The sequence below is a fragment of the Lycium barbarum genome, chromosome 4 (assembly GCF_019175385.1).
Source record: "Lycium barbarum isolate Lr01 chromosome 4, ASM1917538v2, whole genome shotgun sequence".
Lineage (NCBI taxonomy): Eukaryota > Viridiplantae > Streptophyta > Magnoliopsida > Solanales > Solanaceae > Lycium > Lycium barbarum.
Window position 1 is genome coordinate 137326488 of NC_083340.1, and position 72089 is coordinate 137398576.

The following is a 72089-nucleotide window of genomic DNA, read 5'->3' on the forward strand; positions in this document are numbered from 1 at the left end:
AATATCTAAATCTGCTCCGATTAACAACTTTTGTTCCATAGGGATGCTCACAATAGTAGTAGGTCTAGTTATCCCTACCACCCATATAATGTCACTTGCCCTTCTCTTCGGGGGTCGAAGTTTACTTGTAACGTCACATTTGTTGTTCCGGACCCAAGCCTCACGCGCAACTAATATTCCTTATGCCTCATACTCTTTACTCTAGTTTTGCACTCGACGTTGGTTTCAAAACCAATCATAATCATATCGCGTTTGTCATTGGCGATAGCTTTATTCTATCATTTTACTGTCGTACGGTAAACTCCATAACTCATGATCATCTTTTCCTTTCAACTGATTACTTCATATACTCTGCTCGTTCTAACTTGGTATAAGATATTCGGAGGAGATGCATTTTCCTTTAACCATAACACAACTACTTCTTAAGCATGCGTATTTCGTATATTTCCTTTCCTCTCTATTCTCATTCTTATTCCTCTACATACCTTCCTCCTCAATTTATCTTGTTTTCTCCCGTTTTATAATCAATCCTTGATTCTTCGCACGAGGAACCTTATTCTCAACTTAGCACCGCTTTGTCCTTTAGAATATACTGCCTTTGTACAATGCATTCTTCATTTCCAAAACTTATTCTATTCATTTTGTTCATCCCCTCTCATCCTTATTGTGTTGATCCTTCTTATAACACTCGTCTTATTTCGTTATTCATCCTTCGACAGTCTTAGTCCTTTACATCCAGCCAAAGATACCACTTGTACTCTTGATTATACCTGTCACCAACTACTACGACTTTTCCATATCACTTTTCTCTAATTTCTTTTTCGAGTTAACTCCCCCCCCCCCCCCCCCCCCCTTTTTTTTTTCATTGCTTACTATCATTTCTTGTCATTGAAGAACCTCTATGCTGGGCTTTCCTTTAACAAGGTCTTATAAGATTTCTCATCTACTGCTCTAGGGCTCACTTGTTGGTTTCATATTTGCATTCACTGTTTATTCATATAGGACACGTCACATCTTTACTCATTTCCTCCTTATACTTTACTTACCACATAAGTTATCTCACCAATGTATTCACATTCATCATAGCCTGTCATATTCGTATCTCTGTCTCCGGGTGCTGTTACTTTATTTTGCTAATAAACTTATCGTAATTTACTCGTGCTTATACATCCAATCGCTACTCCAGTATCGCACTTTATTAGAGTTACACTTTCTCCTCCATGTCATGTTTTAGTGCTACCAACCCCCTTTGTTTACTCTAGCATTTCTCTTTACCGCATCAATGTCGCTCTTATAACTGCCATTACTATCAACTCAATAGCATCTAACTCAGCTCTTGTAGCCATTAACGATACTCCTAACTTAGTCGCATTCTGCCGTTACTCTTTTGCACATCATATTTTCCCGTTAGGACATATTGCAAGCTTATATCTTATCTCCTTTAGATTCTAGGAAAAATTCGGCAGAGTTTCCTCTGTATTTCTTACTACCTCAAAACCTGCACGCAGCAAATACCAAAAATGCCTCACAGGGCCAATATATATATATATATATATATATATATATATATATATATATATATAAATATGCGACATATCTCAGCCACACAGGGCTCCCACTTTCAAGTAAAAGCACAAGGACGTCAAAACTTACCTCATATATTGCACTTCGAGGTGTACCTGATCCTGTAGCGATCTGCCCTGTTAACTCTTCCTATTTACCTTCTCTTTCATTCTTCGGCTTTGCATTTCGATCATATCTCAATATTCTTACTCTATTTGACACACATCTTTCGCACCATTGCTTACCTTTGTTCGGTTTTATTCGATTTGCTGAGTTCTCAACTTATAGCTGGACTTATCATCAAAAGGCACATTTAATAAATTCCTCTATCATATAAACACTGACTTACTTTCACAACAATCAATTCATCATCATAGTATTACATATTTCGATAATGTAGCCTCAACGAAGGGGCTTACCTCCATAGCTTTCAACATCATCAATCACTTTCTTCTATCATTACCACTCTTCTGCTGCAATCAGGGGTTAGTATAAGGATTCTCATTTCCTATGGCTTAGCTCTATCGCACGATATTAGAGATGAAAGAAGGTCATTCATTCCTAAAATGTCCGCAGCTTCCTATTTATAAGTGTGGCGCGCAACACACCCATAACCAAGACTCTACTAGACACGGCAAGTAGACACACCCTAGGACTGAACTGCTCTGATACCACTTTTGTCACGACTCGACTAGGGGGCCGTGACGAGCACCCGGTGCTAGTCCACCCGGGCACCCCTTTAGGTTACACTTATGCTTACAACTAGGTGAGCAACATAATTAGACATGCAATTCCATTCATTCGTCATACTAGTCCATTTCGGATAATAACATCTTTCATATCACCAAGGCACTTATGCCATATCAATGTACATGGGCCCACATGGCCGACAAAATGATATACAAAAACATAGGCCGACAAGGCCAGACATCTAATCATACACACATGTACACGTGACTACGAGCCTCTAAGAGAGTATGACATATCACATGAGTGGGACAGGACCCCGCTATGCCCATAACTATATACACAAAAGAATAGGTACCCAAAAGTTATGGCTCCGGAAGGAATGAAGCTCTGCTATGTAACCTCTGAATAAGCAGTTATGGATCAAGTCTGTCTGCCTGTACACTTGCGGGCATGACGCAGCGTCCACAAACAAAAGGACGTCAGTACGAAGAATGTACTGAGTATGTAAAGCATGATCAACATCAATATGAAAGCATAATAGACAACATATGAAGTAGCATAGGGGGAGGAGACAATTGTATCATCGTCATAGCACTTACCTACCTTTCACAGGAACTTTCCACTTCTCACACGTATTCGTGTACATACACCACCATCCGTATTCCATAATAGTACTCGTACCCTATGTGTGCTCGTATTCATGTACATAGTCTTATCACATTCATATTCATATTATATACTTAGTCATTTCATATACATAGTGTTTACATAGCGTACCCGACCACATAGGATCGGTGTTTCATACATATCCTTACATAACATACTCGACAATGTAGGTTCGGTGTTTGATACATACCTGGCCAACCAAGGCTCAGTGTTACACGTACCTGGCCCTACCAAGGCTTCAGGGTTATCCGTACCATCTGCAGATGTGTGCGCGCGTTTCGTAATCATGTACATACTCTATACATATTCATATACATATATTCTACCCGGCATTATAAGCTCGGGGTTTTCATTATAGCCCTTCATAGGCACATATAAGCATACTAGCCCGTAGGCACCTTTAACATCATTATTATTAGTATCATCGTTACTATCATCATCATTACTATCATCATCGATACTATCATCATCATTACTATCATCATCATTACTATCATCATCGTTACTATCATCATCATTACTATCATCATCATTATCACTACGTCTATATCATAGGCTTACTCATCGCATGAGGTGCGTAGTGCATTCGTAGCACATATCAAGGATAGTGAGCTTATGAGCTCGGAATATCAATCATTTGAAGTCAACATACTCATATAGAGGAATTAGGAGTTTGGCAAAAGAACCATGCCTTTTGAAAGAAGGGTTAGCCTTACATACCTTTTTGTCGAATTATTCTACACTTGCACGTACTCCTTCGATGCTCACGTTTCTACCTTCATTAAGGCCATACTATCATTAGTATCGATATCTAGTGCACATGGCTAAAGCTAGAGAAAATCGGACAGCATCTCCTTTATCTATTCAACATTTGTCCATATCTTAATTCAACTCCCAAACGTCAACAATACATTCATAATATCATGACAATTTGCATTAATCATTCACATTATCCACATTCTTAAATTACTTCCATTTATCCACATTCATGGTCACAATATCCAACTTTGTCCATTCACATACAATGTCCATTTCATGGTCTTAACGTCATTCATAACACATTCATATCACAATACAACAATAATCACGATCCAATTCGAGCTACTTCTCAAAAACGCCACTATTCATCATTCATAACCCATTTTGCTATTCTTTTCTAATGACCAAGCATTTCAACTATCAAATACCTTCAACAACATACAAATATCATGAATCTTACCTTAGAAGTCATATGAATGAGCTTTAGTTGATGATATTCCACTTTGATCAAAACCCTAGTTTTCCTCCATTTGGATTTCTTGACTTTGGAAGATCTTTAATGGGTTCTTACCCTTGATTCACTTGTTTAATGATGTTAATCACTACAAACCCTTGAAAACATGTATCATAAATGTGGAGAGATGTTTTTTAGAAAGAGAGAGGTGAAAGGGAAATGAAATGAAATTAACTTGGTCCCTTACATTTATTGAGCAAAATCAGTCCCGACCAAATATACGGACCAACATACGGTCCGTATAAATTGTACGGGCCGTATGTCTGGCCGTACATTTGGTCCAGAAACTTTTGGCCAAACTGGGATGATTATACGGTCCAAACATACGGACCATATAAATTGTACGGGCCGTATGTCTGGCCGTACTTTCAGTCCAAAGACTTGTCCATTCTGGGTTGATTATACGGTCCAGACATACGGACCGTGTAAATTATACGGCCAGTATGTTTGGCCGTATAATCCCCAGTGCTTCCGAACTTCGATTCATCGATCCGTTTGGTCTCCAATCCTTATGGAACCTTCTTAATACTTGTTCAACACTTCAATGCCAATCTAAGGGACGTTATACCACTTCTCCAAAACATCATTAAGTGCTCATTAAGTCGTTACTCGTCTTTCCCTTCCGACACTTATCAATTACCTTGCCCTCTCCTGGCAATCTTCTCCCCCCCCCCCCCCCCCCCCCATCTCTAACATCTTTAAAACCTTATCTAGAATCGTCACATACCATTGTTTACCCATGAACATATTGCTTACTCGTACTCCTTACTAGTTCATTCACTTGCATACTAACGGAGGATTTTCCGAGGTGTAACAAATATACATTAACTAATAGTCTTTCTATGAAACCTTTAAAATTTATTTAATATTAATCTTACAATAACTCTTTTTAATTTGTGAGTCGGCATAACTCACTTTTCTCCAAATACATATAAACATTACATGTCCCGCTTGTTTTAGTTTATTTTTAACTAAACTCTTTTATGCAACTATTATTTTCTACAAGTTTTACTTTAAATAACTTTAGCAATACTTACAAGATATTTTCCTAAATATTTAAATATTACATCTACATTTTAGCCTTAATTAATTAACATAAGTCCGGTCGGTTAACCATTGTTAATGGGTCTTAAAGGATGCCTAATACCTTCCCTTTAGACTAATTGAACCCTTACCTAGAATCATTTGGTTTTGCATACTTTTAAAACGGAGTTAACTTTAAAATAACTTTAATAACTTTAGGTGTCCTAATTCACCATAAATAATTAGGTGGCGATTACTCAACTTTAATTGACTCCTTAAAAACAAACATAAATGGGAATCACCAATATGTTGTACTCCTACCTTTAACCCGGTTAAAATGGGGTATGACATATCTTATATGTTCAGACATATTTATCGATTACGTACTAATCCTTTTCTTTTGTTTTTTTTGCATGACCATCGTGCACGAGTCCAAAGGACTCATTTTCCTCCGTATTCGGTGTTGGGCTAAAAGCCCAACGTGATCTCCTCCTCTCGTGTCCAGCCTACCCGCGGCAGAGAAATAAAAAAAAAAAGACTTTCCGGGCCAAAGCCCAGTAGCAAAACAGACTGCCGCAGTGGTCCTACGAATTGACTGATCCATTTACTTCCCTTCCTCTCTATCTTATTTTCGTTGTGTGTTTTTGATTTACTTTGTATGATTAATACTTTATTTTGCCTCTTAGCTTATACGAATTATAGGGAATTAGTACGGGTAGTTGTAAAAACAATAGGTAGTCATCTTAAGGGACAACTATTAATTAACTCCACCGGTTTTGTTCTTTTTTTTTTGTCTGTTTCTAAAATTGCTTATAGTATTCACTTATATTACACAATTGATCTTCAAGGACGTGAAGCTGTGAACATCTATTTTGAATTAAGAGTACGTTTTATTCCTATTATTTTAGAAAATTTTGAAATATCACTAAGATGTAAGTACGAACTCAAGTATACTTTATCAACAACTCTTCAAGTTTGAATCAATCACGTGCAATTTTGGCTAGGCGTAGTTAATAAACATAATAAAAAGGAGAAGGAAAATCCCATCTTATCTATACTCTTAAAGCAAAATCGGTTGATGTCTCCCCTTTTGAGTTATTTGCAAATATGTTTAAAACATTACACCATCCCGCGTTTCCTTCAATTTATTTATAACTAAACTCTTTTATGCAAATTATTATATTTTTACAAGTCCTATTTTAAATTAGCATATTTATATCTCTATTTATAACTTTAGCAACATTTACAAATTATTTTCCCAAACATGTAAAATATTTGTATTCTTAGCCTAATTAAATTTTAGTCCGGTCGGTTAACCATTATTAATGGAATTTAGAGGATGCCTAATACCTTCCCTCTAAGTTAGTTGAACCCTTACCTAGAATCTTTCAGTTTCGTGGACTTTAAAATAAAATCAACTTTAGATAATTACTTTAATAAACTTAGGTGCCCTAATTCACCATAAATAAATAGATTGCGACTCTTAACTTTAATTAACCCCGGAATTACTGGAATGTTATAAACTATTTTGAACTCGGTTAAAATAGGGTATAACACCCCAAAAAAACCCAATTGTAATAAGCTCTTTTTTGCTTTTGTATCCCTAATTTTCCATTTCAGTTGAGAAAATTAAATATCCTTAACAAAGAAAGGTGACTAGAATGTGTCTTTAGGATTAATGTATGTCCTTTATGTGTTTTCTTAATTATTCTTATATGTTTTCTTAATGATTCTTACTGTATGTATATAACACCTAGTAATCCTATATTATGGTTATGATTTTCTGTTCTTGTGAATCCTGTTTGTTTGATTTGATTTTAATTTGTTAGTTTTATATTTTGTTGCTTTTGAGAATATGAATTAGTGTAAATGGAATCGCTTCTAATATCATATAAAAAAAACCGAATTGAAAAAATCGAAACCGAAACAAACCAAACTTCAAAAAACCGAAACCGAAAGAACCGAACCGAACTAGTTTGGTTCGGTGTTCGGTGTCCACCTTCAAAAAACCGAAACCGAAATAGTCAAACCGAACCGAAGAACCGAACGCCCACCCTTACTTGCATGCATTAAGTTAATGTCATACCCAAATTTGTGGTCTGTAATAGACCCCAAAGAGCGACTACTAGATAGGTGAACCCCAAACATTTGACAACCAGAGGCGGACCCACGTAGGCCCGTGTGAATGCTCGAGCACCCATTACTTCCGACGCGGAATCCATGAATATATACTGAAAATTGATAAAAAAAAATCGTTTAAATAAAGAGTCAAGCACACATAGACACAAAGAGGCGCTAGGTGCTTTGGTTGAAAGGATAGTTGATAAAGGTGTTCAGCCCTAGTGATGCAAGATTGAATCTCAAATGTAGCATTTCCGTACCTTTTTCACGTTTCCCCTTCCCTTTCCTTCTTTTTTCCCCTCTTTATATTTGATTTCTTTTTTAACTTTCTTTTTATTCTTTTATTTTCATGCCTAACACTGGAATCTACTGTGTTAGGATCTTATGACTATTGGTGTTCCCTTTCCTTTTTGTTTCTCTTATGAATTACTACAATTTAACACTTTTTCTGTAAAAAAAATTGGCAATTACTTTTGTGGATAAATCAATTTATACAAGTTATGCTCAATATAGTACCAATTTTGTATTGAATGATATTTTTGCAAATGAAATTGGTATAAGCAATGATACGATTAATTATTTTTTCTCAAAATAGGAAAAATAATTGTGTATTGAATGATGACTTCTGAACAAAATGATAATAATGTTATTATAGTTTATATAAAAATAGATTTAACGTCATTTTGAAATTTATATTTTTTTGAAATTTTAGTGAGTTTTTGAAATTGATACTTGGTAAGTTGTAGAGTCGGATATAAGCTTTGAATTTGATGGTTCAAAATATAGATATCTTTCGAAATTTTAGTGATTTTTTACTTCTATACTTTGTGACAAAAATGTTGGATTCAGTTAAACCCATTGATTATATGCTATAATACGCCATCTGCTCTAAATACATCGAGCACCCATTACTTTGTAATCCTGGATCCGCCATTGTTGACAACAATAAACATGTATTCCAACAATGTCATAAGATAGTGTCCAAATATGCATGAAATATCATAGAAAACACCAGAAGTAAAACATAAATAATAACGTCAAGGGGCCATATCCCACCACAACACTAAGTAGGCGTTTGGCCATGAAAACCAAACATTTTTCACTTTATTTGGTATTTTGGAGTTGGAGTTGAAGATAAAGTTGTGTCTGGTTATAGTTTTTGCAAAGAATATTTGGTTGTTTGAATGTATTGAAAGTGTAAAAAGTGAAAATAATTTTTTTGGTGTTTTTTAAAATTCAAATAAATTTTCATGGCCAAACGTTGATTTTCAAATAAAGTGAAAATGTTTTCCGGGAAAAAGTGAAAAGTTTGCATGGCTAAACGGGCCCTAAGTTAAGGAAAACTACGTTGGACTCTGAAATATACAGCCTGGAATGTTAGCCCATGATCGTCACTTTTGACTTTTGAGCTTCAAACAACACTAACTCATAACTTTTTGTATAAAATTCTGATTGATGAACGGGTTGATGAATGAAAATTAGAATTCAACTGCCACCTTTTTCATAAATTAAACATAGCCAAATTGATTATACACTGGGAATTGTATTCTTTGAATCTAGAACTAGTATTCAGAGCTTGTTTAATTTGAATTTTTAGTGTCTTGCATAATTTTCACTTTCCTTGGTCCTAAGCCTCCTATTAGGCTCCAAATTTAATAACCTTCATTTCAGGCCAATAACTTACCAATCATACTTCCATAACTTCAATATTTTGAACCATTTGTTTAGCACGAAATTTAAACATATCTTAAGCTCAAAAGAGACTTGAAATTTTATGGGTGCTACAGTTTTTTGTTTGATTTGTTGAACAAATGAGAGTAAGATAATTGACTTCCTCTCCTCAAAACTTGAAGAAACAAAATTAAAACGAATTCGAGTAAATTAAAGTTGTATATTTGGCTCCGTTAGGGACATTAACACTTACATTGATTTTATCAATTAACTTTATCATTGATATACGTAGAGCATTACTAGCACTAAATTCAGTATAAATATCATTCTTATGCAAATAATGAGGGACAAACATCACTACCCTGGAAATTGATTAAAACAACGTTGGATGCCAGTACGATGTCGGAGTACTTAACTTCCAATCCAAGTAATTTTTAATAGCATATTAAATTGCACTTACATATTTGAAAAGATTTAAACTTTTACGCTAAAGGTGTAAATAATTGTTGCACTACCAAAGTAGCTTTTAATCCGTTATATAGTATATTATTATTCCAAGAAAAAATTTATTACGAAAATTATGTGTAAATTATCTTTTAAATAACTTGATATTATCTATAAATATTTTTCACATGGTTATGAGATAGAACTTAAGTTCTGTTTAAAAGCAGAAGTCTTGGTGATTAACGTAGCTATAACTCATTACGTGTTAATGAAAAGAGTTAAGGAATTATAACAAATTAGATAGTAGGGAGCATGTGTTTATGTTTAAAAGCAGAAGTTACGCTACTTAATGAAGGTTGGATCTCATTAATAAAGCTGACTAACTTTAGATCTTGCTTTCAATATTCTAATTAAAATTACTTATATGTGTCTAATCTCAAACAAGTACATCCAACTGATCTTATATTTGCAATTTTCAATTAGTTTCTATATCACTCGAATCTAATCAATTACTTATATAAGTAGCTTTTATGTTCAGAAATACTCATCTCAGTAAGAGTTTATCTTTTCTTAAATTTTTTTTCTTATAGCTCAAGTAATGCTAATTTGATTCTTAATTGTTAAATTTTGAGTGACTTCAAATTTATTCATCTCACTAGCAAATGTATCACTAGTTTATAACCTGATTCAACGAATCTGCTAAAGTAATTAGCAAGCGCAAACAACAGTATACAAGTGGTTCCATTCATGATCCGTTTACCAATAAGAATTCCGGTGAAATGAATATGATCCCTCCACCTTAACCAGCATTTTCAGATTCGAATTTCTTAAATAAACTTTACACGGAACAAGTTCGAATTAATAGAGGCCTCAATACAAATATTGGACATGGAGTGAAAAACAAATAAAATCAATCAGCTTTGTCGAAACTCTTTCACCTACTTGAGTGATTGGGTCCTCACAGACCTCCCTATGGGCCTCCACCTTATTGGGAAAATAATTCTATGTGGGTCGACCTCATGGGTCTCCACCTTATTAGGAAAGTATTTGGGTAAGCTACACATTAATTATCGCAATTAGGGGTGTACAAAGAACAAATCACACCAAATTGAGGGAAAAAAAAAAAAAAACTCGACTAGTCATTTGGTTTGGTATTGAAAAAAAAATTCGATCGTAATTGATTTAGTTTGATTTTAACTAAAAAAAGTCAAACCTAACCAAACCAACTCTACATTACATGTATATAATTTAAAAAATATATTATGCATAAAAAGTTATTTGAAATGCAATTTATAAATATTTTTTGAACTCTTTTATAGTTTGATCTTTTAACTTATTATTTCAAACTTGAACTTAGAATCTTGAATGACCAAATAAGTTTTATAGCATATAAATGTTAATAATTCAAATAAAACTCAAATCAAAATCAAAATGCTAATACAAGATCCACTTCTTGTCGTTTGAATAACCATTCATAATCACACGAAAATTCATCATTCACTCTTTCAATCTGTTTTGGTCTTTCTTTATAAAAATAGTTTTCTACTGTCATGTCAAGAAAGATACAGGCTAAACCACATTGGCCATATGGGCTACATCAGGCCTTAGCCTTTCAAAATGTAAAATTTACCGAGAGTAAATTGGAACAAATTACATTAATTACTACAGAATTGACTTGAACCTGTCAAAAGTATTGAACTCATGCAGCACAACATGACATGCATTTCATTATCTTTTTTGTTGAATATTCTAGTATAATATCATCATTCATCTCACATTTTTTGTTATTTTCTTGGAACACACTTTATTAGATAGTTGTACTTTACTAACTAAATAAATATTTGAAACACAAATTATATGTTTTGTATGAAGAATTTACTGAAAAAATCCGAGAAAACCCGAGGTTGAAAAACCCTACTATTGTTGGTTTGGTTTCACTTAATTTTTTTTTAAAAACTAACACAATTGATTTGGTTTGGTATTTGAAAAATCCGAACCAACCCAGTCCATGTACACCCCAATCGTGACTTATATTACTTTTTCATAATTTTCAAATATGTAAAATTTATTTCAAAAGCTTAAAGATTTCATGCTCGAATTCATGATCAAAATTAAATTATTTTGCTCTCGGATTCGAACCGTCCCACATAAATTGAAACAGAGGGAGTAATTTATACAAGTCCCTCAATATTTATAACAAGAAAGTTCCCTCTCTAGAATTATCAACATGCCTAGAATCTTCCAAGGCATTCCAAGAGATTCTTCCTACCAAATCAATGAATATCTAGAGCTTTCTCAACGAAACTCTGCATAACTCTAGAATATTTCACCAAGAGTTAGTCTATTTACTATGTAAGCCTTAGTCTATTTACAATGTAAGCCTTCACTATAAAAATTTGGGTAATTTGCGAAGGTTGAAAGTTGCAATTCGCGGAGGTTTTAGCCTCCGCTAGTTGCTAAAAGAGGCTAAAATCTCTGCGAATTGTAACTTTCAACCTTCACAAATTATTCCTTTTTTGTAGTGCTTCTACATGGACATATATGTGCCAAATGGTGCATAGGTGGCATGTCGATGTGGCGGTCATCACAATGGCCTTGAAAGTGAGTGTCGTCTTGGACTTAATCACTTGTCCCATGGTTAAAACTTCAAGTTTAATACTGTTTGCCCGGCAACAACAACAACACCAACAACAACAACAACCAACAACATACCCGGTGTAATTTCATTAAGTGGAGTCTAGGGAGGATAGAGTGTATGCAGACCTTAATTTCTTGATCGGTAATGACCAACTTATAAAACTTGGTTTGATGCTCTCTTGCCGCAAACCATCCTCTCTGTGCTTCTATTGCTGGCCACATTATACACTCTTCTGAAGTAAATACTACAATTTCCACATACCTCACAAATGCTAACTGGGATTTTAGCCAACTCTCCTTCATTCTACTAAACACACTCCAAAGGCAAATCATGAAAATTCATAGACCAATCTTTATGGGCTTGAGTCCCTACTCTGGGGCCTCGCCAGCACCAAATTCACAGTTAATTAACGAAAAAGGGTAAAAAAATGACACGACCCATTTGGTTTTTACAGTCCTTATTCGAATTAATCGAACTGGAATCTTAAACAAATTTTATATGTTGGAACAACAAAAGATTATGCTTCACACTTTAAACCAATCGGGATATCCTGTAACATTTATCAAACTACTTTAATTTAATAAAATATAAACAATCAAGAAAGAAGAAAATTAACAAAAATTTATGTGATGGAAGTGAGGATGTATATTTTCGAAACAAACTATTGTGCTACAGATATGATTAAAAGCGGTCACATGTTTAATTAAAATTTAATTAAATGTCCTATAATTGTGTCGTTAATAAAAGGGACAATTTTAAGCATAAAAATAGTACTATTAATGATAAATTTGATCCAATAAGTGAAAAAGGGCATTTTTAGTCATTTCTAATACATTAAGAATATTTTTTATCCAAATAGGTTGAAGAAAGGGCAAATTTGACCCAATAAGTAGAAAAATGATATTTTTCAACAATTTCTAATAAGTTAAAGGCATTTTGACCCCTTTCTGATTAATTAATCTAGCTATACTACTTCTTAGCTTTGCCCACCAATACTCCTCATTCCGCAAATGATCAAAAATTTCTTATGGCTCTATTGCCATAATTGTCTTTCCACGACACATGGTACGATGAGAATGCAAAAGCTCAATGCTTCAGAGATATGCAAGTCGTCTATGAACATTTCTATTCTTCTCCTCCTCCTTCTTTTTCCTCTTTGAATATTATTGTGGCACATTAAGTAGGTGTTTGGCCATGAAAATCAAATATTTTTCACTTTATTTGGAACTTTGAAGTTGGAGTTGTGTTTGACTATAGTTTTTGCAAAGAATATTTGGTTGTTTCAATGTATTGAAAGTAAAAAAAGTGAAAACAGGTTTTTAGGTATTTTTCAAATTCCAAATAGAACTTGAAGTTGTATTTGGAATTTTCATGGCCAAATGCCGATTCCGGAAAAAATGAAGAAAAAAATTTCGGAAAAAAGTGAAAAATTCTCATGGCAAAAAGGGTCCTAAACAAGAAATATATGCTTAAAATTAATGTCGCAAGAAATATGGGGAAAAAAAATGCTTTTATTGACAAGGGGAAGCAAAATTTGCTTATTTTAAAGACAACAAAATTTTGAAGCCTATGTGCACCTTTGATAACTGAAATATCATTTACAAGAAAACCTACGATTGATAATAATGATACAACATAATAAACACTCAACTTCACAGATTAAAAAAAATAGTCACATTAATTTCAACTTATAATTGGATTCTATTTATGATATAAAAGAATTTTGTTGAACTATTTCCTCAAGGATGTGTCAGGCAAATGAATTCATTTGGGCATCAAAACTTTGTACGTAGCTTTCCTCATGTTATCGACCTTGTTCAATTGTAATAGTTAGCCCGTTGTTGGTAGAGGACGAAGATGTAGATTTACTAGAAATAGTACTTCTTGTCACAAAAGCTGGTTGATTTGGTCTTGGTAAAATCATGCTTTCACCCCCAAGCATTACTATGACGTTTGACATACTTGGACGTTGACAAGGGTTTTCTTGTACACACAAGAGGCCAATATTAATGCACCTTATTGCTTCATCCAACTTACATGTTTCACGTAGCGATTCATCAACCAAATTGATTTCTTTTTCTTCTTCCCACAATTTCCAAACCTATACGATCACATCATATATACAAAAAATAATGTCAGTATAGAAAAAATTGCCTTTTTATTGATTAAAATCAAACACCAAAACTTAAAATTATATTTTTCACTCACATGTTCTATAAGATTTATTGCCTCTTCGTATTGATGAAATCCAGTGCTTCTTCTACCACTGACAATCTCGAGTAAAATTACCCCGAAGCTAAATACATCTGATTTGGTTGAGAATGATCCATTCAACGCATATTCCGGAGACATATAGCCACTACATGAGAAAATATAATCACACAAAATAAGTATATATATTTGTATCATATTGTAAATTTTTAAAACAAGATTTTCAATCAAATCGGTTTGTTTAACTAGCTAGCCACATTTTGCAACTCAACATCTTTAAACATTAATATAGAACTAATGTTTTCAACTTACCAGGTTCCAGTGATTTTTGTCGTATTTGCTCGTGTATAGTCTCCTTGGACAATTCTTGCTAAGCCGAAGTCTGAAATCTTGGGGTTCATTCCTTCGTCTAGTAAAATATTGCTAGTTTTCAGATCTCTATGGATGATTGTCAATCTTGAATCATGGTGTAGATAAGACATTCCACGGGCAATTCCAAGTATAATATCGAATCGTTTTTTCCAATCCAGACGTGTGCAATTTTGTTGATCTAGTTGAGTTGTGTGAAATCAATTGTATCATTTAACTATGATTAGTTAATATGAAGAAATAAGTAATAGCAAGAGACTAATTACTAACCAAATATGAAGGTGTCCAAGCTTTTATTTAACATGTACTCGTAGAGTAGAATCTTTTCATCACCCTTTACACAATAGCCCAAAAGTTTAACCAAATTCCTATGTTGAACTCTTGCAATCAATAACACTTCATTTGTGAATTCTTCTATGCCTTGTCGAGATTGAGTTGATAATCTTTTAACTGCAATTTCTCGTCCTCCTGGAAATTTACCCTGATAAAACATTCCAGCAATATATATCAGAATGTAGTAACTTGCTTATTAAATATGGCTCGAAAAATGTACTCCTCAGTTCCTATTTATTTGTCATGTTTGCAGAAAATAGTTGTTCCAAAATACTTGTCAATTTTTTTCAAAAGAAAAACAAGAGAGAACCAATTATATTTTTTCAATTTTAACCGTAGCATTAATAGGTGAAAGAACAAATAATAAATAAGGTTGAATTAGTCAAACTCTTATTATTAGTAATATTTTTAAGGGAAAATGACATTTTTGGTCTCAGTTATTGGTAAATTATAATCTTTGTCCTTGTGGTATATGATTCATCCAATTTGACCTTCAATTAATATGTGATTTTGGTCTGTTTGTGTAAAAATCAAGTTATACTTGGACTATTTTTAGAAGAATATTACCCTTAAATATGAAATAGCAATACAATTTTACTATAACACATTGGTAAAAACGTTGGAACGGTTAGTAAATCTGAAAATTTATAAATATTCATAAGCAAAGGGATCAAAAGTGTGTTATTTCAAGTAATTGAATGTTAAATGTGCTTAATAAGTGTTATTTCCTTTGTTCCTAAAAGACTATAGGACAAATAAATAGGAATAAAGGAGTAATACACAATCATACACATATATAGGCCAGAGGATACATTATATATGGAAAAAAAAGAAAGATTCAATTACCTTATAAACCGGACCAAATCCCCCTCGGCCAAGCATGTTTGCCTCTGAGAATTGATTTGTGGCAGCTAATATGCTTTCAAAACTAAAAAATGGAGCATCGATGCTATTCTCATCATCTTCATTTGTCAAAGCAATAAGATTATCTCTGCTCTGCAAATGAGCCAAGAAATTCCTCTGGCCTAAAGAAAAAAGTGAAAGAATTCAATGAGTTAGAAAACATTATTGAGATAAAGTTGTGAAAGAAAGTGTTTGGTAAGAAAAATTCCTTTACCTTTTCCTTTTGCAATCCTTCTTCTACAGTAAATGTAGATAAAGCAGTTTACTACTAGGATTGTCACACATACTGTTGCAAGAACAATGACTTTGAGCCTTGTTGACCATGATTGTTTCGCTTTAATTGCTGCTCAATCCAAAACAAAGTAGATATCTACTTAGAAAAAATTATTGACATAGCTAAGACAAACTGCCTAAAGAATGCCAACTACATAAAGTAGATATGTATAACTTTTTGATTACCACTTGGAAAATCAGAAGCAGCTAGTTTGATAAACAAGTTTCTTCCTCTTTGATCATCTTGAGACAGTTGCAGATTTAGTAATTCTTCACTCCAAGTTAAACAGTCAGTGCCATCATAAGCATAAGCAGTACAAGAACAATTATTTAAACAAGCAGATTCACATTTTGTCGCGCTTGTAACTCTGGCAGTTTCATAGTATTTGGGTAATGTCACATTAGACATCAACCAAAACTTGTCCTTAAAGGGAGCACTTGGATTACTACCGCAGCTCAAATTTGTTTTCCTAACACAACCTTGAGAAAAAATATCTAAATCCCAGTCGGTGTCTAATTTGGGAACAAAACCAGGCAAACACCTGCATAATAGCAGACCTATGTTATGGTTCATACATATATATTAACTGAGCACCTATGATACAAATTCCCGTACTTATTATTTATAGTGTAGTATATTTACAAGACATGAAGTCATTAAGTTTACAATAAAAAATCCTTAATTCGCCACCATACCTGCATACTGAAGTTGAGTCTGGATTGCAAGTTCCAAATGCCCCGCAATAAGCATAGACATCACAAGAGCGTGTTGGTTGAAGGTAAACCACATTCCACTGCTTGGAGCTATCCAACCATGTGAACTGCTTCATTTCCCCCGTGACATCAATCACAAATCTTGATTTGACTAAAGGACTAAAGAAGGTGTAGATGTAGTAAACCTCGTTGTCATCGTTGACATACGTATAGTTGACTGTTGTGTTGGGAGTGTTATATGGCACATTTCTAAAACTATCTCCATCCCAAGCGCCACTGTTCCAGTATTCCTCGGTCCTTTTCCACATTGCCCTAAATTGGCCATTTGTTGGATTAAATTCGACAGTATAAGGCCCCGGACTAGGATCATCTGAACTCCTCCAGGACGTGACATATTGCATTGCTTCGGTGTTCTTGTTGTAACTAAATCTCGCACCAGGCATAAAGGTATGACTAGGATGATCGAAACTTTTCCAGAGTACATGAGACGTTGAATTTGAATTACCATCTCTTAAAGCAAAATTTCCATCATCACCAAGAACTGCAACCATAGAATCGTCAGACTTTCTGGAGTTGACTTTCGTTGACCAAACTAGCTGTCGAGTCCCATTTAGGAGGACCAAATTTCCATTCTTGATCGCGAATTCTGCATTGGGCATTTCGGAGAAAGAAAGTGGCGAGTCGCGATTCGCGACCCAAATGACTGTTTGCGGGGTTATAATTTTGTACCACGTGCCAATGTAGTAACTGATACCATTGTTTGGTGTAAAGAAGCCCATCTCAAAATTTCCGCCTGAAGAAATAATAGTAACACCAATTGTAATAGTTTTGTTTGTGTCAATTCTGTCTCCAATGGATAATTCCTCTGTTTGTCCAAAAGAAACAAAGGAATTGAGGAACAAGAAAGTCAAAAGGAAAGTAAACATCACAAAAGAATTCATAGCTATCTGCTGTGCACAAAACAATATGATTATCAAAAGAGAAGGAGATTTAGATACTATGAGATGATCATTTTTGACTATTCTTCGTTCTTTATTTAAAAAAATTCAAGAGACCCGCGGAATCAGAGAAATATCATTTTGTGATGCCTTCTAGATAGAAAATTAGATATTGTTTATAGTCAAACCCCTTAAGTTAGAACTAATTAATCTGATTCAAGCAAAATTAATATCTACAACTTATTGTGTCCATAAATTAAGAATTTAGATCTGCTTGACTTATATTTTTCCATTTCCCTCATCTACTTGTACATTGTCGCAAATTCTTAAAACTGAAAAACAAAAGTTAGAGCTCACTGTGTTTCATGTTACCAGACCATTGGAAATCTACAAAAAGATATTTTATCCTCATTGTAGTATCATTTGAAGATATACATCTGTAAGTCATATCTTCAAGATTTTTATTCGGATTCAGCTGAGCCTATTGACATTTTGCAAAGTCAAAGTCAAATTCAAAATACTTGGGAACATGCTAGAATAAATTTGGATTAACCTTAGTTTGATTGAGGTGGCTTAAAAAACGGGCTAAACAAATATAGTTGGTGGACTTGACTTGGATCATTCATTTGTTGGGTTCAAGAAATTACCACCCAATGACCTTGAAAATGTGTGCTTAAATTTTTTACCTCGCTTACCCCATGGGCAAACCTCCAAGTTTAAAAGTCAAAACCTGTTAAGCTTGAAGTCTTGCTCGTGGGGCAAGCGAGGTTAAGAGTTCAAGATCACATACTTACAATATCATTCTTGTAAATCCCCTTGTGAGATCTCTTATAAGGTCTGAATCACTTCATTTATTGGTAGGCACTGACAGTTGTATAATTTTAAAATACTTGGGAACATATTAGAATAAATGTGGACTAAAGTTAGTTTGATTTATAAGGCTTATAAATCGGGCTAAACAAATATAGTTGGTGGACCTGACATGGATCATTCATTTGTTGGGTTCAGGAAATTACCACCCGATGACCTTAAAAATGTGTGGTATTGAATTTTTGACCTTGCTTATCACATGGGCAAACTTCAACTTCAAAAGTCAAAACTTATTAAACTTGAAGTCTTGCTCATGGGGCAAGCTAAGTCAAAAGTTCAAGACCACATACCTCCAATATCATTCTTGTAAATCCCCATGTTGGATCTCTTATTAGGTCTGAATCACTTCATTTATTGGTGTGTGCTGACAGTAGTGTAAGCCTTGTTGATGATCAAATTAATGAAGTCTGTTATGACTAGGCTTATTAGAAGATGCCTATAAATATGTGACTAGATTTTTTTTTCTTACCTTTCCTCAACCCTAGACAAGTGTCTCATTCGACTGTCAAGTAGCTGTTGGAGGAGTACAAAGATGAAGACTTAGCCTATCCTACTTTGGTTGGAGCGCTTTTGCATTGATGAACAAGATGGTTTAACAACGATGCGTCTTAGAGCCTGTTTGGATGGGCTTAAAAAAAGCAGCTGATAAGCTGCTTTAGATAAGTTAACCAAACGGGTCTAATTAATTTTTTGGGCTTATTTTAAGCACAAAATGACTTTAAGTTGGCCAGCCAAACACTCAAAAAAGCTGAAAACAGCTTATTGGCAACTTATAAGCTAATCCAAACGGGCTCTTATTTTTCTTTATTATATTCTTAATCTACAAAATGTTCTAATTAGTTCATGAAATTAACTTACGGAAAAATTATAGTGTGTTGGGCTATGAATCCTTTTAGTAAACCATGGGAATGTACCATAAAGGCTTTATTTTTATTTTTATCTTTGGTCAAGGGAGTGGGTTTTATTGTGCAGATACATATTACACGAAAACAATTCGTTTTTTTCCTTTCTTTTTTGAGGTGGTGATCAAATAGTTCAATTATGTATTTAAGATCGGATTATAACCATGTATTTGGCCCTTTCTTGACCTAAGTGTGAAGTTAGCCAATAATTAGAGCATTGTAAATTAACAAAAACATACTAATCTCATGTGTTGTCAAGATTTCCTGTCGGACTCAGTCTGTTGACAGTTTGCAAGTGCAAATTTTAAAAAACTTATGACCCCTTAATCTCTTATGATAATCGGGGGCGGCGTAGACTTTTTTCTTTTTTGTTCTGACTTGTTTTCCTGTGTGCCTTTTTGGGTCAGGGATGGGCTACTATTTTGATTATCACATGGTATAATTATTATTACTATTAATTTATTATACCAAGAATCTAGGGGAGAAAGAGGAAGCTGGAGCACCTCTCTAGAAATTGATTGGATGAGAACAATGCCATGTTGAGAAATTTTAAAATGTGTGAGACACATTAGTGTTTTACCCTGGTATAGGTATATACATAATTATTATTACTTTTTTGAGTGTTTGCGGGCCAGCTTATAAGCCATTTTGTGCTTAAAATAAGCTAAAAAAAACAAGATGGCCCGTTTGGCATAGCTTAAAAAAACAGTTTATAAGCTGAAAACAACTTATAAGTCAAAAAAAAAAAAGTCCTTAAACACTGTTTTCAGCTTATAAGCTGCTTTTTTTAAGCCCATCCAAATAGGCTCTTAGTCGGGGACCATTTCTTCATCTCTTTCTTCTTGTCTAAGTCCTTAGACCATCCACTCTTTCCTTTCACCTCACCTCGTCTTCGTCGAGTCACAACAACGAAGGTAGTAATTGTTGGGAATAAATATAGACTCGTAAAAATAATATTCACGGTATTAGCGATAAATGTGGAACACTAAGTTATGGTTAAATCAGCAAGAATAAAATGAAGCAATAATGACACTAAGATTTTATGTAGAAACCCTTCTAAATAAGGAAAAAACCATGGCTAAGAGGAGCAATTGATATCACTATAGCAAGGAATTTTACACTGTGTAATTGTAGCGGGTTGATATTTTTTCCGATTCGCATTTGCACTTATTTCATTTAAAAAGGAAAGTGTCCCAGGGAAGTACGGTTGTCAATCGTACCGGAAAAAGGAAAACATATACCTCTATGTAATGGTACTTAGAATGGATAATGTTTTAGAGTCGCCACCTAATTTTTAGGAAATTAGGACAATCGATTCGAAAAGGGTTCATTTAAAACGGTTAAATTTTAAAAGAATCCTAATCTAACCAAAGTATGGGTAAGGGTTCTGGTGATTCCCCAGGGGAAGGTGTTAGGCACCCTTGTATGAAGGATCCGTAAAATACGGTTGACCTACGGGTTCTAATAGTATGCCTTTGTAGATATAAATTGCTTGTGATAAAAAGCATTTTTTGTTTCATATTTTCGCAAATAGAAATTAGTCATTCATGCCAAAAAACAGTCCTTTTCAAGAAACGAAAATGGTAGAGTTTTGCCCAAAATTCGGCGTTTTCGGATTTCGGACTAGAACACCTAGGTTAAAACCCGAAGGTGTTAACCCAAGTAGAACATTACGTAAGCCCTCCGATTTTAGAAAAAGGGTTTTTAGAAAAAAAATATTTTTAAGTATAGAAAATAGTTTTTATATGCATACCAATATACTCCATAGGTTAGCCATATTTTTAGAACTTTTATCCAATTCTTGGTTTTAATCTTTATAAAAAGTCTCAAAGTTAACTCATTAATTTTTTTTAATAGTCAAAACAGTTCACCCAAAATGATAATCTAAGTTTACAAAACATATTTTCCAACCCAAGTTTCAAATCAATCATAGTAGTCCTAAAGCTTACCTATAAGTTCAAAATCATATCAAAGGTATCCAAAATCCTCAAAATCATCCACAATCCTAAATTTACCTAAACGGTTTTTTTTTTATTTTTTTTATTTTTTTGTTTGAAAATCAATTTTAGCAACTCTTAGACCTGATAATCTCATTCAAGGTTCCAATTTATATACAAACATACATATATATATATATATATATATATATATATATATATATATATATATAATCAAGTAAATAATATAAAGAGTAGGGAATTAGGCCAACCAAGCCCAATAGAAAAATGCATAAATAAATATTTCCGCTCCAAATTATGCTCCAATGCCTTAGTCCTTCCATGATAAGGGTTGCTCGATCTAGAAATGTTAGTGGGCCTCGAAAGATCCACAAACAAATTGGGGAGGTCACAAAAGATAGGTGTACAAAACATTAGTAATAGGCCGAGGTCAATTATTTAATTTACAAAGCTAAAAAATGAATTACAATACTTTTAAACCAAGCCCATAATTATCATACTTATAAATAAAAGGACAGTTTATGCAAATGGCCCAATAGTTGCTATGAATTAGTAACAAACTCACAAGAATTAAGGTTTTTAATTTTTTTTTTATATCAAAAGCTAACAAGAATGAATAAATCACACTAAACCTATCAACACAATGTCAAAATTATAACTTAAGCTACTATTTTTCTTATTTTTATCAATTTGAATTAACCTAAAATCACTTAACATTGTCAAAAATAGTAATAAATCCATAAGATACTCACTTAATCATGTAAACAAAGTTAGGCTAGCACGTAGTCCTTTTCAACTACACAAGCATCATAAATAACATATTATCAGAACTTAAAATGAAATAAGGGATGAAATCTTTTTTTTCTTATTTTTATCGATTTAACTAACCTAAAATCACTTAACATTGTCTAAATCAAACTTCTAATTTATTTTAATTTTTTCAAATAGTAATAAATCTAGGATACTCACTTAATCATGTAAACAAAGTTAGGCTAGTACCTAATCCTTTTCAACTACACAAGAATCATAAACAATATATAATCATAACTTAAAATGAAATAAACGATGAAATTTTTCCTTATTTTTATCAATTAAACTAACCTAAAATCACTTAACATTGTCTAAATCAAATTCTAATTTTCTTTCATTTTTTCAAATGGTATCAAATTCACATAATATCCACTTAATCATCAAGCAAGACTAAGCTAGCAAAGAATTATTTTTAACTAACACAAGTATCATAATAAATATATAATCATAACTAGAAATGAAATAAAGGATATCAATTTAACTAACCCAAAATCACTTAACATTGTCTAAATCAAACTTATAATTTATTTTCATTTTTTTCAATGGTATCAAATTCACATAATATCCACTTACTCATCAAACAAGACTAAGCTAGCAAAAAATTATTTTTATCTAACACACGTATCATAATAAATATATAATCATAACTAGAAATGAAATAAAGGATAGAATCAGCGGTTACCTTTTGATGGGGCAACCTAAAAATCAAAATGAGGATTGATTCAATCTACTTCAAGCACCAAACACTTCACAAATCTTTAAAACCCTTTTTCTTTTGAATTTTTTCCCCTCTTTTTCTATGTGTATATCTTATATTTTTTTTATTTTTTGTTGCTAAGCTTTGAATATATAAATCAAACTTTAGCTTTTAGGATGCCAAATTTGAACTCTTTTTTTTTTTCCTTTTTTACTCTTTTTTTTTTTCAAAAATAGAAAAAGAAGATTCCCTTTTTTTTCCCTCAAAAATGTGCCCTCCTAAAAAAAATCTCTCCCCCCCACCCCCCCCCCCCCCAAAAAAAAAAAAAACTCCCTTTTTCTTAATGTCCATCCCTTCTATTTATAGGCAAGCCAATTTAGAATTCCATGGACAAAAATAGGCCCTGTGGCCATAGTTTTTTCCCCCAAAATCCTTATTCAAATTTTCTAAAAGCATCCAATTAAGCAATTAGAATTCTATGGACAAAAATAGACCACTTGGCCTTACTTCCCCCCCCCCCCCCCCCCCCCCCACAAAAAAAATCCTTATTCAAATTTTCAAGAATCATCCTACTAAGCATTTAGAATTCTATGGACAAAAATAGGTCACTTGGCCGTACTTCCCCCCCCCCCCCCCCCCAAATCCTTATTCAAATTTTCAAAATCATCCAACTAAATATTTAGAATTCTATGGACAAAAATTGGCCACTTGGCTGTACTTTTCCTCCCAAAAAGACCTTATCCAAATAGTACCAACAAAGGTACAAATGGACAAAATCCCCTTCTTATTTTTTATAAAAATGTAGCATAGTTTTTATATAGTTTTAGATTAATTAGTCTAATACGCCCCTCGTAAAATAATATTTTGATGAAATAAAAATTATAATACGTCGTTTTAAAATACGAGCCCAATATTGATATACTTCCGAGCAATATTTAACAATGTGAAAAAATGAGGTCAAAATGAGGCATAATTCATAGGTCATTTTTAATTAACAATATTTTCGACTTAGACGGAGCGGGATATGTATCTTCTTTTCAAATCACGTTTGTGAAAGTAAATGACTCGTAATTTCTTGTAATTGTTAATTTTTATGAAAATAATAATTAAACGTCAAATTTTGCAATTTTCTCGGGATTTTTAAATTTTAAGGGCATCCTTACTCCGTCTTGGACTCGAAAAATTTGAAAATTAAAATACGTGTTTTATGAGGTGAAAATTAGATGTCAACAGTAGTCACGAGTATAAATACTTCAAATACCACTACACGCTCAAAAGAAATAACACTCTTTTGATTTTCTCTCCTCGTTACAATATCGCTCACACTCTATTTTTCTTCACAGACTATTTTCTGACATAGTCTACGATATGCCTCACTATGCTCTCTATACTCAGATATAGTTCTCTGAGAATTGGTGTGTTAGTAAATTGAACGAGAGCCCCTTATTTGTAGGGATGGAGTGAACCAATTTTCTTCTTGGCCTTAAATTTGGCCGGTGACAAATTTCCACATTGAAGATTTCACTTTGAAATCCTTGCCTGCCTTTGCAATTGTCAAAGACAAGAAACCTCTTTCTTCCTCAAAATAGGGGTTGGACCCCACAAATCTCCCCCTCCAGACCCATTCACATGAAAGAGAGTACACTGGGCTTCTAGTTTGAGTGCATGCCAACAAGTTCTTTGCACAATTCGAACTTGTCTCTCGGTACCACTTTGGTCAGCATATCTGACGTCAATGTTTTTGTTCTCGCATGGTACATGGAGTTCTTGCTCAGGTCTATTGTACTCTGACTGTTGCAATAGACAACATACTCCATCTGTTGCAATCCAAGTTCTTGAAGAAATCTCTTGAGCCATATTATCTCTGTGCCAGCTTCAATAGCCGCAATATACTCCGCTTCAGTTGTAGATAGTGCAACACACTTCTGCAACTTCGACTGCCATGATATAGCTTCCTTGAAAAAGTAAACAAATATCCAGTATTGGATTTTCTGTTATCAAGGTCACTTGCCATATCAGAATTTTTATAGCCCTTCAAAATTGGATTTGATCCTCCAAAACACAAGCATTCATCTGTGTCACGACCCAAACCGATGGGCCATGACTAGTGTCCTAACTGGACACCCGTATACGAACCTGCTCGATATGATCAGACCGAAACTGGAAACAATATGGCAATCTGTAACAGCACGCTGTAAACTCACCATATCATACATTAAAAAGAACCTGTCTCTTGAGAAGCCACAGCTAACCAAACATAACAAAATATGCAAACCGATAAGGCTGCCACTATGCACGGGAATATCCAAAACGAACTACATCTGCTTAGCTGATCAAACCATATACATGCAACCCACATATGTCTACAGACCTCTAAGACTATAACAAATGCTATGTCAAAGGATCTATACCAAAACGACTAGAGCTCCGGAACACTAGAGCCCTCCAAGAAGCTGAGCTGAAGTCTTAAACTGGAGGATCACCAAACTGAGTGTATATACCCGCGGGCATGAAATGTAGGCCCCGAAGAAAGAGGGTCAGTACGAATAGTGTACTGAGTATGTAAGACATGAAATCAACATGTAGATAAAATCCTAGAAAACATTTGAGACATGACAATGAATGGGCAAAATAAATGCATCAGTACAACTATATCAAAAAAACACATATATCCATAGAAACATCACAACAAAGGCCACAGCGTCACCCCCTGTCAACTGTGCCATATATACACACAACAAAGGTCACAGCGTCACCCCCTGTCAACTGTGCCTTATATATATATACAACAAAGGTCACATCGCCACCCCCTGTCAACTGTGCCTTATATATACATGAAGAATGAAAATGAGTGCAGTGCATAATCAAAATGAAATGATAGAACTCTGTAATGTCACAAAATAGCTATAAACATATATTATACTCATGGCATGCATATGAGTTCAAATAAAAACTATCGCTCTATCCCACTTTGAAGGAACAATTTATAAGGTGAGATCAACAACAATGAAATTAATCGAGAAAATCATGAAATAGCTTAACATTTTTACATTATCGTTGAAATCATATTTGATACCTTTAAGCATAAAATCATCCTCAACGTAATCCTCATAAACATTCTCATTTTTAACATCATAAGAAGCTTTAAGAGTCACAAACTTCTAGCTTTTGAAATCAAGGAGGTTATGGAAACGCTTATGGACTCATACCATAGGAATCATGCCTTTGAAAGAAAAGGGACGAGCCTTAACATACCTGTTCAGCCTCCAATTATCTACACTTATTCGTCCGAGCTCGTAAGTCTACAGTTAAGAGGATTCACACAATCGTTAGAATCATCGTAGTATATTTGTGCTAAGCTTTCAAGTCAAACTATTTTATATCCTGCTGAAAATCGAGCAACATCTCCCTTGTTTATATGCTTAGCCCGGAATCTCAATTCAGCAACCAACAACAACAACAACAATACCAACATCAATAACATCATTTCCAACACTAATATGTACCATAAAACAGCCCACACGTTGTTTTCCAACATCCATAACTAACCAACTTACTACACAATTATTTAACGACTTTGTCTCCGAGAATAAGCCTTAAATAATACCAAAAGAGAAAGAGTCATACCTTTTTTCTTGTTAAGACAGCAATATCCTTAATATCCACGCTAAAATCCACCACAAAACAATACTAGAATCACAACCATGCGTTACCCGGACCTAAACCACTACTCCGCTACTTGAAAATTGCTCACTTTTTTATTCTCTCACTCTTTATCTTCAAATTTCTGGAATTTTCTGGGAAACTCTGATGAAAAAAAGGGGGTTATTACCCTTTATATAGGGGTTAAATTCAGGTCGGGTCACTGTAGCAAGTCGGGTACTGTAGCAGTACTGTAGCACACGTTTCTGCTCTGTCAGCCAAACTTGTAAAATCCATAGTTCTCTACTCTGATGTCCTTTCGATGAGTGGTTTGTTGCGTTGGAAACTAGACTCGACTAACTTCATTTTAGGCTCTTGGTTCACTTCAAAACAGTTCATATGCTAAGAGATATTCGTCCCTCAATTTGGACCAAAATTTCACACGAAAGTTTACCCATCCTTTCTCCAAAGTCGTACTACTCTATTTCTTTCACTCATTTCCTTATAAAACCTTCCGGTATACCTTATATACATCCTTCACTCTTTAAATGTACTTGATAATGCTTGCTTATATTTCGAAGTGGTTTTAGTTAACCATAACTCAACATACTTATGTTTCAAATTTGGTACATGCTTCTTCAAAGATACGGAGTGTAACAATCCGAGCTTTCTCTTAGATACCTGAGTATCCACTTCATAGCTTCCCAATGCTTTTTTCCTGAATTTTTGAGAAATATACTAACAACACCAACTGCATGAGCAACATCTGGTCGAGTGCATACCATTGCATACATCAATCTTTTGACGGCAAAGGAATAAGGTATTTTGGCTATGCTCTCTTTCTCCTCCGTTGTTGTAGGATACATCTTCTTGCTCAATTTCAGATGACCAGGAACAGGTGTGCTAACCGGCTTAACACTCTTCATGTTGAAGTGCTCTAGTACACACTCAATGTACTTCTCTTGTGACAAATAAAGCTTCCTTTCATCCCTAAAACAAGTAATTCTCATGCCCAAAATCTGCTTAGGATGACCCAAGTCTTTCATAGAAAAAAACTTACTCAACTGTTTCTTCAACTCGTCAATCTTGGAAGCATTCCTGCCCATAATCAACATATCATCCATATACAGCAAGAGGATGATAAAGTCATCATTAGAATTTTTTTGTGCAAACGCACAGTGATCTGAAGAAGCCTTGTTATAGCCTCGCTCCCCCATAACAGATTCAAACTTCTTGTACCACTGTCTGGGAGCTTGCTTCAATCTATAGAGACTTTTCTCAAGTTTGCACACATAATTTTTTTTTTTACCTTTTGCCTTGAAGTCCTTAGGTTGTTCCATATAAATCTCTTCTTCTAAGCCATCATGAAGAAAAGCATTCTTCATACCCATCTGCTCAATCTCCAAATCAAGACTAACAGTCAAACCAAGGACTTAAGAATGAAGACATTTTCACAACGGGAGAAAATATTTAGTCAAAGTCAATACCCTTCCTTTGACCATATCCCTTAACAACCAATATAGCTTTGTACCTGAGCTTCAAGCTGTGTTCTTCTGCTTTAACTTTGAACACCCACTTGATTTTCAAAGCTCCCATGCCCTTAGGAAATTTCACCAAATCATAAGTATTTGAAAATTTCACCAAATCATAAGTATGATTCTGATGCAGAGATTTCATCTCATCTTGCATGGCTTCAATCCATTTATCCTTGTGATCATCTTCCATGGCCTCATCATGACATTCAGGTTCTCCCCCATCAGTGAGCAATACATACTCATTAGGTGATTAATGGGAAGAATGAACATGCTGTCTAGTAGACCTTCTAAGTGGAATATTTGACTCGTACACAACTTTATGAATAGTAGCATCTACCTCATCAATAGCACAATCGTTATCATCATCAACATGCAGATCTGGAACATGGTTTTGGGTATCACCATCATTTTCGAGCCCACTAACGTCATCAACGTTTGTACGAGGAACTTGATCAAGATTTAACTAAACCTTCAGAACTTGAAGATTTTAACTTTTTCGTTTTGTTAATATCTTCAATGGTTTGATCCTCCATCACGACTCTTCACAACTTTCTTCTCAATTAGATCATATAGCCTGTAACCAAACTCATCAAGGCCATAACCAATGAAGATGCACTGCCTTGTCTTGGTAGTTAAATTCGTACTGCCTTGTATTCGTACTGATAACAGTGGTGAATATTTACAACCAAACACTTTCAAATGGTCATAGGAAACATCCTTGCAATACCAAACATTGTTTGGAACATCATTTTGCAAAGCAACAGCGGGACATAGGTTGATAACATGTGCAACGATCAATAAAGACTTGCCCCAAAAGAGTTCGATAATTTTACTTCAGAAAGCAAAAATCTGACTCTTTCCATTAGGGTTCCGTTCATCCTCTCCGCCAAGCCATTAAGCTGGGAAGTCTTTGGAGGAGTCTTCTAGTGTCCTAAACCCTGTTGCTTACGGTATTCGTTAAACAGTCTGCAATATTCACCACCGTTATCAATACGAATACACTTCAGCCTCTTTCATATTTCTCTTTCAACTGGAGCCTGAAACTGTTTAAATACACCCAATACTTGGTCTTTAGTCTTCAAGATGTAGACCCATAGTTTCCTTGAGAAATAATCAATAAAAGTAGCAAAGTAAAGTGTACCACCCAAGGTCCTTGTCTTCGTTGGACCACATAAATCTGAATGCACCAACTGAAGTAACTATGTCTTTCTTGAAGGAGGTTAAGACTTGAAAGAAATTCTATTTCGTTTTCCAACCAAGCAGTGCTCATGCTTTTCTAATTTGGCACTTTCAAAATTTGACAACAATTTCTTCTTGGCCAAAATATTTAGTCCTTTCTCGCTAATATGGCTAAGCCTCTTATGCCATAGCGTTGAAGAGCTATTGCTCTCAACTGCATTCACCATATCAACACAGGTAGAGGCCATAGTCGAGTATAGACCACAACGCTTTTTGCCATTAGCCACAATCATGGAACCCTTAGTGAGCTTCCATTTTCCAGCATCATTGGTACTGACATGTACCCCATCATCCAAAACACCAACAGAGATCAAATGCAAACGAACATCAGGCGCATGCTTTACATTGTTTAAAACTAGTTTAGTTCAAATACTAGTTTCCAAATAAATCGTTCCAACACCAGCCATCCAGATACAGTCTTATTACCCATACTCAAAGTTCCAAAGTCACCCTGAGTATAGGATGAGAAAAATTCCTTTCTTGATGTCACATGAGATGCGGCACCACTGTTCACAACCCAAGTTGACTTATCACAAGCAATATTTATCAGATCTGCATCAAGGACAATAACAAGATTTTCTGTATGGATGGTGGCCACACGATTGCTATCTTCTTTCTTTTCCTCCTTGTCTCTATTCTCGTTTTTCAAAATCTGGCAGAACTTTTTTGTGTGACCTTTCTTCCGCAATGATAGCACTCAATATCTTTTAGTTTTCTTCTGGATTTGCTTCTATTATGTTCTCTATTTTGAGAATCACGATTCTTGCTTCTCTCCCTAGATTCAGTCACCAAGACATCTGATGAGGAGGAGCCTTGAGATTTTCTTTTCATCTCTTCATTTAAAAGGCTGATTTTGGCAATATCCATAGAGATCACACCATCCAGAATAGAATTTGATAATGAAGTTCTAAGAATTTCCCAAGAATCTGGTAGGGAACCAAGTAGAAACAAGCCTTGAATTTTTTCATCAAAATTAATGCCCATAGCGGATAACTGGTTCATGATCCCCTGAAAATCATTCAGATGATCTGTCATTGCGGAACCATCATGGTATTTTAAACCCAACTTCTGCTTTATCAAAAACATCTTGTTGTTTCCAGTTTTTCGAGCATACAAACTTTCAAGTTGCTCCCATAGGATCCAAGCATGCGTCTCCCCAGAAATATGGTTTGACACAATATCGTCGGCCCACTATCTAATAAAGCTGCAAACCTACCTGTGTAACAAATTCCACCCTTCATCTGATTTATTATCAGGCTTTTTAGTGGCAAAGACAAGTTGATAAAAATTCTTGACATAGAACAAATCTTCCATGTTGCCTTTCCAAATGACATAATTTACACCACTCAAGGTAACCATTCTACTGGTGTTGGCTTTCATTGTTTATCACAAATACAAATACTATTTATTCGGAGACCAAAGTAATTCTTTTCTAATTTGGAAGTTCAGACTGTGTTGCAACCACAGAGCACCAAGAGCTAATTCGATAGCAGTTGCATCGGAGCTAGCTTGGAAAGAGAGGAGGCATACTCAGCCAGAATCTTGGCTCTGATACCACTTGTTGGGAATGAAAATAAACTCGCAAAAATAATATTAACGGTATTAGTGATAAATATGAAACACTAAGTTATGGTTAAATCATCAAGAATAAAATGAAATAATAATGACACCAAGATTTTACGTGGAAACCCTTCTGAATAAGGGAAAAACCACGGCCAAGAGGAGCAACTAATATCACTATAGCAAGGAATTTTACACTGTGTAATCACGAGTATAAATACTCTAAAGACCACTACACACTCAAAATAAATAACACTCTATTGATTTTCTCACCTCGTTACAATATCGCACACTCTATTTTTCTTCACAGACTATTTTCTTACACAGTCTATGGTATGCCTCACTAGGCTTTCTATACTCAGATATAATTCTCTGAGAATTTTTGTGTTAATAAACTGAACGAGAGCTCCCTATTTAGGGATAGAGTGAGCCAATTTTCTTCTTGGTATTAAATTTGGCCAATGCCAAATTTCCACATTGAAGATTTCACTTTGAAATCCTTTCCTGCTTTTGCAATTGTCAAAAACAAGAAACCACTTTCTCTCTCTAAATAGGGGCTGGACCCCACAATAATCAGAGTACGAGTTTAATAAAAGGCATACTACATAAACAGGCATTTAAACTTGACCTCAGCTGACAAGTACTCCCTCCAATTTTGGGTGTGCGCAAGTAGGCACCTCAACTTGTATAAAATTGAACACGTAAACACAAGTTGTGACGTGACATATAGATTTTGGAGGTTCTTAGATGATCATTTTATAAGCTGGTGTTATACCCCGTATTTTTGTACGTTGGATTATTCGTAAGCTAATCGACGTAAGTTCAAGGACAAGATTAATTTTGAGATATGAGGCAAGGACTTTTTAACCCCGATTTTAATAATGCACGGCTTGCTAGCTAATTACTATTAGTATGGAAACATTAATGAAGATTGAGAATTAATTAACCATGATTAGATTATTAAGTGGGGATTAGTAATTAATTAAGATTAAGTTAGCTAATTAGACAATTAAGAGGGCCCCACCGAATTAAAAAAAAACAATAAAATTGATGAGTCATTATAGGGGGGGGGGGGGCACGTGTCCTAGGGATGGACACAATACTTCAATTGTTAGATTAACCTCTACCTAACTTAATCTTCAAAGTATGATATTTTAATCGTAAGACCTAAATGAACGAACTTTACAATGTAGATTTAGAAAATCAGATTAGCAGCTACGCTATCAACCATTTCAGCTCGTAACTTCAGGAAAACACACTCTTTAACTACTAAAGACTAACCATTTAATGGAAGACAAGAGCAGATTCAAATAAAAAAAAAACTAAACTATTATGCAATCTGAAACTAAATCATATCATCTAGCAGCTTATACTTTGAGTTAATCCTCGAACAGACAAAGGATACTAAAAGGGCTCATTCTTTGCAAATTCGAAGAAAAGTGAAATAAGCTTGACAAAGGCGCAAAAGATATATGCATCCATACAAAGCTGAAGCAACCATTAGACAAACTAAACTCACTTTCCTATTGAAATTCAGACAAATAAACCTTAACTAGCATGCTGGAATCTATAGAAAACTAACTGAAAAATAAGGAACAGAATTAAAAGTAAAAGAGAAGGAGAATTACGGACCTTCTTCGGGTGCAACGAAGTGGGTGCGAAGCCTTCGACACACACTCGAACACTACCAAATCCGAGCTTGCGATGCTCGGATTCGCAGCAACACCAAAGGCGAACGAAACAAAATTGATTTAGTGTTTTGACTCGACCATAAAACGAGATTATAACTGCCAACAAAACTCGTATTTAAGGGAATTATAGGCGACTAAAAGACTTATATTTTTAGAAATTTTCAAGATTTCAAAAACTTGTTTCAGAATTTTAGTTTTAGGGGGGATTTCAGCTACTCAAGCCCTAGTTCTTGGGGAATTTCATGACTAAAAAAAAAACTTGTTTCAGAACTTAATTTCAGAGGGGATTTTGCGATTCAAGCTCTGGTTTTGTAAGGGATTTTTGCGATTCCAGGCCTTTCAAAAACTGTCCCCAAACGATTCAATCTGCCACTATTTATAGGGTTTTGCTTTGTGTTGAAGAAAGAGAGAAGGAGGAGCGGGAGAGAGAGAAGGGCGGGGAACAAAGGGAAGTGGAGGTGGCAGAAGCGTGGGGAACAAGGCGAAGTGGGAAGAGAGAGGAGCGGGGGGGGGGGGGGGGGGGACGAAGAAAATGAGCAAGGAACCCTAATGGTTCCTTGTTAAACGAAAAGGGCGGGTCGGGTCAAAAATTTGGACTGGGTTGGCTGAAAACATTGGGCTGGTTAATTAAAATGTGGGCTGGGAACAAAATATGGGCTAATGAATAAAATGTGGGCTGCTTGACAAAAATAAATTTGCTTTTGAATTTGAGTAGAAGACCTATTTTAATTAATCATATACTAAGTGTGCTAAAATATCCCCTAATATAAAAGTATGTATTTATGAGTGCTCAGATGAAAAAATAAAATGACGTCGTAATAGCCGTGCAATAATATATTTGAAAGTCAACAGTAAATAAACGCTGTTGACACCCAATTTTGTCCCTCCTTTATTTTAATTTACTCAGGCTTTCTAAATTTACTGACGACCTAAATATTTTATTTCATTGCCATTACTACTAAATATCATTACTTTTATTTTTAACATTACAAGTATCACTTTACTACAAATTTTAGATGATTCGTCATCATTTCATTTTTTCGGGTTCAGACTCGTTAAATTTATTACAAGGCAATATTTTGCAAAATCTTTATTCTTCTACAGGTTAATTATCGTCTCTACATAATATATATTATACCAGTTATTAAATTAGAATCCCAAAATAATTAAATAGCGAAAAAATGGTCAACAATTTTTAGCCAATTAATGGCTTAAAATACAAATATAATATTATTTCCCTACCCGAATAAGCAACCCACATTTTTAATATCCAATCCACATTTATATCATCCCATATTTAAATTAATAGGCCAGCCCAAAACGGACCAGCTCAATTAACTCCTACCCGGCCCAACCCTCATTATCTTTACCCTAATTCCCTTTTCCTTCATTTTCTGCCTCCCTCACCCTTTCCTCCTTCTCTCCTCCCCAACGTCTCTTTCTCTTCCCCTTCTCTTTCTCATTCATCTCTCCCATGCTCAATCTCTGCCTCTCCACTCACTGTTGTCCCCCACGCCTACCTCTCCATTTCTTCTTGTCCCCCGCTCCTTCATCTCTCTCATACGCTCTTCCCCTTTATTTAATACAAAAACAAAACCCTATAAATGGAATTCGAAGTGGAATCGTTTAAGGGGGGAACTTTGTTTAGAAAGGGGAATTTTTTAGTATTTGGAGGGATTTTTCAAATTCTTGAGAAAGAAGGATTCAGTTTTTTTTAAGAGATACAAACCATATTCCAAATTTAATTTTCCTTTTCCGGTGAACTTTAGCAGCGACCAACAATTACTCCATTTTCATTTATTTTGGGACTTTAGTTACTTTAATCGGAATTGGTTTCTTCGAGTTCGAGTACGAATCCGAGACTCATACCCGTTCGCTGCACCCAAAAAAGGTCAGTCGCCTCTCTTCCTTTCGTTTTGATTTCTATAAATTCGGTTGAATCTGCATTTATACTGTCATGGACGTACTGTTAGTTTAACTTTAATTTCTTTTGTGTTCTGATAGTGAAAAAAAAATAAGTATACAACATCTTACTTGACCATTGATTTAAATCGTCATTCTATATTCATGGTTTTTGTTAGAATCACATGTTAAAATACTTTTTTTGCCGCTGTCATGTTTTAGGAATCATATGTTGTGGTAAATTGGTTTCAAATGATATAGTATTAAAATGTGACTACTAGGTGTTCGACCAAATACCTAAGCGAAAACACTTTGTTTTTTTTTTTGTTTTTTCTGTAAGGTTTTTTTTTTAGTTGAACTTCTCATGTTTAAGATGTTATGTAATTGAAATCATATTTGCTAGAAGACACTGTGTCATGATGTTAATGAAATAGCTGCTTTCTTGGTAATGTTTCATAAATCCATTAGTATGCTCTTCCGTATATCTATAGGGTTCAAATCCGTTGTTGAAATATAATAGTTGTCGTTTTGCTCCACTTTTTCTAGTATAAAAAAGAGTTATAGGTGTGTTTTCTCCGTTAATCTGTATTGTGTATAAATGCAAATTGTGAAATGTATTCTGTATTTTTGATAGAAAACTCTCTGTAGAACACGTTATTATCTGTATGTAGATATGGTTTGGCCAGCATTTTGATACAGTAAAAATCATATTTCTAGAAATCTTGGCCTGAAGTTTTTATTTTTTTTATTTTTTTATTCATGTATTGAGTTCCTACTGATGAGTTTAAGTTAAAATTTGAACAGAATACATAAATTTTCTTACCATGTTTGAAGACAACTAAGTTTATATCTAATATCATGCCTTAATTCCCCTACATATAAACTGTGACCTTTAAGGATCTATGTGAGAATATCATTGCTGTAAGATATCATTTTAATCCTTAGTCTTTAGCATTCTGGTTAAACATTGTTGCAACATAATGGTTTGGATTTATACTAGCTCATGCCTATGCAATTGCCATATCTTTGGATTTTCGTGTGCATTCATATTTGGTTTGTAAAAAACATGTTTGAACTCTGAGAAAGATATTCAAATAAGGAAAGGACTTGTGTTTAAATTATTCATGTTCTTTGCAAGATATGGTTTGTGCAAGAATTGCTCGCTAATCTTTATCTTTATTTCTTATTTCTTTACATGTACACTCTGGAGCAAAACGGAGTCTTCATAAAGACTCCCACTGCCCGAGTAGTCTCATTTTGATACTATGCCGTCGTTAGATTTGGGACTCAACATCATCACTGGGCCAAGCCCAACAGTAGCAGACAACAACATTCCCAAATGGGCGGAGCCCATTTACATTATATCTACTCTTTCATTTTTATTTCTTCGTGTGCATTTAATGTGTATTGTATGACTAACATTTTGTTTGTTGATGAAGATAAACCTTAGTGACATTAAGGGTTTTAGTTTAGTAATGGGTAGTTAATTCCATAAATTACAATCACTTTATTTTTATTTTTTTCTTTTAAACTATTTGTAGGATCTATAACATTCATTTGAATAATTGATTTTTAACTAGCATGCCTACATGGTTTGGGTTAAACGAATTATTCTTTCCTTCTCACTAGCTTAGGAATTTCAAAACCTCACCAACACATGAGATATATTTTTTTCAAGATTTACCTAATTATATATATTTTTAGCCGAAATTGTTTAAGTAAAGAGTGATAAAAAAAAATAGAAAAAAACTTATGGCCTTTTCATAATATTTAAGAATATAATTCTAGGCATTTCTATGCCATCCTATTCATATAACATCATTTTTATTTAAATATCACATTTGTCAAATTGTCTTTTAAAAGCAAATTACCCTATTTTCTACAAATCTTATTTTGAATAACATTACTATATTTTCCATTTAAGGCCTGTAGCAACATCTTTTTAGTCTCGCGTTTAACACTCAGAATCTTCTTTTACTCAAATCATTATTTTTCTACAAATCTTATTTTAAATAGCATTCTATTTCTATCTATAATTTTAGCAATACTTACAAAGCTATTTTCTTTTCCACAATATTATATTTACACTTAGCCTAACTAATCATAAGTCCGGTCGGTTAACCATTGTTAATGGGTCTTAAAGGGTGCATAATACCTTCCCTTTAGACTAATTGAACCCTTACCTAGAATCTTAAGTTTCGCAGACCTTAAACAGAGTTAACTTTTAACATAACTTTAATAAACTTTAGGTGTCCTAATTCACCATAAATAATTAGGTGGCGACTCCTTAAACAAACAACAAAACAGGAATCTCCAATATGTCGTACTTCTAATTTAATCTGCGGGTTAAAATGGGGTGTGACAAACGCTATTATTAAATTGTGCAAAGATAAATGCGATGCGTGTGCATAAATTGGTAAAAATGCTGAAATGATAAAAATGCGAGTTATAATTATACTGGTAGCAAAATAATAATACTAATAATAATAATAATAATAATAATAATAATGATAATAATAATAATAATAATAATAATAATAATGATAATAATAATAATAATAATAATAATAATAATAATAATAACAACAACAACAAAGCCAGTATTGATAAGAAGCTAATAATTATAGTAAAAATAATTTATTTATTTTTTGTTATTTATTTATTTTTCTTTGAAGTCGCCAACATACTAGAGGCGTAAATAGATATTTCGGAGAAAAAGTGGGACAAAATTGGGTGTCAACACATATTATCTTGATACGTGTCTATGATTCCTGAAGGCCCACTTGACATAATCCATAATGACATACGAGGGATACTTGACATGACTGTCTCCGCTGATATTCAAGTGTTAGTTCATTCTACCTATTCTATTGAGTTTCAGATGATGATTTGATTTGCATATGGTTACTCACTACTATGCTCGTGCATACTGTTAATATACCTTTCACCGAGTCCCAGGCCGGGGTACGTTCTCGTGCACAGTTTCACTGCATTGTTCACCGAGTCCCTCACTAGAGGGCCGGGATACGGTATATATATATATATATATATATGTATGATGATATGATGATGTGATTATGGCGCCAAGGATGGTATATGATGACTTTGTTCACCGAGTCCCGTAATGGGCCGGGTATGATATATGATATTGATGTGCATGATTTAAATTTCATAAGGCAAGTGCGTTGGTATTATGATGTCATACTTGTCTCCTGTAATCTCTATTTCAGTCATGATCCTCTTTATTGTATTTCATGCTTTATATACTCAGTACATATCTCGTACTGACCCCGTTTCTTCGGGGGGCTGCGTTTCATGCCCGCAGGTACGAATACTCGATTTGGTGATCCTCTAGGTTAGGACTTCTACTCAGCTGTCTTGGAGAGATCCATTGTTCCGGAGCCTAGACTTTTGGTACACATCTTTTGATGTATATATATGTTTATCCAGGGGTACGGCGGGGCCCTGTCCCGTCATATTTCACTGTTGATACTCTTAGAGGTCTGTAGACATATGCGTGGGTTGTGTATAAGTTTGTTCAGCTGTGTCTATATGATGTGCTATGGATATGTTCGTCTGTTGTGGCAGCCTGGTCGGCTTGCGTATCATATTGACATGTAGTGGCAGCCTTGTCGGCTTGCGTATCATATTGACATGTAGTGGCAGCCTTGTCGGCTTGCGTATCATATTATGTTTTGATTAGTTGTGACTCCTCTGGAGACAGGTTATCTGGATATATATATATATATATATATATATATATATATGATGACGTTATGAACCTTTGGAGTTCTTTTGCAAGTTCCCATATTGTTCTTAGATTCAATTGACTATATCTAACAGGTATGTATACGAGTGTCCAGCTCGAGCACTAGTCATGGCCCACGGGGCTGGGTCATGACAGCTGGAGTGTTCAATTGCCAAAGTGGAGACAAGTTGAGGTTGCCTACTTATGTACACCAAAAGTTGGAGGGCATACTTGCTAGCTGGGGTCAAGTTAGAGGGTCTGTTTATGTATTATGCCTTAATAAAATTCAAAAAAATTCAATGAAAATGTATTAAAATTAAATTTTAAACTTAGTTACTACTCATTGAAATTGTCGTCCTAAAATTTAAAATTTATAATTCATAAATTCAGATTTTGAATATGCATATACGTCGAGAGTAGAATGTTTCTAATTTTTGATCGGTAAAATCTTACTGTTGAGGTTTAAATGGTCGTTATATTGACCTTTTGGCCAAAATCTTCAAAAAGCAATCCTTTCTCATAAGAAAGCCCGCCTCTTTGGTGATTGCAAAAACATTTTCTTTATGTAATTATGTGTTAAGAAGTTACTAAAACTGAGATAAAGATGAAAAGTTAGAGAGACAAGAATAATGGGAGAATTCTTTCTACCTTTTATTCATCATAATGACCTCCTTATATACAAGTAAGGTCCTTCTTACTCTAGTCTAGTAAGGTAATCCTATTCTAAAAGAACTAAACATCCTATTGTACCATAATTACAAAATCACCATAAATAACTATTACAATTATACTAGTACTGACTTAGGGCTTTACCGACACACCGACGTGATCGGACAAACTGGTCCGATCACATTTGATCTCAATACCCCCTCTTAAGTTGGAGCATAAGGGTCTCAAATGCCCAACTTGCCAAGTAAATACTCATGCTGCAATCTGCCCAAGGCCTTTGTAAACACATCGACCAATTGCTCACTAGTAGACACATAACTGGGAAGTATGATTCCGGACTGCAGCGCGTCCATGACATAGTGACAGTCGACTTCAATGTGTTTAGTTCGTTCATAAAACACTGGATTTCACGCAATATACAATGCTTCTTGACTATCACTATACATTTTTATCAGAGATTTATGTTCACACTCAAACTATGCCAAATTCCCTTTAACCATTTTAACTCACTGACTGTCATTGCCATTGATCGATATTCCTCCTCTGCTGACGAGCGAGAGACAGTGTGCTGGTTTTTGGTTTTCTATGATACGGGTGAATTCCCAAGGGAGATAAACCAACTAATAAGTGATTTTAGAGTCAACGGACATCCAACCCAATCCAAATCACACCATCCGTACAACTGGAGATCACAATCTTTTCTCATCACAATGTCTTGTCCTGTGTTCTTCTTCAAGTAATGCACCATATGGAGAGACGCATTCCAGTGTGTTTCCTTTGGTTACTCCATGAATTGGGATAGAGCATGCACGCATTATGACAACTCAGGTCTCGTAAAACTGAGGTATATTAGTCTACCAATCAGACGTTGGTATGGTTTTGAATCTACCAAAGTGGCTCCTTTGGCTAACCACAAATCGTGATTCTGTTCCGTAGGAGTATTGATTGGTTTAACTTCCAGTAAATCGGACTCAGAGATTATATTCAAGGCATATTTTCGTTAACAGAGAAATAATCCAATCGGTCCACGTGCAACTTCAACTCCCAGAAAGTACATTAGAGGGCCCAAACCCTTCATGTGAAAACATGCATGTAGGCAGTCTTTGAGTCATTTAATGGCACTATGGTCATTTTCGGAGATGATCAAGTCATCCACATAGACTAAGACGTTAAGTTGCATACCTCCTCGGTGCATCGTGAAAAGAGAGTAATCTGAGTATGACTGTTTGAACCCATATTTCATCAAAGTAGTTGACAATTTCGCGAACCAGCACCGTGGAGCTTGTTTCAAACCATACGAAGATTTTCGGAGGCCTGGACCAGGAACACAAAATCCCGGTGGCAATTTCATATACACTTCCCCCTAAGGCCGTTGTGCAAGAAGGCATTATGAACATTTAGCTGATGCAACTCCCAATTTTACGCAGCCGCAGCTGCTAGAAAGGTCTGAACGGTTACTACCTTAGAAATCAGAGCAAACGTTCCATTGTAACAATTCCTTCCTCCTGTTTATTTCTGAAAATGACCAACCGAGTTTTATATCGCTTGATTGGGCCGTCAGAGTTGTACTTGATCCTATATAACCATATACATCCGAGTGCTTTCTTATTCGGTGGTAATATTTCTAATGTCCATGTTCCATTATCATCGAATTCTTGGATCTCTTGTTGCATAGTCTTTCTCCAATGTTCTTTTTTCATTGCCTCCGAGGATGTTTTTGACGCGGTTCCTGTGGTGATTGCGGCAAGGAAGCTTTGGTGTTGTGAGAAAAAATTATCACAAGATATAGTGTGACCTAAAGAATAAGGCGCACTAGAGGGTTTTTGAGGATCGGCCGGACGCGTTGGTGGACTTTTTTTCCGGAATGTTTTAGTGACATAGTCGCGCAACCGAATTGATTCATGATTCTGACATTTACCCCGACCTAATTGCTCCTCCGGTAGCATACCGTCGGCTCAGATACCTTTCGTCTGTACTTTCTCCATGTTTTCTCTATTTGGACTGACATTTTTCCGATCTAATTCTGGCTGATGCGTAGGTTTGATATCCGGTATCTGTACTTCGTCCATTCGAGTTTCACTCATACCTACATTATCAGTCAGGTTTTCTTCCAAGTTGTACTGGTTTCTTTATTCCTACGGTAAAAGAAAACTTTGTCTCGTAGAAGTCTACATCTCTTGAGACTAAATATTCATTGTTCTCTGGAGTCATACAATCTCCAACCCTTCTGTTCATAGGGATATCCCAAGAAGACATGCCTACGACTCCGACTTTCAAACTTGTCCCTCGTTCTTCCCTTTGTTTGTGAATATCATAGTGACCCTAGCACCCTTAAGTGATCATAAAGGGGCGCCTCCCCGTATAAAATTTCATAGGGGTTTTTCCCATTCAAAACCGAAGATGTGTTCTATTGATCAAGTATCTCGTAGTCCAAAATGCATTCTCCCCAGAATTTGATCGGAAGATGACCTTGAAATCTCAATGCTCGCGCCACATCAAGAATGTGACAGTGTTTTCTTTCAACTCTTCCATTCTACTGTGGTGTCCCTGTGCAAGATGTTTGTAAAAGAATTCCATGTTCGAAGAAGTAATTCTTCATACATGTGAACTCAGTTCCGTTATCAGTTCTAACGATCTTCACCCTCTTACCAAACTGCGTTTCAACCAGGGAGAAGAAATTTTGCAAGGTTTGGGACACTTATTTCTTATCGACTAAAAGGAAAATTCACACAGCTCGCGAACGATCATCCACAATGGTAAAACAATATGAAGCACCACAAGAAGAAGGGGTTTATAAGGTCCCCATAAATCACAATGAATCATATCAAAATATTAAAAGCTATATTATGACTTAAAGGAAAAATACTTTTTGTTTGCTTTGCCCTTTGGCATACATCACAATCTTTATCTAATCTAGTACTTCTCTCTTTTAAGACTAACATCATAATGGACTTCATTTCTTGTGCTGAAGGATGACCTTACCATTTGTGCCAAAGATCGAACTAATCGACTACCTCCGCCCTCATAGCTTGTATCTGTAGCACATTCCGAAAATAGTAAAGTCCACATCGACACTCACCCATTCCAAGCAGCTTCATGGGGGGGGGGGGGGGCTGTATAGCACATATAATTTTGTTAAATTTTACCTCACAATCTAAATGATTAACAAGTTGGGACACATAAATTAAATTGCATGTCAAATCCGAAAGGTAAAGGACATCCTTCAACCAAATCCTATTATTTAGCCTGGTTGTTCCTTCTCTTGTGGCCATCATGCTACTTCCATCCGGGAAGCCTAACCTGACACTCAAGAATGTCCCGCTGATCGCTCAGTTCCTCCGGATTACCTGTTGATAAGTTGGTATTTTTACCAACTTATCTCTTCTTTATGCTTAGATTTTTATTATGTTTGATTGAAAAAGTGTGTATTTACTATGGTTTGCTTCAATTTTATAGTTTTATATGGTTGAGAAGAGCTTTGGAAGAAACCAAGTAAACAACAAGTCAAAAAGAGATCAAATTGAAGAAAATGAAAAAAGTGGCCAGAAATTGCAATTTCAAAAATCTGAAAATTTGTGGGTTATTTTTGTCATTTTTTATTGAGAAAATTGAGAAATTACAAAAAGAAGACTTTAGTGAAATCACTTTCGTCTTTGACACAAAAACACAAGTTTTGGAGGCTAGGGTTTTGCACCACACTTGGGGGTTGAAGATTTGAAGATTGGGTTGAGAATTTTCTTAAAATTTTCTCCACTTCTTTGATTCCTTACTTTGTAATGAATATCTAAGTGTGTAGTATTTATTTTCTTCACTTGAATCTTATTTATGGAAATATTCTATGATTAAAGTGTTGGATGAAACTCTTGTTTTGCTTATGTATTGAATGATTTTTATTGCTAATGAAGTGAGTTAATTGTTACACCCCGACTTTTAGAGCATGAGCATGCCACGTACATCACCGTAGTAATGGAGTATCGGAGACGTCCCATGATGTTTTGGAAGGTACAAGCCATGAGAAGTATGTAACAATGAAGTAAATGATGAAATACGATCTCGTAAGTCGTAATTGGGAAAGACTATTTTGAAACACAAGAACATGGCCATTATCAAGTATAATAAATGATAAATATCATGCAGGGGGAGTTGTGGAAGATTCCACGACCAAGCAAATCAACGAAAATAAGTTTGTCGAAAATTTGGAACAAGTTGGCAGAATTAAGGACAAAATTTTGGGTCAACTTTGAGGGGGTATATCTCCAGGTATATGAGGAGTTTTAAGGTGTTTTAAAAGCCTAAAATGAAGTTCGTCGAGTCTAGTTTCCAACGCAACAAATAGATCATCTATAGGACATCGTATTAGAGATTTGTGGACGTTACAAGTTCGGCTGACAAAGGAGAAACACGTGCTACAGTAAATGCTATAGTACTGCTACAGTGCCACCGACTTTACCCACTTATAAAAGGGTTTAAACCCCTCTTTTTGGTCATAAAAATCTCTCAAATATTCCAGAAAAATCAGCAAGCATAAGATAGCAAATATACATCACAAAAGTGAGGATTTTGAGTAATTTCAAGTGACGGATATTAATCGAGGTCCGAGTAACGTGCGGTTGTGATTATAGTGTTGTCTTGCGGCGGAATTGGCTTGGATTCAAAGTAAATATTGAACATATTGCTGCTCTAGAAAGAATAAGGTATGAATCTCTCCTTATTAATATTAATTTCAGTTTATTTACAGAGATAAAGTTATTTCATAGTCGTTTAATAAGTTGGATAGTTGAGAAACTTGAAAAACATCGTGTGAGATATTTTATGAAACCTATTGGTGTTGATAATGTTGTTGTGATGTTGGTATTGTTGTTGTTGTTGGTTATTGGATTGTGATTTCGGGCTAGGCATATAAACAGGGGAGATGCTGCCCGAATTTCGGCAGATTCTAAATGGATTTAAATTAAGGGTTTAAGACGAGCGTATGACGACGAGCCTAACAATAGTATGAATGGTTGTATATGTAGGTTACGAGGCTACGAATGATCTTAAGTGAATTGCAAGACATGAAGTAAGTTGAAAGTCGATCTTTCAGGTATGTTAGGGCTAAGTCCCTTTCTTCTAAAGGCATGATTCCTTTCTTATGAATCCAATAGGCGTTTTCCAAATGTCCCATGATCCCTTTTTGTGAATACATAAATGTTTTCCAAGAATATTCTTATTCCCAAAAGCTAGAAATTCATGATTCATAGAGTTTATGATTCAAAGGCATGACTTCTTTCCTGATAATCTATAAATATTTTCCAAAATGTCCCTATTTTTTGAGTTAAAGATTTATGATTCTATAAGATTTTATGACAACAACAACGGACATGTTTTTACAATATGAATGACAATGTTAAAGATGAGAATGTTTCTATGATGATTATGATGGTGATGATTTTAATTCTAGAAATTCCAAAGCTTATGATGTTAATACTATTATGAGATTATTGAGATTATTTCATGATTTTCTCGATTTTATTCATTGTTGTTGATCTCACCTTATAATAATTGTTCCTTCAAGGTGAGATATAGCGATGATGATAATTCCATAATGAAAATTGGAGGTTACCGACCTTACGTCACTCCGAAGTAGTTATAGCTTTTATTTGGCTCTCAAGCATGCTTTATATATATGTGTATGTATGTATTTTACTACACCGAGCCGCGCTATAGTCGGCCGGGTACGGCACCTATTGTGCAACCACTGATCAATTGATATTACACACCGAGTCCAGAAATGGCCGGGTACGTTACACACCGAGTCCCGAAAGGGCCGGTTACGTTACACACCGAGTCCTGAAAAGGCCGGGTATGTTATTGTCACCCTCCGAACTTGGGCCTGGACGTAACACGACACCTGGTGCCTGACTGCATGTGACTGAGCAAACCAATTGGCTGGCTGAATCAACATGTGATACCAAAACATAACTAATTTATAAAATAAAACTAACACATGCTGATTAACTAAAAGTATGTCTGGAATATCATAATGCGGAAATACTTAGACAATCTGAACATATCTGAAAGTAGCCAACATGGCTAAACCAAAACAACTGAACGACTGAGTATAACTGTCTACAAGGCTAACATAACAAATATCTGACTGTCTGAACTGTGTCTATGAAGCCTCTAAGAGTACTGAATAATAAAGCTGTCTATAAACTGAAATAACTGGATAGCTGACAACGCCCCGAAGGAATTTGGGGCTCACCAGTAGCTGATACGTGCACTCCTAAATAGCTGAGTCGTCAACTTGTATATCGTTGCCCGCATCGCCAGATGCAGGTCCCCAAGCAATAAAAAGGACATTAGCACATTTTAATTGTACTGGTATGTAAAGCAACTGAAGCAATAAAATACTGGAACTGAAACTGAACTAAACAAGAAAGCAAGAAGCTGAAGTACTCCCTGTTCTGGATGAAGAATCACCTGTAAAACTGTAAATATAACTGTGGCCTAGGGCCCAAATAATGTGCACAAAAACTGTGGCCTCAGGCCCAAGCAATACGTATGTATAAACTGTGGCCTAGGGCCCAAAAATATAGATACAGGTGTTCAACATTAACAATTTACAAGACTAAGACTGGCTATAGCTGATAGCATGATAACTGTTTCTGATTATGGGACTCAGGCAAATAATTGGTTATACACTGACTGAGACTCATATGATAACAATGCATAAGTCTATAAAGATTACGTGTTGAGTTCATGATGTTCAAAGTGTCAACCATGAACGAATTCTGTAACTGCAACCCTAGAAGATAACAGTTCTATATCATATCATGAAACTCCGGCTAAACTATATTCTGAGTCAAATTACTGACAAGTATGAAGAATGAGGCGTAGGGAGAATCATGAATATTCCCTAACGTAGATAGTTAGCCTCACATACCTTAATTCCAGCCTTTGAGCGTAATACAATGTTCGTCAACCCTTTCAACTTTGATCTATATCAATACAAGTCAAAGGGATTCTATATTAGCAATAATATTCATGCTTTGGTCATCTAAGCATTTTATCAAACACTTAGTAGGCATAAAGCTCCACAATCTCCATTAATGGTGTTTCTTCACCCAATTCCCATTTTGTTACTTCTAGGTGATTCTACAATCTCAATTAGGCGTAATTAACATCATTCTCCATCACCCATATCATTATAACAATCTCAAGTCAACAATCCAAAACCCTACTATAGCTCGTGTAATTCTTTTTACTAAACCCATTTACTATTCTCCCAAGAACTCATCAATTCACTATTATGAATGATTAGAGTGCAGAAGCTTTTGACGTTCCATCCTCTTGAATTCGAGGTCTAGGGTTTCCACGCCCAACAATAATGTTCCACTCACAACTCTATTGATTAGAAGGGTTTACTCAAGTTAGAAAGAGATTAGGAACTTGAATTCAACCTAGAATCATGATAAAACATACCTTGGAGGGTTCTTGAGGCTTGAGACTTGTTCCCTCTAACTTTAGGGTGATTTTTCGTGACTAGGGGTGTTAGGGAAATAAACCCCAAGCTTAAATATAACTTAAAACGCGAAATCCCGACTTTTGACTCGAAACCCGACTTGTTATGCGATGGGTCCGCGACGCACGTGCATCGCGTGACATTCTGCAGGTCGATACTCAGAGAGGGTGTTTTTGTGCTATCGGCGCGTGACGCGGGGCCATCTCACGCGTCTCACGCGCCCTGAAAAGCAACGTGTGTCGGTTCTATACAGTGTTCGATAAAATGGTCATAACTTCTTGTACAGAGCTCTGTTTGGGCTCCACAATATACCGTTGGAAAGCTATTTCAAAGAGCTACAACTTTCAGGTTTGAAGTTTTGTCAAATTCCCAACGGGATTTCACGAAATATGACCGTAAGGAAAACGTATCGAACACTTAGCCGATTCTATAAAATTTTAAGTGCCTTACTATTAGCCATATTGAGACGATCATATCTCCTTGCTCCGATCTCTCATTGGCCTAGACCATATATCGTTAGAAAGGTATTTCTACATACTACAACTTTTATTAAGGTTACTTTCACAAATTTCCAACTAATCAAGAAGTTCTGGCTGCCCGAAATAAGCCTATCAACCATTTTCGCAAAATGTTCAAACCTTCAGTTTTCCCACTAAAACTCTAATGATACGAGTCTAACCTTAGTTCTAAGATACAGGGTGTAAAATTATCTCCCCCTTGGGATCATTCGTCCTCGAATGATGGTCTTGGTTAAAAGGGATTGATGAGACATGTGCACACTAACTGACATGAGCACATGAAAACTGAACTTAAAAGGGTATGAACCGAATTATCTGTTGGACTGTGTAACTATTAACTGAATGTCTAACAGGCTGAATACTGATAATGTGGAAATTATAGAGGGAAAGATCTAAGAGGAGAAGTACAATACCTTTACCGTTTCCTGCTGATTCTTCGAAAAGATAGGGATATCTAGACTTCATGTCTTCTTCGGCTTCCCATGTGGCCTTTTCAAATTTCTGACTTCTCCCTAAAACCTTTACTGAGGCTACCTCCTTAGTTCTCAACTTGAGAACCTCGAGATTAAGGATTTTCACTGGCACTTCTTCATAAGTCAAACTATCATTGACTGCTATGCTATCAGTCGGGACAACCAATGACGGGTCTCTCACACACTTCCTCAACATGGACACATGACACACTAGATGCACAATAATCAAGTCTTGTGGCAACTCAAGCTCATAAGCCAATTGACCAACCTTTCGTTGGATTCTGTATGGTCCAATATGGCGGGACTATACTTCCCCTTCTTACCAAATCTCATGCCACCCTTCATAGGTGAGAGCTTAAGAAATAAAAGTCATTAACTTCAAAATCTAAATCTCTCTGTCTCACATTTGTGTAAGACTTCTGGCAATTTTGAGCCGTTTTCAAACGCTCCTAAATCAACTTTACCTTTTCCATAGCCTGATAGACCAAATCTGGCCCTAACAACTCTGCTTCCCCAACTTTAAACTAACCAATCGGTGATCTACACCTTCGCTCAAAAAGGGTTTCAAACAGTGCCATCCCAATACTAGCTTGTGTATAATTGACACATTTTAAACTAAATTTAAGTGTCCAATAGGAACAATATTTAGTTTCACTACCAAAAATGCTTAGATTGCGGCGGTTTAATAGCGGGGGTCAGCTACAACCCCCACAAATTTCATTAAATAGTGGGGATTTACATGTCCGACACAAATAAAAGAAACTAGCGGGGGTTTGGAACCTCCACCATCTGGGAAAAAAATAGCGTGCAATTTTTCCCTCACTTTTTTTTTGGCTTGGCTCTTTTTTCTCTGAAACAAAAGTAAAAAAAGGTCTGCTTCTTTTCTCAAAACCCTTTGTGTCTCAAACCTCCCTCTCTCACTACTTTTTACTCCACGCCAACTAGAAATTTGACAAGTGAAGGTTTGAAATTGTGTTGATTAAATAGAAGGTTGAAAGTGTAGAATTAAGTTGTGATTCATGATAAGCATAAGCTGGAGTTTTTGAATTTAAGGAAGTTGATCTCGGGAGGTGGACTTTGAAGTGTAACAGATAGGTTGGTCAGGTCCCTAACCCGATTTAGTTCGCCACGTAGGTCCTCAATCTCTTGAGTCAGGCGGGCGATATGTTCGCCATGTTGAATTGTAGTTCTGTGTTCGGAAGTCTCGGGGGGATCGTTAGAGATCACGATGTTTTCCAAACCAGTGGAAATGGTTGCGGCCGGATCAGACATAATGATTTCTTTTCTTTGAACAAACCAACTACATCGAGGTAACGATGACGTCTTTGACCTCGTGAGGTAAGGGTGGTCGGCCAGCTCGAGCGTCAACACGAATCAACTCTTTTGGGAATAATAAAAATAAAAGAAACATAAGGTGCAAATGATATCAGTCTAGGTAAAGTCATGATCACGTAGAGTCAAGTGATTCATGTAGCAAATAATTCATCAAATAAAGTCAAATAATGCGTCCTAATATGCATGTGACCTCTTTGTGCCAGAGGTAGGCCTAACGTTTGTTTGAAGGGTAAGTGTGCCATAATACGTCATTCCATTACTTTTGATTAATTAAACAAATTCTATTTCCCAAAATAAAGTACAGAAGTAATGTAATATTATTACATATCAAATGAGTACAACATAAACTTTTTCCTAATCTAAGTAAAGTAAAATGCAATTTCCTATGTCTAACTTTCAGCCCCATTTAGTGACGTCCGTAGTCTTCTTCAATTGTTGATCACGGACGTACTCCAATGTAAATCCATACCTGTCATAGAAACGTTAGTCATTCCCTCCCTCCTAAAGTTTAATTAATTAAAGCAAATAGTCAATATTTAGGCACAATTATCCTTCAAACATGCATATAAAGTATGATTATTGTCACTTGGGGTCGTGAACCCACTTGGACGTTTTGGGTACAGTCATCTAATGGGTTTAATACACCAAGGGCATTAAACCTCCTAGGTCATGAAATGTATGCTCTTAATAAAGGGTGTTGGCTTCGCTCTATCCTAGGTTGACTAAGAGCGGTTTTATTAGACGCAAGGTTCCCGAGTGGACTACTCTAGTGAGAAGGCTACGCGGTCACCGGTATTTGGACACCCCGCGCATATGCCAACTCTCCTAAAAATTTGGGATTTTGAAAGAAATTTGCGGGTGCGCAAAACACACCTCGCGTGTACGTGTGATAGTGTGAATTTCCAAATGTGGAGAAAAGTGATCAAAACAGTAACACATAAGCAGTTTTTATCAAACAAAGAAATAATAGCATGTAGAACAGTTAACAACAAATAAAGTAATTCAGACAAACACACAAAGCCTAATTAAACTAAGTCCGTTATGGTTAGAACCTAAGTCCCCAGCGGAGTCGCCAAGCTGTTATACCCTATTTTAACCGAAGTCAAAATAGTTTATAACATTCCGGTAAATCCGGGGTTATTTAAAGTTAGGAGTCGCCACCTAATTAATTATGGTGAATTAGGGCACCTAAGGCTAATTAAAGTAATTATCTAAAGTTGATTTTATTTTAAAGTCTACGAAACCAAAATCTAGGTAAGGGTTCAACTAACTTAAAGGGAAGGTATTAGGCACCCTTTAAGATCCATTAACAATGGCTAACCGGCCGGACTTACAATTAGTTAGGCTAAGTGTAAATATAAGTATTATCCTATAAGGTAGTTGATTTAAACTAAGAAGAGTGAGAATTAGTGTTTAAGAGTAAAAGGTAGTGACTAAAATGTATTGTGGTATTTTAGCTCTTTATTGATAAAAATTTCATTAGGCATGCTAATCCTTCTAATTCCTCACAAATAATAGCCAAATGTTAAACATGTCCTAATTCCTCCTAATAGCCAAGTGAAACTAAAGATCCACTTCATCAATCCAAGTGAAACTAAAGATCCACTTCATCAATCCACAAAACTAAGTGTGAGAAACACATCAAATCCATTCAAGTCAAGAAATTCCATGGAAGGTGGAATTAGGGTTTTGTTCAAATGAAGCATTTCAACTCAAGGCTTATTCCTAAAATAACTAAGGTAAGTTTTATGATGTTTCATGATGATTAAAGTGTTGATAAGTTCTTGGGAGAATAGTAAATGGGTTTGATAAAGAGAATTATATGAACTATGCTAGGGTTGTTGGATTGCTGACTTGGGATTGTTGTATTCATATGGGTGATGAAGAATGATGTTAATTACATCTGCTTAAGATTGTAGAATCATCTAGAAGTAATAGAATGGAAATTGGGTGAAGAAATCACCATTAATGGAGACTATGGAGGTTCATGCCCACTAAGTGTTAGATAAAATGCTTAGATGACCAAAGCATGAATATTATTGCTAATATAGAATCCCTTTGACTTGTATTGATATAGATCAAAGTTGAAAGGGTTGACGAACATTGTATTACGCTCAAAGGCTGGAATTAAGGTATGTGAGGCTAACTATCTACGTTAGGGAATATTCATGATTCTCCCTACGCCTCATTCTTCATACTTGTCCGCAATTTGACTCTGAATATAGTTTAGCCCTAGTTTAATGATATGATATAGAACTGTTATCTTCTAGGGTTGCAGTTACATAATTCGTTCATGGTTGTCACTTTGAACATCATGAACCCATCACGTAATCTTTATAGACTTTTGCATTATTATCACATGAGTCTCAGTCAGTGTATAACCAGTTATTTGGCAAGAGTCCCAGAATCAGAAGCAGTTATCATGCTATCAGCTATAGCCAGTCTCAGTTTTGTAAAATATTAATGTTGAACACCTGTATCTGTATTTTTGGGCCCTAGGCCACAGTTTATGCATACGTATTGCTTGGGCCAGAGGCCACAGTTTTTGTGCATAATATTTGGGCCCCAGGCCACAGTTATATTTACAGTTTTACAGGTGATTCTTCATCCAGAACAGGGAGTACTTCAGCTTCTTGCTTTCCTGTTTAGTTCAGTTTTCAGTTTCAGTTCCAGTTCCAGTATTTTATTGCTTCAGTTGCTTTACATACTAGTATAATTCAAATGTACTGAAGTCCCTTTTTATTGCTTGGGGGCCTGCATCTCGCGATGCAGGTAACGATACACAGGTTGACGACTCAGCTAATTAGGAGTGCACGTATCAGCTACTGGTGAGCCCCACATTCCTTCGGGGCGTTGTCAGCTATCCGGTTATTTTAGTTTATAGACAGATCTATCATTCAGTACTCTTAGAGGCTTCATAGACACAGTTTAGACAGTCAGATATTTATTATGTTAGCCTTGCTGGCAGTTGTTCAATTGTTTTGGTTTAGCCATGTTGGCTACTGTCAGATATATTTTAGATTATCTAAGTATTTCCGCATTATGATTTCAGTCAGACCTTTAGTATATCAACATGTGTTTAGTTGTTTCCGCAATTAGTTATGTTTTGGTATCACATGTTGATTCAGCCAGCCAGTTGGTTCGCTCAGTCACATGCAGTCAGGCACCGGGTGCCGTGTTACGTCCAGGCCCCGGTTCGGGGCGTGACAAAGCTTGGTATCAGAGCCTAGGTTCAAGTGTCTTAGGGAGTCTATGAAGCTGTGTCCAGTGGGGTCTATTTTATATGTGTGAGGGCCCCACACGTATAAATATTTGACCACCAAGACATTCAGGATTTGTTTCACTTCTTTCATACTCTAGTTCGTGCAGATAGAGTAATGCTTTTAGGAATTCTCCTAACTCGTGCGAACTACATATTTCAGAAATGGCTCCAAAAAGGAAGTACAACAAGAAAAATACTACTACTAGCCAGAGGGCTACCGTTGACGCAGCAACAGAAGGGGGCACTCAGGCCCAGGCAGCCGCCACAGCTAATGCCACTGCTATCTCTCCCAATACTTTCGATGAAGATGTTAGAGGAGCTATTCAGCTACTCACTCAAATTTTGGCAAATCAGGCCCAACGACAGGAAACGGCCCCTAGCTCAGGCGCTAGTAGTGGGTCAAACAGTTCTAGGACTCAGGAGTTTATGCGGATGAAGCCGCTAGTGTTCACAAGGTTAAAGAAGGAGGAAGACCCCCAGAATTTCATTGATGGACTCCAGAAAATATTTCGTGTGATGCATGCTACTGATACAGAGGCAGCAGAATTCGGGGCTTTCCAGCTGCAAGATGTGGCCCATATTTGGTATGAGACATGGGAACAGTCCCGAGGGGAGGATGCACCTTCTGCTACTTGGGACGAATTTGCAGATGCTTTTATTGAACATTTCATGCCGATTGAGGTTAGAGAATCCAAGGCTATAGAGTTTGAGAATCTAAGGCAAAAGGACATGACTGTTCAGGACTATTACCTCAAGTTCGTGTCATTATCCAGACATGCTCCTCACATGGTTCCTAATATGAGAGCCGTGGTTAGGACATTTGTACTTGGGCTTAAAACCGAGTTGCACAGGGATGCCAACACAGCTGCTCCGAACGACAAGATGACTATTTCCAAGATACTGGCATTCGTGCAAGGTAACGAGACAAGAATGATTGAAGAAGAAGCCCTACAGAAGCAAAAAGATAGGGAGTTTAGTAAGAGGGCTAAGTCTGCTGGTAATTTCAGTCATGGGGGATCTCAAGGTGATGGCAACCATCATTTTTTAAGAATAGGTCATCAAGACCTACTCCCTCAACAGCTAGTGCTCCATTTCAAAGGTCCAAGTTTAACCAGAAAGACCGGAACTTCGGAACGACAGGCTCACATTCACAGGCCAGCGTGACCAACCGTGGTTTTCAACACCCTACATGCAACACTTGTGGCAAGAAACATTCAGGAGTATGCCGTTTGGGCATGGATGGTTGTTTTGGGTGTGGTCAGCCGGGTCATTTGTGCGGGATTGTCCGTCCGCAAGACGGAATACCGGGGGTAACAATAATGTAGCTCAGTCCACAAATTCAGCAGCTCCCCAAAATTTCCAAGCCCAGCAGGGGTGCGGAGCAGCAAAGCCCGGTAATACGGGCGGTGGTCAGAATCGTCTGTATGCACTGTCAGGTCGCCAGGATACAGAGGCTCATGGAGATGTTGTCACAAGTATGCTAACAATCTTCACCTTCGATGTATTCGCTCTTATGGACCCAGGATCCGCTCTATCTTATGTAACCCCGTATATTGCTAAGAAATTTGGGATAGAACCCGAAAAGTTGCAAGAACCTTTCGAAGTATCCACACCGGTTGGGGAATCAGTTACAGCTAGGCATATCTATAGAGGTTGTCCAGTGTTAATCTACCATCGCAGCACCATAGCAGACTTAATAGAATTAGAGATGGTAGATTTTGACGTGATTATGGGTATGGATTGGTTAGAGTCCTGTTATGCCTCTGTGGGTTGTAGAACCAAAACTGTGACATTTGATTTTCCCGATGAACTTATAGAATGGAAAGGTAATTCAGTAGCACCTATGGGTAGATTTATTTCCTACCTTAGAGCCAGAAAGATGATCTCCAAGGGGTATATTTATCACTTAGTTCGAGTCAGAGATGCAGATGCCCAGACTCCAGCTCTTCAGTCAGTGCCAGTTGTCAGTGAATTTCCAGAAGTCTTTCCAGATAACCTACCCGGAGTTCCTCCCGATAGGGAAATTGATTTTGGAATTGACCTACTTCCCGGCACTAAGCCGATATCTATTCCACCGTATAGGATGGCCCCAGCAGAGTTAAAGGAGTTAAAAGTTCAGTTGAAGGATCTTCTTGATAAGGGATTTATAAGGCCAAGTGTCTCACCTTGGGGCGCACCGGTCTTGTTTGTCCGAAAGAAGGATGGATCCTTGCGTATGTGTATAGACTACCGCCAGTTGAACAAGGTCACCATTAAAAATAAGTATCCTCTTCCCAGAATAGACGACCTATTTGATAGACAGATCTATCATTCAGTACTCTTAGAGGCTTCATAGACACAGTTCAGACAGTCAGATATTTATTATGTTAGCCTTGCTGGCAGTTGTTCAATTGTTTTGGTTTAGCCATGTTGGCTACTGTCAGATATATTTTAGATTGTCTAAGTATTTCCGCATTATGATTTCAGTCTGACCTTTAGTATATCAACATGTGTTTAGTTGTTTCCGCAATTAGTTATGTTTTGGTATCACATGTTGATTCAGCCAGCCAGTTGGTTCGCTCGGTCACATGCAGTCAGGCACCGGGTGCCGTGTTACGTCCAGGCCCAGGTTCGGGGCGTGACAAAGCTTGGTATCAGAGCCTAGGTTCAAGTGTCTTAGGGAGTCTATGAAGCCGTGTCCAGTGGGGTCTATTTTATATGTGTGAGGGCCCCACACGTATAAATATTTGACCACCAAGACATTCAGGATTTGTTTCACTTCTTTCATACTCTAGTTCGTGCAGATAGAGTAATGCTTTTAGGAATTCTCCTAACTCGTGCGAACTACATATTTCAGAAATGGCTCCAAAAAGGAAGTACAACAAGAAAAATACCACTACTAGCCAGAGGGCTACCGTTGACGCAGCAACAGAAGGGGGCACTCAGGCCCAGGCAGCCGCCACAGCTAATGCCACTGCTATGCCTCCCAATACTTCTGATGAAGATGTTAGAGGAGCTATTCAGCTACTCACTCAAATTTTGGCAAATCAGGCCCAACGACTGTTGACACCCAATTTTGTCCTGCCTCTCCTCCGAAATACCTATTTGTGCTTCTAATATTTTTGAGAAAATAAAATAAATATATATTATGTTTACTATAATTATTAGCCCCTTATCAATACCGTCATTGCATTATTCTATCAATTATTGTTATTACTATTATCACATTTATTATTATTATTATTATTATTATTATTATTATTATTATTATTATTATTATTATTTATTACTATTATTATAATTCACAATTTTTATCATTTCGGCATTTTACCAGCTCACGCATACACATCGCATTTATCTTTGCATAATTAAATAATAGTGTTTATTTTACTGCGGATTTTCGAAATATTATTGCACGGCTATTACAACGCCATTTTTTATCTGAGCATTAAGGATTGCATATTTCATATTGAGCAATATTTTAACACAGGTTGTTTAAACAGGTCTTTTATTTAAATTTAGAAGCCAAACTATTTCGTGCACTCAGTCCGTATTTTTGATTTATCGGACCCCAAATCAAAGTCCAATTAACTCCTAAATATTTTTGGGCTGGCCCATATTTTTTATCTCAATTTTTAGACCAGTCCATGTTTTTAATTCCCTAGCCCATTCTCTTAATACCCGGTCCAAAAAATCAACCCAGTCCATAAATGGACCGGGTCCAACCCGCATCAGCTTCAAAATAAGGCATTTTCACTCCCTCCGCCTCTTTTCCTCTACTCCCCTCGTCTCTTCCCTTTCCCTTCACCCCCCAAACCCTAGCCGCCTCACACCCCTCCCCCCCCCCCCCCACTTGTTCTGACAGCCCACTACCTCCATCACGCCTCCACCACACCTTGTCCCCCCTCCTATTTTATCGTATCCTCCATCCCTCTGTTCCACTGAACTTCCACACGTTGTCGCCACTTCCACCCTCCACTCCTTCCTGTTCCCCACGCTCTTCCCTCGCTCGCTTCCTTCAAACAACTATAAAGAAAGGGGAAAGATTCGAAAGAGGGGCGGCTTCTTCGATCGGTAAAACCCCCCATAGAATCTGGATTTTTTTTTTGGGTATTGAGAATATTCCCCAAGAACTAAGTTCTGAAACCACACAAAAAACCTTAAAAAAAATTGATCCCTTTAGCCGGAAAATTGGGTAGAAATCGAAAAGCTTTCATTTTATCGCCAAAAATCCCCCGGAAATAATTAAGTTCGCAGCAGTCCTAACATTTTTTATATCGATTTAACATACTAAATCGATCTTCTGCTTTATTTTTTCCCTTGGTATTGCGTCGGATCCGAGAATATACAAGTTTGATTCGGGTTTGGATCGAAGTAGATTCGAAGTGTTCGAGCGTAGGTTTGAGACTCCGCCTCACTTCGCTGCATCCGAAGAAGGTCCGTAATTACTCCTTCTCTGTTTTGACTTTTTCTGGTCCTGTATAATCGATTATATGACAGTTTAGTGCAGTTGTTAGCATATTTTTTTATTTTGTTAGTTATGTGCTTGTTTTAGTCATTTGTGATTATATGTTAGTTTTAGTTGACTATGCTTGTCCGTGAATCATTGCCCAGCTGTAGTTTGACAAGTAGTCATTAAGTATAATGTTGTTAATTAATTTCTTTGTTTAGTTTAATTAAGCAGGTTGTTAATGCAGCCATAGTGTTGACAGTAAATGCATGATGAATTATTAGTACGACTAAATCATGTCCCTTTACTCTAACTCAAGTATACTCTTAATTAAAGTCTAAAATACCAGAGGTCAGTTAATACAGACATTGTCTACTGCTACGAGATTAGTCATGTGTTTGGTATAGATTGAATGCCTTCTAATCATGTTTGCATGCCTAACTTCCTGATGATTTGCCTGCTGGAGTTTAAATCACTTAAATCCTATTTAGCAATATGTAACATGAAGTCTGAAGAGGGTCAAATGTGCTGTCAAGATCCATCTTGCTTTAGATAACCCATTGATAATTTACTTAGGTCTTCACATGCCAGCTCCCTGTGCTCCCTGTGAGTTGAGAATCTAAAGCCATGCTAATACTTTGTATGCTTAAACCCTGGTTATAGTCAGTAAATTCATGGTATTTTGTCCAAATGATATAATTCAATGTTCTCAAGTCGCTATCTAGTTGCTGCAGTCAAATATTTCCTAACAAGTTGTTTTTAAGTCCAAGTCATGTATGATTGAAATTCTCTGTGCTTGAACCAAATCAGTTTAAACCTTTGAATGCCTTTTGAACCTTAAGTGTTGTACTGTTTTATATGCTTGGGCCTGCGACTTGTTTAAAAATGGAGTTAGCATGATTTAACCTGTCATTAGTAAGTCCATGGGTCTTGTTTGATATCAGAAGTTACTTGGAAATATATGTGTCTTGAGTGTATTTCCTCTTTGTTCCCTAATGTCCAGTTTTGAAACCTCTTTATTTGGACTTGCCAATAGTTTTACTCTTTAGCGATAACAAATTGAATTGGATAACCTTTCCTTGTGTTGACATTAAGTATCAACTGCATGTTTGGTTGTTTCAGAACTGTGGTGGGCTGGAATTTGGTTTAGTTGGATATGCTTCTGTGATAGTTTGAATTGATTTATACAGTTAAGTCATGCTCCTCGTAGGATGCTTTTAGCTTAGTTGGTCTAGTTGTTGTATTGATTCAAGCCTAATCTGTCTCAGTATGTCTCATGCTTTAACTTAAAGCGACCCTCTTAATCCAAAGTATGCTTTTAAAGTAGTTGCATGGTATTTGGATTTGTTGGTCAAACTATAGCCTTATGTGTCCTAAAACTTATTGCTCCAATTCCCCTTCTCTTCTAAATTTTCTGCATTTTTTTCTTCTTTAAGTTGGTCTATGTAGTTTAGTTGACAGCATTGGTATGCTGCTGTTCAAATTATGTAGATTAGCATAGGTTGAATTGTCCCAGTTGTTTATTCGAAAAAATAGAATTACATATGCTAGTCTGGTTGGCTATTAAGCATGGTTTAATTGTTGTTTGATCTGTTTAGTTAAACATGCATTATGGGGGCTATTTCAGGCTTTGGCATCTGTGCAAAAAGAAAAATATATACTTATTATACATGGATTTTTGCCCTGGTTGATCACAATAGATACCTATTGTGCTAGTTGTTTTTTTGCTGAATGTTACCATTGGTTGAACTTTGAATCTATTTCCTCTTATTATGGTGCTATGCGAAAAAATATGATTAGTATAAGTCATTATATGTTAGAATTCTTGCGCCTCTAAGTGTGGCTATTCTGTTTCTATCTAAGCTTTAGAGGATATATGTTTACATGTTGGACATATACATGAGATATACCTAAATATATACAATAATATACATAACTTATTGATTTTTTTTTGGAGTCTAATATTTACATGTTTAACCTCATTCGTTGATCAGTTACTAATCCTTTCCCTTTTGTTTTATGCATGATCACCGCATACGAGTCTGGGGGACTCGTTTTTCTCCTGTATGCGCTATTGGGCTAAGCCCACCACAATCTATTTGGGTCATCCCTCATCAGCCCTCTGTCCGCAGCAATACAATAATTTTTTTCTGCTGAAGCCCAACAGCAGCCGATCATAACATCCTTTAAAATGGGCTGAGTCTGTTCCTGATCACAGCAGTCCTAAAATGGGCTGAGCCCATTTAAATTCATCTACTCCTCGGTTTTACTTGTTTGTGTATTTAATTTGTATATCCGACTAACATTTTGTGTTTTGTTGATTTAAATTGAACCTTAGTAAAATTAGCGGGTTTTGCTTTACTATAACGGGTAGTAAATTTAAGAAAGATATTAACATTAGTTCCATAAATTTCATTCCCTTTCTTACGTCAAAAATATTTATAGTATTTACTTTTTTTTCTTTAGAATAATTGATTTGCAAAAATGCATATGGAACAATGACTATATATTTCAAGTAAAAGGAATCATATTTTCAAAACGTCATTAATGCACAAATATGAACGTAAGTATACTTTTTAAATAACTCTTTAAGTTTGAATCAATCATAAATTGTAGCGAAGCACAGTTAATAAGAAGTAATGAAAAGGATAAAAAGAGCTTTCACTAGTTATTCCAAATATTCATTAAACATTGCACAAATCCGCATTTTCTTCTACTTGTATATTTCATGCAATCTTATTCTAAATGACATTATTATTTGAAGTCTTTGCAGCATTTATAAGTCTATTTTAAATGACATCTGAAGTCTCCTTATATGCAAATTATTACATTCTCCACAAAATCTCATTCTAAAATAGCATTTTATTTTAAGCCTTATCAACTTTTATAATTTTTTTTTTAAATGGCATTTAAAATTTTTCTTTTATGCAAATTATTATATTTTCTCTAAATCTTATCTTAAAGCATCATTTTTATATTTTTTCTTTAAAAAAGCTAAGCGACATTTCTTTACTCTCTTTTCTTAAAATTTCAAGCATCTTATTTAGCTTTGATTAATTGACCTAAGTTTGGCCGGATAACCGTAGTTAACGGATTCTAAAGGATGCCTAATCCCTTCCCTTTAGGATAATATAGAACCCTTACCTAGAATCACACTGATTAAGCAGACTATTAACGAGGTTTAGCTATCTTTATCTTAGTTAATAAATTAGGTTTCCTAATTCACCGTTAAATTAATTAGGTGGTGACTCCTTAAAATGAAATGATTTAGGAATCTCCAATATGTTGTACTTCGCTTCAACCCGGTTTAAATGGGGTATAACAGGAAACGGCCCCTAGCTCAGGCGCTAGTAATGGGTCAAACAGTTCTAGGACTCAAGAGTTTATGCGGATGAACCGCCAGTGTTCACAGGGTTAAAGAAGGAGGAAGACCCCCAGAATTTCATTGATGGACTCCAGAAAATATTTCGTGTGATGCATGCTACTGATACAGAGGAAGCAGAATTCGGGGCTTTCCAGCTGCAAGATGTGGCCCATATTTGGTATGGGACATGGGAACAGTCCCGAGGGGAGGATGCACCTTCTGCTACTTGGGACGAATTTGCAGATGCTTTTATTGAACATTTCATGCCGATTGAGGTTAGAGAATCCAAGGCTATAGAGTTTGAGAATCTAAGGCAAAAGGACATGACTGTTCAGGACTATTACCTCAAGTTCGTGTCATTGTCCAGACATGCTCCTCACATGGTTCCTGATATGAGAGCCGTGGTTAGGAGATTTGTACTTGGGCTTAAAACCGAGTTGCACAGGGATGCCAACACAGCTGCTCCGAACGACAAGATGACTATTTCCAAGATACTGGCATTCGTGCAAGGTAACGAGACAAGAATGAAGGAAGAAGAAGCCCTACAGAAGCAAAAAGATAGGGAGTTTAGTAAGAGGGCTAAGTCTGCTGGTAATTTCAGTCATGGGGGATCTCAAGGTGATGGCAACCGTCATTTTTTTAAGAATAGGTCATCAAGACCTACTCCCTCAAGAGCTAGTGCTCCATTTCACAGGTCGAAGTTTAACCAGAAAGACTGGAACTTCGGAACGACAGGCTCACATTCACAGGCCAGCGTGACCAACCGTGGTTTTCAACACCCTACATGCAACACTTGTGGCAAGAAACATTCAGGAGTATGCCGTTTGGGCATGGATGGTTGTTTTGGGTGTGGTCAGCCGGGTCATTTTCTGCGGGATTGTCCGTCCGCAAGACGGAATACCGGGGGTAATAATAATGTAGCTCAGTCCAAAAATTCAGCAGCTCCCCAAAATTTCCAAGCCCAGCAGGGGTGCGGAGCAGCAAAGCCCGGTAATACAGGCGGTGGTCAGAATCGTCTGTATGCACTGTCAGGTCGCCAGGATACAGAGGCTCATGGAGATGTTGTCACATGTATGCTAACAGTCTTCACCTTCGATGTATTCGATCTTATGGACCCAGGATCCGTTCTATCTTATGTAACCCCGTATATTGGTAAGAAATTTGGGATAGAACCCGAAAAGTTGCAAGAACCTTTCGAAGTATCCACACCGGTTGGGGAATCAGTTACAGCTAGGCATATCTATAGAGGTTGTCCAGTGTTAATCTACCATCGCAGCACCATAGCAGACTTAATAGAATTAGAGATGGTAGATTTTGACGTGATTATGGGTATGGATTGGTTAGAGTCCTGTTATTCCTCTGTGGGTTGTAGAACCAAAACTGTGACATTTGATTTTCCCGATGAACTTATAGAATGGAAAGGTAATTCAGTAGCACCTATGGGTAGATTTATTTCCTACCTTAGAGCCAGAAAGATGATCTCCAAGGGGTATATTTATCACTTAGTTCGAGTCAGGGATGCAGATGCCCAGACTCCAGCTCTTCAGTCAGTGCCAGTTGTCAGTGAATTTCCAGAAGTCTTTCCAGATAACCTACCCGGAGTCCCTCCCGATAGGGAAATTGATTTTGGAATTGACCTACTTCCCGGCACTAAGCCGATATCTATTCCACCGTATAGGATGGCCCCAGCAGAGTTAAAGGAGTTAAAAGTTCAGTTGAAGGATCTTCTTGATAAGGGATTTATAAGGCCAAGTGTCTCACCTTGGGGAGCACCAGTCTTGTTTGTCCGAAAGAAGGATGGATCCTTGCGTATGTGTATAGACTACCGCCAGTTGAACAAGGTCACCATTAAAAATAAGTATCCTCTTCCCAGAATAGACGACCTATTTGATCAACTTCAGGGTGCTCAGTGTTATTCCAAGATTGACCTCATATCAGGCTACCATCGGGTAAAGGTTAAAGAAGTTGACATTCCGAAGACCGCTTTCAGAACCTGTTATGGTCATTTTGAATTTCTTGTCATGTCGTTTGGGTTGACGAATGCACCAGCAGCTTTGATGGATCTTATGAACAGAGTTTTCAAGCCTTATCTTGATTTATTCGTCATTGTGTTTACTGATGACATATTGGTGTATTCCCGTAGTGAGACAGATCATGCACATCATCTCAGAATAGTGTTGCAGACTCTCAAGGATCGTGAGCTTTATGCAAAATTCTCAAAGTGCGAGTTTTGGCTCAAATCAGTGGCCTTTCTAGGCCATGTAATATCAGGTGAAGGTGTTAAGGTGGACCTTTAGAGAATTGATGCTGTCAAGAACTGGCCCAGACCCACCTCAGCATCAGACATCAGAAGTTTCTTGGGCCTGGCAGGTTATTATAGGCGTTTTGTTGAGGGATTTTCCTCTATCTCAGCTCCGCTGACTAAGCTGACACAGAAGAAAGTCAAATTCCAATGGTCAGAGATATGTGAGCAGAGTTTCGAAGAGTTGAAGAAGAGATTAACTTCTGCTCCAGTTTTGACGCTGCCAGAGGGAACTGAAGGGTTCGTGGTTTATTGCGATGCTTCGGGAGTTGGTCTCGGATGTGTTTTAATGCAGCATGGTAAGGTTGTTTCTTATGCGTCCAGACAGCTTAAGACTCATGAGAAGAATTATCCAACCCATGACTTAGAGTTGGCAGCTGTGGTTTTTGCACTCAAGATATGGCGGCACTACTTATATGGTGTGCATGTGGATATTTTCACCGATCATAAAAGCCTGCAATATATTTTGAAGCAAAGAGAGTTGAATCTTAGGCAGAGGAGATGGCTCGAATTTCTTAAGGATTATGATGTGGATATTCTCTATCATCCGGGGAAAGCGAATGTTGTAGCTGATGCTCTTAGTCGGATTTCCATGGGAAGTTTATCCCACGTGGACGTAGGTAAGAGAGTTTTGATAAAGGAAGTACACCGTTTGGCCAATCTTGGAGTTCGGCTGTTAGACTCCGAGGATGGGGGTGTAGTTGTCAAGAATAGAGCTCTTTCCTCTTTAGTCGTAGAAGTCAAGGAGAAACAGTTTAATGATCTGTACTTGTTGCAGCTAAAAGAGGGAATTCACAAGCATAAGACAACGACTTTCGAACAAGGGGGAGATGATGGTACCTTGAGGTACAGAGGTAGATTGTGTGTTCCAGATGTAGATGGGCTCAGAGAGCGAATCATGTCAGAAGCTCACAATTCTAGGTATTCCATTCACCTAGGTTCCACTAAGATGTATCATGATCTTAAGGAGATTTACTGGTGGAACGATATGAAGAAGAATGTGGCAGATTTTGTAGCTAAGTGCCCAAATTGTCAGCAAGTGAAAGCCGAACACCAGAGGCCTGGTGGCTTAGCTCAGAATATTGATATTCCTGTCTGGAAATGGGAAATGATCAATATGAATTTTGTGTCAGGTTTACCTCGTTCAGCTAGGAGATATGACTCTATTTGGGTGATCGTTGACAGGCTTACTAAGTCAGCGCACTTTTTGCCAGTCAAGACCACAGATTCAGCAGAAGATTATGCCAAGCTATATGTTAACGAGATTGTCAGATTGCATGGGACACCAGTGTCCATTATTTCAGATCGTGGTGCTCAGTTTACAGCGAACTTCTGGAAATCCTTTCAGAAAGGATTGGGTACCAAGGTGAACCTCAGCACAGCTTTCCATCCACAAACAGATGGTCAGTCAGAGCGCACTATTCAGACCCTTGAGGACATGTTGAGAGCATGTGTCCTAGATTTCAAGGGTAATTGGGATGACCATTTACCACTCATCGAGTTTTCCTATAATAACAGTTATCATGCTAGTATTAGAATGGCACCGTTTGAAGCTCTGTATGGGCGAAGGTGCAGATCACCAATTGGTTGGTTCGAAGTAGGTGAAGCAGAGTTGTTAAGACCAGACTTAGTTTACCAGGCTATGGAGAAAGTCAAGTTAATACAGGAGCGTTTGAAAACGGCTCAGAGTCGCCAGAAGTCTTATACAGATGTGAGACGAAGGGACTTAGAATTTTCAGTTGGCGATTGGGTGTTCCTTAAAGTCTCACCTATGAAGGGTGTTATGCGATTTGGCAAGAAAGGGAAGCTCAGTCCCAGATATATTGGACCTTATAGAATTTTACGAAAGGTCGGTCTAATAGCTTATGAACTTGAGTTGCCACAAGAGTTAGCTGCTGTTCATCCAGTGTTTCATGTATCCATGTTGAAGAAGTGTATGGGAGACCCTTCGTTGGTTGTTCCTGCTGTTGCTATAACAGTTAAGGATGGCCTCACCTATGAGGAGATCCATGTAGCCATTCTTGATCGTCAAGTTCACAAGTTGAGAACTAAGGAAGTAGCCTCAGTGAAAGTCCTGTGGAGGAGTCAGAAAGTTGAGGAAGCTACATGGGAAGCCGAGGAGGATATGAAATCCAGGTACCCGCACTTGTTTCAGCCTGCAGAAGAGATTTATGATGAAGCATTAAGATTTTGAGGTATGTAAGCTTTCTTTTCATGCTACTGGTCGTGTGTGGCCAATTTATAATGCTATTGTGATGTAGCCCTGTGAGGCAATGATATTATGGTTATCATTCAAGGACGAATGATCCCAAGGGGGAGATATTGTAACACCTCGTAACTTCGGACGAAAGTTTGACTCATAAGATGATAATATAATGGAACCAATATGAGGGTTATAGGAAGTGTTTTGAAAACCAATTAAGTCATAAGAAATGTCTTTGGGCAAAGAAAAGTTGGAAGCCACTCTACTGGGCATGTTTGCAAGTGAGTTTATGGAAGGTCTTACTTCCAACGACCATAACCCCTCAATTAATTTGGAATATGGGAAAACTTCCATGATGAAAGTTGTTGCCCCTTGAAATAGCCTTCCAACGGTATATTATGGGCCTCAAACGGACATCTGTGCAAAGAGTTATGCCCATCATACGACAGACTGTCCGAGGAGAAGGATTTTGACGGACCATTTGACGGTCCGTAAAACATTTATACGGTCCGTCAAATGGTCACAGAGAATCATATTTTGTTGGTCAGTTTTACGGTTCATTTTGACGGTCCGTAAAACAATTATAGGGTCCGTAAAATGGTCACAGAAGACCATATTTTGCTGGGCAGTTTTACGGTTCATTTTGACGGTCCGTAAAACAATTATACGGTCCGTCAAATTGACTCAAGCCAGCGTAAAATGGTCATAGAAACTCAATTTTTGCTAGGTAGTTTTACGGACCATTTTGACGGTCCGTAAAAATGGGCGTAGAATTGCCCGATGGGTCATATTTTAAGATATTAATAAGAGACCCAAACTCATTTGTTTCATTCCCATTTCTCCTACACGACTCAAGGGTTCTCTAGAGCTATCCAAACACTTCGTATGCAAGAATCCAAGTGAAACTAAAGATCCACTTCATCAATCCACAAAACTAAGTGTGAGAAACACATCAAATCCATTCAAGTCAAGAAATTCCATGGAAGATGGAATTAGGGTTTTGTTCAAGTGAAGCATTTCAACTCAAGGCTTATTCCTAAAATAACTAAGGTAAGTTTTATGATGTTTCATGATGATTAAAGTGTTGATAAGTTCTTGGGAGAATAGTAAATGGGTTTGATAAAGAGAATTATATGAACTATGCTAGGGTTGTTGGATTGTTGACTTGGGATTGTTGTATTCATATGGGTGATGAAGAATGATGTTAATTACATCTGCTTAATATTGTAGAATCATCTAGAAGTAATAGAATGGAAATTGGGTGAAGAAATCCCCATTAATGGAGACTATGGAGGTTCATGCCCACTAAGTGTTTGATAAAATGCTTAGATGACCAAAGCATGAATATTATTGCTAATATAGAATCCCTTTGACTTGTATTGATATAGATCAAAGTTGAAAGGGTTGACGAACATTGTATTACGCTCAAAGGCTGGAATTAAGGTATGTGAGGCTAACTATCTACGTTAGGGAATATTCATGATTCTCCCTACGCCTCATTCTTCATACTTGTCCGCAATTTGACTCTGAATATAGTTTAGCCCTAGTTTCATGATATGATATAGAACTGTTATCTTCTAGGGTTGCAGTTACAGAATTCGTTCATGGTTGTCACTTTGAACATCATGAACCCATCACGTAATCTTTATAGACTTTTGCATTATTATCACATGAGTCTCAGTCAGTGTATAACCAGTTATTTGGCAAGAGTCCCAGAATCAGAAACAGTTATCATGCTATCAGCTATAGCCAGTCTCAGTTTTGTAAAATATTAATGTTGAACACCTGTATCTGTATTTTTGGGCCCTAGGCCACAGTTTATGCATACGTATTGCTTGGGCCAGAGGCCACAGTTTTTGTGCATAATATTTGGGCCCCAGGCCACAGTTATATTTACAGTTTTACAAGTGATTATTCATCCAGAACAGGGAGTACTTCAGCTTCTTGCTTTCCTGTTTAGTTCAGTTTTCAGTTTCAGTTCCAGTTCCAGTATTTTATTGCTTCAGTTGCTTTACATACTAGTACAATTCAAATGTACTGAAGTCCCTTTTTATTGCTTGGGGGCCTGCATCTCGCGATGCAGGTAACGATACACAGGTTGACGACTCAGCTAATTAGGAGTGCACGTATCAGCTACTGGTGAGCCCCACATTCCTTCGGGGCGTTGTCAGCTATCCGGTTATTTTAGTTTATAGACAGATCTATCATTCGGTACTCTTAGAGGCTTCATAGACACAGTTCAGACAGTCAGATATTTATTATGTTAGCCTTGCTGGCAGTTGTTCAATTGTTTTGGTTTAGCCATGTTGGCTACTGTCAGATATATTTTAGATTGTCTAAGTATTTCCGCATTATGATTTCAGTCAGACCTTTAGTATATCAACATGTGTTTAGTTGTTTCCGCAATTAGTTATGTTTTGGTATCACATGTTGATTCAGCCAGCCAGTTGGTTCGCTCGGTCACATGCAGTCAGGCACCGGGTGCCGTGTTACGTCCAGGCCCAGGTTCGGGGCGTGACAAAGCTTGGTATCAGAGCCTAGGTTCAAGTGTCTTAGGGAGTCTATGAAGCCGTGTCCAGTGGGGTCTATTTTATATGTGTGAGGGCCCCACACGTATAAATATTTAACCACCAAGACATTCAGGATTTGTTTCACTTCTTTCATACTCTAGTTCGTGCAGATAGAGTAATGCTTTTAGGAATTCTCCTAACTCGTGCGAACTACATATTTCAGAAATGGCTCCAAAAAGGAAGTACAACAAGAAAAATACCACTACTAGCCAGAGGGCTACCGTTGACGCAGCAACAGAAGGGGGCACTCAGGCCCAGGCAGCCGCCACAGCTAATGCCACTGCTATCTCTCCCAATACTTCTGATGAAGATGTTAGAGGAGCTATTCAGCTACTCACTCAAATTTTGGCAAATCAGGCCCAACGACAGGAAACGGCCCCTAGCTCAGGCGCTAGTAGTGGGTCAAACCGTTCTAGGACTCAGGAGTTTATGCGGATGAAGCCGCTAGTGTTCACAAGGTTAAAGAAGGAGGAAGACCCCCAGAATTTCATTGATGGACTCCAGAAAATATTTCGTGTGATGCATGCTACTGATACAGAGGCAGCAGAATTCAGGGCTTTCCAGCTGCAAGATGTGGCCCATATTTGGTATGAGACATGGGAACAATCCCGAGGGGAGGATGCACCTTCTGCTACTTGGGACGAATTTGCAGATGCTTTTATTGAACATTTCATGCCGATTGAGGTTAGAGAATCCAAGGCTATAGAGTTTGAGAATCTAAGGCAAAAGGACATGACTGTTCAGGACTATTACCTCAAGTTCGTGTCATTATCCAGACATGCTCCTCACATGGTTCCTAATATGAGAGCCGTGGTTAGGAGATTTGTACTTGGGCTTAAAACCGAGTTGCACAGGGATGCCAACACAGCTGCTCCGAACGACAAGATGACTATTTCCAAGATACTGGCATTCGTGCAAGGTAACGAGACAAGAATGAATGAAGAAGAAGCCCTACAGAAGCAAAAAGATAGGGAGTTTAGTAAGAGGGCTAAGTCTGCTGGTAATTTCAGTCATGGGGGATCTCAAGGTGATGGCAACCATCATTTTTTAAGAATAGGTCATCAAGACCTACTCCCTCAAGAGCTAGTGCTCCATTTCAAAGGTCCAAGTTTAACCAGAAAGACCGGAACTTCGGAACGACAGGCTCACATTCACAGGCCAGCGTGACTAACCGTGGTTTTCAACACCCTACATGCAACACTTGTGGCAAGAATAATTCAGGAGTATGCCGTTTGGGCATGGATGGTTGTTTTGGGTGTGGTCAGCCGGGTCATTTTCTGCGGGATTGTCCGTCCGCAAGACGGAATACCGGGGGTAACAATAATGTAGCTCAGTCCACAAATTCAGCAGCTCCCCAAAATTTCCAAGCCCAGCAGGGGTGCGGAGCAGCAAAGCCCGGTAATACGGGCGGTGGTCAGAATCGTCTGTATGCACTGTCAGGTCGCCAGGATACAGAGGCTCATGGAGATGTTGTCACAGGTATGCTACCAATCTTCACCTTCGATGTATTCGCTCTTATGGACCCAGGATCCGCTCTATCTTATGTAACCCCGTATATTGCTAAGAAATTTGGGATAGAACCCGAAAAGTTGCAAGAACCTTTCGAAGTATCCACACCGGTTGGGGAATCAGTTACAGCTAGGCATATCTATAGAGGTTGTCCAGTGTTAATCTACCATCGCAGCACCATAGCAGACTTAATAGAATTAGAGATGGTAGATTTTGACGTGATTATGGGTATGGATTGGTTAGAGTCCTGTTATGCCTCTGTGGGTTGTAGAACCAAAACTGTGACATTTGATTTTCCCGATGAACTTATAGAATGGAAAGGTAATTCAGTAGCACCTATGGGTAGATTTATTTCCTACCTTAGAGCCAGAAAGATGATCTCCAAGGGGTATATTTATCACTTAGTTCGAGTCAGAGATGCAGATGCCCAGACTCCAGCTCTTCAGTCAGTGCCAGTTGTCAGTGAATTTCCAGAAGTCTTTCCAGATAACCTACCCGGAGTCCCTCCCGATAGGGAAATTGATTTTGGAATTGACCTACTTCCCGGCACTAAGCCGATATCTATTCCACCGTATAGGATGGCCCCAGCAGAGTTAAAGGAGTTAAAAGTTCAGTTGAAGGATCTTCTTGATAAGGGATTTATAAGGCCAAGTGTCTCACCTTGGGGCGCACCGGTCTTGTTTGTCCGAAAGAAGGATGGATCCTTGCGTATGTGTATAGACTACCGCCAGTTGAACAAGGTCACCATTAAAAATAAGTATCCTCTTCCCAGAATAGACGACCTATTTGATCAACTTCAGGGTGCTCAGTGTTATTCCAAGATTGACCTCAGATCAGGCTACCATCAGTTAAAGGTTAAAGAAGTTGACATTCCGAAGACCGCTTTCAGAACCCGTTATGGTCATTTTGAATTTCTTGTCATGTCGTTTGGGTTGACGAATGCACCAGCAACTCTCATGGATCTTATGAACAGAGTATTCAAGCCTTATCTTGATTTATTCGTCATTGTGTTTACTGATGACATATTGGTGTATTCCCGTAGTGAGACAGATCATGCAGAGCATCTCAGAATAGTGTTGCAGACTCTCAAGGATCGTGAGCTTTATGCAAAATTCTCAAAGTGCGAGTTTTGGCTCAAATCAGTGGCCTTTCTAGGCCATGTAATATCAGGTGAATGTGTTAACAGGGCTACAACAACAATAACAATATTGGTCCCACACGACCAAGGAGTCATCAAAAGAAGCATTACATACCTGGGGACAATGGCGTCTCATCTTGAATTTCTTCTGGGGTGGAAATAAATGTGGGTATCTGGATTTCATATCTTCTTCTGCTTCCCAAGTCATCTCTTCTCTACTATTGTTTCTCCATAGAACCTTAACTGAGGCTATGTCTTTGGTTCTGCGTCTCCGAACTTGCCTATCTAGAATGGCAATAGGTACCTCTTCATAGGACAATTTCTCAGTAACTTGGACATCATCTACAGGCACAATTTTGGAGGGATCTCCAATGCATTTACGAAGCATTGACATATGAAAAACTGGATGGACTGACTCCAGGTCTGAAGGCAGATCTAACTCATAAGCCACTTGGCCCACCTCGCGTACAATTTTGTAGGGCCCAATATACCGGGGACTAAGGTTCCCCTTCTTGCCAAATCTCATTACACCATTCATCGGCGACACTTTTAAGAATACCCAATCATTAACTTGGAATTCCAAATCTCGTCGACGATTGTCCGCATAAGATTTCTGACGACTCTGGGCTGTCAACAACTGGTCTCGAATAAGCTTGATCTTTTCTACCGCTTGCTGGATCAATTCTGGGCCTATTAACTTTGTCTCCCCTACCTCGAACCATCCAATTGACGATCTACACTTCCTCCCATATAAAGCCTCATATGGGGCCATTTGGATGCTAGAGTGATAACTATTGTTGTATGCAAATTCAATGAGTGGTAAATGATCATCCCAATTACCTCTGAAGTCTAACACACTTGCTCGCAACATATCTTCGAGGGTCTGAATGGTGCGGTCAGCTTGCCCATCAGTCTGTGGATGAAATGCTGTGCTAAGTCTCACATGAGTTCCCAAACCTTCCTGGAAGGACTTCCAGAAATTAGCTGTAAATTGTGCTCCCCTATCAGTGATAATGGATATTGGGACAGCATGAAGTTGTACTATCTCTCTGAGATACAGCTTTGCATAATCTTCTGCTGAGTACGTAGTCCTAACTGGTAGAAAATGAGCTGGCTTTGTAAGTCTGTCAACAACTACCCATATAGAGTCATGCTTACGCCGAGAACGAGGCAAGCCTACAATAAAATCCATATTAATCACTTCCCATTTCCAATGTGGAATCTCTATAACTTGCAACAATCCTCCGGGCTTTTGATGCTCAATTTTCACCTGCTGGCAATTAGGACACTGAGCTACAAACTCTGCTATATCTTTCTTCATTCCGTCCCACCAATATATGGACTTGAGATCATGGTACATCTTTGTCGCTCCTGGATGAACAGAATAATGGGAATGGTGAGCTTCTTCCAAAATCTGACGGCGTAATCCTGCAACATCCGGAACACATAGCCTGCTTCGATACCTGAGAACTCCATCTGCAGAAATCTCAAATGGCGACTTTTCTTTTTGAGGAATTGTATCTTTATAATGACTTAACTTGGAGTCTTCATGTTGGCGCTTTTTCACCTCAACTACCAAAGATGAGGCAGCCGGATTTTGAATAGTGACTCCTGTATTGCCTGAATCTATCAAGCGAACTCTCAGATTGGGTAGTTGTTGAAGTTCACGAGCTAACTCCTTCTTCTCTGGATAAACATCACATAAACTACCCATGGATTTGCGGCTAAGAGCATTAGCTACCACATTTGCTTTTCCAAGATGATATAAAATGCTAACATCGTAATCCTTTAATAGCTCCAACCATTGCCTTTGCCGCAGATTCAATTCCTTCTGCTTGAAAATATACTGGACTCTTATGTTCTGTATAGATATCAACATGGACTCCATATAAATAATGCCTCCACATCTTCAATTCATGGACCACTGCAGCCAATTCTAAATCATGAGTCGGATAGTTTTTCTCATGTTTGCACAACTGCCTTGCAGCATAAGCAATCACCTTACCATGCTGCATCAACACACAACCTAATCCAACACCGGAGGCATCACAGTAGACAACATAGCCTTCTGATCCTTCTAGAAGTGTTAGAACCGGGGCTGAAGTCAATCTATTCTTCAACTCTTGAAAACTACGCTCACAAGCGTCGGTCCATTGGAATTTGGCCAATTTCTGAGTCAGCTTCGTCAATGGTGCAGAAATAGAAGAAAATCCTTCTACAAATCTTCTATAATAACTTGCTAAATCCAGAAAGCTACGTACCTTTGTAGGCATCGTAGGCCTTGGCCAAGTTTTCACAGCCTCAATCTTTTGGGTATCTACTCGAATACCATCATCTGAGATAATATGGCCCAGAAAAGTTACATAATTCAACCAGAACTCACATTTCGAAAACCTGGCGTATAATTACCGAGTTCGAAGAATTCCAAG

At 37.0% G+C, this 72089-nt stretch overlaps 2 protein-coding genes across 2 annotated transcripts; one reads left to right on the forward strand and one right to left on the reverse strand.

Annotated features, from left to right (window-relative positions):
* Positions 1-13617: 13617 nt before the first annotated feature.
* On the reverse strand, positions 13618-28434 carry LOC132637877 (G-type lectin S-receptor-like serine/threonine-protein kinase At4g27290). The gene is made up of 12 exons (XM_060354901.1): positions 28241-28434; positions 27391-27699; positions 25204-25246; positions 24637-24858; positions 16875-17842; positions 16365-16720; positions 16120-16248; positions 15849-16027; positions 14940-15150; positions 14613-14850; positions 14298-14448; positions 13618-14190 (listed from the first exon to the last, which is right to left on the reverse strand). The coding sequence occupies exons 1-12, from the start codon at positions 28432-28434 to the stop codon at positions 13894-13896; spliced, it is 3297 nt and encodes a 1098-aa protein (XP_060210884.1). The 3' UTR covers positions 13618-13893.
* Positions 28435-67898: 39464 nt separating this feature from the next.
* LOC132637878 (cold shock domain-containing protein 3-like) lies at positions 67899-70694 on the forward strand. The gene is made up of 3 exons (XM_060354902.1): positions 67899-68040; positions 68157-68492; positions 70669-70694. Exons 1-3 carry the CDS (start codon positions 67899-67901, stop codon positions 70692-70694), a joined length of 504 nt encoding a protein of 167 aa, XP_060210885.1.
* The last annotated feature ends 1395 nt before the right edge of the window (positions 70695-72089 follow it).

Coding starts and splice junctions, on each gene's coding strand:
- LOC132637878 (XM_060354902.1), top strand. CDS start 67,899: ATGACTATTTCCAAGATACTGGCATTCGTGCAAGGTAACGAGACAAGA. Junction 68,041..68,156: donor CAGTCATGGGGGATCTCAAG/GTGATGGCAACC, acceptor TCGGAACGACAG/GCTCACATTCACAGGCCAGC. Junction 68,493..70,668: donor TCATGGAGATGTTGTCACAG/GTATGCTACCAA, acceptor CTCCCCTATCAG/TGATAATGGATATTGGGACA.
- LOC132637877 (XM_060354901.1), bottom strand. CDS start 28,434: ATGGAAGATGATCACAAGGATAAATGGATTGAAGCCATGCAAGATGAG. Junction 17,843..24,636: donor CTATTTTGAGGAAGAAAGAG/GTTTCTTGTCTT, acceptor TTTTGTGCACAG/CAGATAGCTATGAATTCTTT. Junction 14,449..14,612: donor ACAAAAATCACTGGAACCTG/GTAAGTTGAAAA, acceptor TTTCTCATGTAG/TGGCTATATGTCTCCGGAAT.